General features: G+C 36.4%; 1 protein-coding gene across 1 annotated transcript; it reads left to right on the top strand.

The window, feature by feature from the left end:
* The first annotated feature begins 38707 nt into the window (after window positions 1–38707).
* On the top strand, window positions 38708–50367 carry LOC131040994 (protein PHOSPHATE STARVATION RESPONSE 1). Its single transcript, XM_057973971.2, has 7 exons — window positions 38708–39725; window positions 40104–40296; window positions 40414–40490; window positions 40598–40637; window positions 46103–46157; window positions 49523–49592; window positions 49678–50367. Exons 1-7 carry the CDS (start codon window positions 39108–39110, stop codon window positions 49924–49926), a joined length of 1302 nt encoding a protein of 433 aa, XP_057829954.2. The 5' UTR covers window positions 38708–39107; the 3' UTR covers window positions 49927–50367.
* The last annotated feature ends 21722 nt before the right edge of the window (window positions 50368–72089 follow it).

The following is a 72089-nucleotide window of genomic DNA, read 5'->3' as shown; positions in this document are numbered from 1 at the left end:
TATCTGCAAGTTGTGCTATGAACCGTCGTATTGACTGGAGTCTTCCTTTTAGAGATCGAAGTTGGTTGATATTTCTTGGTGGTGGCATTTCTAGGATCACTTTGAATTTTGTTGGATCGGCTTCAATTCCTCTTTTTGAGATAATGAATCTCAGGAGCTTCCCAGAGGTTACTCCAAACACACATTTTTGGGGGTTTATTCTTACTTTGTTATTTTCCAACCGATCAAAAATGACTGAAAGGATGTCTAAATGTGTATCTTTGTCTATTGACTTTCCCAAGAGGTCATCAACATAATCTTCTATAGTTATGTGCATGAGATCATGAAAGATAGTAGTCATGGCTCATTGATATGTAGCACCTGCATTCTTTAGCCCGAAGGGCATGACATTCGAGCATTAAGTTCCCCAGGGACAAGTAAATGTTGTTTTCTGTTGACCCTCGAATGCAATTTTTATTTGAATGTAGCCAGAGAATCCATCCATCAAAGATAACATAGCATGACTTGCTATGAGATCTACAATCAGGTCGATGTTTGGCAATGGAAAGTCATCTTTGGGACAAGCTTTGTTAATGTCTCTGAAATCTGTACATATTATGATGTTGCGATCTAACTTATTGACTGGTACTAGGTTGGAGATCCATTCAAGATAATCAATTGGTTGTATGAATCCGACGTCCAATAATTTTTCAAGCTCTGCCTTGACTAATAATGCCACTTGTGGAGGCATCTTTCTTACTTTCTGTTTTACTGGTTTTGCCCCCAGTTTAACTATCAAATGATACATTAATAAATTTGGATCCAATCCAGGCATATCGACATATGACCATGCAAAATTGATTTGTCGCTCTGTGAAGAAACTTATGAACTTTGATCTTTCTCCCTCTATCAGAGATTGTGCCAGGAATATGTTATGTGGAATCTCTTTTGTACCAATGTTTGTTTTGATGGTCTCCTCTACTGACATAGATGATTTTTCTTCATATGATGCCAAGAGAATGTCGAGCCTTCCATCTTCGGGCACCTCAAAGAGGTTTTGACCCTCATATACATCCTTTTTTTTAACTTTTTTGGGGTCAGACAATGCCACAATGTGGTTTTCACTATAAAACCCTTGATTTATTTTTATTTTTACATTTTTGTGATGGGAAGGCCCAACACCCTCACCAAAATATGTCACGTTGTTGAGTTCTATAGTGTATCCTGCCTTATGGTCCCCACACGGAAGATCATCTCGTATGCCTAGATAGTCGATAAAGGCTTCATCGTTTTGAAATGTGTCGAATTGTATAGGTCCTTCATGGTCCCAATCAATAAGTTGGTGGTGAACAAGGGGAAGGCCTTCAATGTTTTCAAAGTCAGTGGGTGTTAGGTTGTGGATACAGTTATATTCAGGTATGTCAAGGTAGTTGTTGAGGTCATCGTTGGCACTCTCCTCATCTATCTCGATCGTGAATGAGTCCAAATTGTCATCACTAAAAGTGCATTCCAGAACTAGTGTCCTCATTCTTCGTGATTTCAACCTCGAACCTAGAGACAAAGACTGTGTGGGATCCTCAAGGGTTGTTTCTTGACCAACTTTGAATTTTCTATGAAATTCCTCTTCTTCTATGGGTTCACCTAATTCTCTGAACGTCTCGGTGAGTTCATAGTCACTAGAGGATTTGTCTGAACCCCATTCCCACTCATTAGAGTCGGTGGAATAGCGGTTCTCTTGTTGATCATAAGACATCATGCTTTGTAATGCTTCTTCTACTTTGTGAGTGTTTACCCTGGAAGAGATGAAACCAAGCCCTTTCTAGCACTAATTTTTAAACGTTAATTATAGTTGCAAAGGTTGAGTGATAGCTTCTTTTCTTAAGCCAAGAGGACTTTTTACCATCGTACCCAAACTTTTGCAGGATCTTGAATCATTTGCCATATTTTTCACATGGTATCTTGATGTGATCTTGTGTACCATTTTTTAGGGTCTTTGTAAAGCATTTTGTATAAGTCTTCTTCTTCCATTTCACCCCACTTTTGGAATATAGTTGTAATACCCTAAAAATGGTCATCTAAACCATGGGCCCCTAATCTCGACAACATCACCAAGGTCCTAACCAAAGGCAATTAAATCAACCTTGGGCACATTATTAATTCTTCAATCACCAAATATCACATGGCAAATCAATTGCTCAATATTAATTAAATATTTCTTTAATTAATTGAATCATTTCCAAGAATATCATTTTGATCAATTATCCTTTTTTAATTTATTAAATATCCTTGCATATTTAATTAATTAATAAATTTTCCATTTAATCATGCAAAAGGAATTAATTTATTACAAAAGAAAAATTAATCACAAAGCAAGAGTTGAATTGAAAATTAAACAAAAAGAATTGAATTGAGAGAGAAATCAAACTTGAGATATTATTTCTTTCTCTAAATTTAGAACTTGAAATCAGAAAAGCAATTAAATTGAATTATTGAATTATTCTCTAAAATTAGAATTCAAAGCTTTTCAGAAAAAGAAGTTCAGTTGCATTAAAAAGACTCTTTTCTTGAATAAATAAAAGAATTATCTATTTTTATCACGAATGCATGGAATGAATTTAATATTACTTCCAATGCAACACGGAGTTCTAATTTAAATTCATTTCAATTAAACTGTAATTGGAATCTATCTCAAGGTTAACTAAACCTGATTTCTCAATTATTTCAATTAATCCTAAATTGAGCTTCTCTCTTGTAATTCTCTATAAATTCAGCTTTCAGCTCTCATTCCAATTCACCCCAGAGATTGTTGAGAACACGCTTGAAGAATATTATCACGCTAATTTCGCTCTAGAGTCGTTGAAGATCATTGTGCTTTCTTAGATTATTTGCATTCATATTTAGTTTATTCATTATTGCTTGAATCCATATTGCTTGAATTCATTATTGCTTGAATTATTCATCCATCTTGCATCCATATAATTAATATCATATAGATTAAATCTTTCATCTTGGTGTAGTCTAGTCACTGGTATTGCTTATAAAAAAATCTGAGAGCAATCTTATACTCGCATCTTTTAGAAGGCAATTAGTCACTTTGTTATGGTTTATTATTTATTGATTATTTATTTACTAACCATACATGTAATGACTTAATTAAAGTGTTGTGCTTACAGCTACAGACCACTTTTTCACAAACACATCTCTGGGGCCCACCGTGGGGTAGAAGACTACATTTTTCGGCCTCCAAGACTAACTGCTTATTTTTTTGTTATTTTCTAGATTTCATATTTTTTGGATTTTCATCTGTACATCTCGTACAACATTTCGCATAGGCTGAAACGATAAACTGCAGGTGTCGTATGAACTAGAATCCTATCTTGTACAAGCTGGAATCCTGTATCGTACGAGTTTACATACTTTCGTACGATTTTGTATTTCAAATTTCATGATTTTTGGTTTTCTGTTCAAATTGATTATTCTGACAACTAACCCTGGTTGTTTATCTATCTATCTTAGAATTTTTCACAGCCTAATCAGTTTTTGCAGAACGGTTGCCAAAGAATATGTGTGTCGCACAAAGACAATATGACTACTGATTCATTGTCTTTGCAAGTTGCCTAAGGAAAATCGACCAAACATCATGTATTCTTTCGATTCATTTTTTAGGCACCTAAATTGCTATTTGGTTAAAGAACAAATCTATCTTTCATGTTTTTAGAAAATTCTGAGAGGTAGGAGAGTATGCTCTTGTCTTTTTCTAGACAAGCAGAAATCTAGACCCTTGAGGCTTTTTCTTTGTTTGAGATTTGTACATCTTTAGTAGGCCGGCCCTCCTGAGGGGTTGAAAAACTCTTAAAGTCATTACGATGGTGTGAGGGGAATGACCTAAGTGAGAAAGGCTAAATGCCAAGTACTCCAACCCACTATAAAATAAAAGTGATTTAATGAAAATCAAGTCAATGGCAGTGCTTGGGAATAGCTCTCCTCTATACCTTCAAGTATATTAAACCTTAGTTTTCAAGGCTGAGAGACCTCTTAATTGAGTTTATACCTCGACACGTCGAATGGATCCCTTACTAGTTCTAATTAAAATTAGAAGCTACCCAGTTCACCTCCAAAAGGGGGGATAATCTTTGTGCAAGAGAGATAGTAACTCTCCCAAGATACTTGTCATTTCATGCCCCCATTGGCATTTGGAGTCGGATAATACAGGGTTGAGAATCTATTGCGTGAGACTCAACAACCGTATTCTGATTAGCTATTAGGTGTGTACCTGAGTCTACAAGCAAAGGTTTTATTCTCTCACCAAATTCCTTAGGGTTTGCATGTTGTTATTGGAGTTACTATTTATATGACGTGTCTTCTTTGTTTTCATCCTTGAAACAAAAACTGAAATACCAAAATTGGAGAAGATAAGAAACAACTCAGTGATTAGAAACTCTGTCCATGTTAGAACTAGTCCATCCTAAGTCAAGACTCTGTCCGTGTCAGAACTTGTCCATCCTAAGTCAAAATTTTGTTCAAAACTAGTATATCCTGGTCAAAAAAATCAGTCCATCTCAGAATTGGTCATACTCAGTTGTCATACTCAGCAATCAAAAAACTCATAATTTTAGTCTTTTCCCTGTGAACAGTCATACGAAACTGATTATTTATCATCCTATGTTGTACGAGTTTTGTCATTTGTCATCCTGCACTTTATCCTGTGTCGTACGAAACCCAGAAGTATGTCATCTGGAGCTAAATCATGTGTCATACGAAACAAAATTGTCCTAAGTCTTTTGTCATCTTGCACATACCCATCTGTCATAGAGTATGAGGCAACAACTCGTATGAAATAGAACTGTTGTCGTCCTGTAGATGCTAAATTGTCGTCCGGTTCAGAAAATCATGTTGTACAAGTCTCTGGTTTTGTCAGAACAGAACAGTCAAACTTTCCTAAAAACAATCTATAGTGAACATAATACTGGTTATCATCATCCTAAGCATAAATAGATCAAGACAATGTACCTCTGCCATTTGTGTTGCATGATTTGGTCGATCATCTTTCAGCTAGTTCAATCAACTACCTATCAAATTTAAGTCACTTAGATAACGTCTTACATAGGATAGATCATTCCTGAAACTAAATTGAATCTTACACTACTCTTAGAATCAAATTAGATGGACGTCTTATACAGGATAGATCTTTCCTGAAACCAGACTAAAATCTCAGTTGTTTCTCTCAAACAATACTGAACAAAACTAGCTCTGAAATTGATCTTGACCTCTGCATTACAAACAACTTTAGGTCACACTAATCCATAAAAATGCCTATTCAAACTAGGAGTTATCACAAGAAAGAGGCCAAAGGAAAAGGACAACCCTTCTCATATAAAGATAACCCATTTTACGTGGAGGATCCACTCGCTGACATACCTTCGTCATCAGGCAGACTAATTTTTTATGAACCTGAATCTCCCACTATATATGAGATGGAACACAATGACAAGAATAAAAACAACCGTAACATTCATGAAACCAACAATGATTCCTCATCAAGTGAAGCTGAAGAAGACACAGAACCTCTAGAAAAAGATATTCTTGATTGTCAAAAGGACAAAGACTTTAGAAAAATGATGAAAGCTATCCTGGCTCGAAAGAAGGAAGACTATTTCTTAGAACTAGCAAAACAAGGTGCCAAACTTCTTATTGGATATGATGTTCAGACACTCATTACTAAAAAGGAAGAATTGCATATACTCATGGTACACAAACAATTACAAGCCTTACAGATGGAGGTCATAGAACTGAAGAATAAGGATAAGTCCCCAAAACAATATTCTCTGTAAACAATATGTCCCTTTCCATTTGACAAAAATCTATACATGCTTCAATTTCCTTCACGAGTTGAGGTCCCAAAATTTGACAAATATGATGATACCTCAGATCCTCAAGATCATGTTAGGGAATTTTGTGCTACCTGTATGGAGTTCATGCATGATCAAATGTACCTCATGCGCCTTTTCCCAAGGAGTTTAGGGGGTCAAGAAATGGAATGGTTCTCAAGTCTACCCAAAGGAATTAAAATGTTTGAAGAACTAATCCAACTATTTTTACAACAATACTCATACAAAATTTGACATCCTGTGACTATGATCGAGCTTTGCAATACTAAACAGAAAACAATGGAGCCTCTTCATACTTTCCTCCAATGCTGGAGAAAGATGTTCTCTAGGTATTCTCGACCTATCCCAGACTCTGAGAAAATGGATATATTTGTCAATAACTTGGTCCCTAAATTGAAGTATAGTATACAAATGCAAGTACAGCCATCATTTAATAAAATGGTAGATAATGTCATTCGAATGGAAGATGTGCTCATAAAGAAGGAAGATATCTCACCTTGGAAAGAAACACAACCAGGGTCTAGCTCTAAAGAGAAGAACAAGTATTGGAAATTTAGCAAAGACAACAACAAGAATGTTGTTAATGATGGAGTAGTAGATACTATTAAAGCTAACTCAAAGCCCACAATATTCAACTTGGCTAGTGGTACACAAGCACTTAAAGCTGCTAAGGTTGCAGCAGAAAATCCACCAAAGAAAACAAAAGAATGGTTCAAAGAAAAGCCTTGGCTTTCCAAACCTAAGCGTGATTTTACTCCTCTCGAAGAATCATATGAATTTGCTTTCAAAACTCTGTTGGCAAACAACTTGATAACACTACCAGATAACTCCAGACCATATGATCCAGAAGTCAAACCAAGATGGTGGAGAGAAAATGAATACTGTGACTACCATTGGAATAAAGGTCATAATATAAACAATTGCATGAAGCTAAAAATGAGATGAAGCTAAAACATGAGATTCAAGATCTCATAGATGTTGGTAAAGTTGTTGTTGGGAATCATCCGACCAATGTTGATCATAAAGCATTTAAGGACCCTTTACCTATTCATGAACAAGGTGATTCCTCAAAGACCAAAGGTAGTGCCAAAGTAAATTATACGTATACCAGCAATGACAACATCATTAACATGATTGAGCCTTCCCAATCAGAATATTGCAATGTGATTATAGTCCAAGATAAACCGAATGAATCATGATATGCAAGAGCTCTGACCCATTCTCAGAAGAAAGTCACTCTCCAAGGAGCTCGTTCTTCCAACCCAGCTCAAGCAACATCGAACCCACCAGCCCAATCAAACAAACAAAAAGAATCAACCTTGGATAAATTTAAAAGGCTAACTTCAACATCATCCTTTGGATATAGTTTCATTGAACAGTTGAAAAGGACAAATCCCCAAATCTCAATTTTTGAATTGCTAAAACTCTCGTCTGCTCACAAAGATATCCTAGACAAAGAATTGCTCACCACTAACGTTCCAAAAGATTTAGACATTGATCGGTTTCAGTCTATGGTGGGTCATCTGACTTCACCTCATTATCTGACCTTCTCTGAAGAAGATGACAACTCACTAAATCGTCCACATAACCAACCATTGCATATTGAAGCCATGATCCATAAACACAGAGTCAAACGTGTTTTGATAGATGGAGGCACGGGGTTGAATATTTGTACTTACAGTCTGCTTACACAACTAGGATTCTCTGAAAATGTCATTGATCCCGATAAGAAAATAACAATAAAATCCTATGATGAAGAAGAAAGGACCTCTAAAGGTCTAGTATCATTACCTATCAAAATGGGACCTGTAGAAAGAAATGTCATTTTCCAGGTACTTGATATTCCATTGTCATACAATGTCTTATTGGGCAGACCATGGATTCATGAAATGAAGGCAGTTCCATCAACATACCATCAATGCTTAAAGTTTCCTTATAATGGAACAGAAGTCAGTATTCTTGCTGATACAAATGTCATATGTAATGCATTGACAAAAGGTGTAGATACTTTTGTGCCTCATAATAGGGCAGCCTCTACAAATGAAGATCCAGAAACATTGATGAAAGACTTAGAAAAGAAATTGAAGATTACAAATACCGGCATCGATGGCTACAAGATAGAACCGGTACTTTCATTAGTTTATCTCCCTCCATCACCAAAACAATTGGGCAAACCATTAGAGGCTATGAGAACACAAACTTCAGCTCCGAATACCATATATGATGGTCTCTTTGTACAGTCCTCTACCTCCCTAAAGGATGAAATGGAAGAAGATGATGTTCTTAATTGGCTCTTTAAGGAAGATAGTCAAAACGAGGAGGTACGACATTGTGAGATTTCCTCTAACCAATATGGTACTGGCTACAAGATGATTCAACACATGGGATATTCAGGTACTGGTCCCCTGGGTAAACATCAAGAGGGTATTATTGAACCAATTCAGCTACAAACAAAATCCAAAAATGATAAGGCTGGACTGGGGTACAATCCGAAAAAGACATCAGATCAAAAACATGTTTCTAAGTCTAAGTGGTAGAAAAGGATATCGCCTTCAATATTACAAGAAATAGATGCTCAACAAACAAAAGCAGAGTGTGGAAAAGAGAAAGAGGAATCAGCAGTCAAGAAAGAAGAAATAGTCAGTGCTCAAGCTTCGATGGTGTCAGCTACAATAATACAAGAAGTTGAGGTCCCTAAGGATATAAGAGATGAAATAGTAAGAATCAGAGAATTATTTGCACCACTAAAAGTTCCAGTCACATATACTGGCAGGCAGCAAGTAGACAATTCAAAGACTCACTCAAATGAGTATGAATGGGGTCCTGACCACCTCTCAGATACATCTAGTATAGAAAATCCAGAAGAGACTAGTAGTGTCATAGATGATATTCAAGAGTTGATGCGCATAAAACTAGAGAAGGAAATACAGGAGATTAGATAAAAGAGACAAGCAAATTATGAACAAGGACTAAAGGAAGGAAGAGTACCAGAAAGTTTTTCATCTATATACCCTTATGCTAAAATAGAACAAATCAGGTATAGCACTACACAAGAAGAGTTAGAAGCTACAAAACAAGAACCAGTTATCAGTCCAAAGGAAGCTGAATGGAGTAGATGATAGCAAATCACAAAAATAGCAAGATCATATCAATAGGTGTGTCAAATACAAATGACAAATGAACCACAATATGAAGGAACTTGTAGCATTAAAGATGTTGGTGTTGATACCATACATACACTTACTAAATCACTTGAAGAAGACTTGGAAACTTCATTTGATGACTCTAATGACAGTCTTATTCAAGACAATATCTACTCAGCCTCAAATTCTAAATCATCAAATACAAACAATGAAAATCTATCTACTAATCTTATCACTATCAAACCATGATATGACGTCCAGTCTGGCATAGGGAATGATGCTACCAATATGTCTATTGAATTAGGTCAATTAAATATTAATGTGAACTTTACTAATCATGTTCTTACTCTTCCTGATCTCGAGACATTTACGCAAGGTATCCTTCTGGAACTCAATTTTTGATCCCCAATTGTGGTGACAATATTGTGAATGCTCTCGAACCTGTCCAACATTTATCCTTACTATATCCAGAACTAATTGACTGTACTTTACAAAACCAGCCTATGAATATACCTACTTTTGCCAATGACTATACGTTAGCCTATTATCTCAATGTCATTGAACCTATGTACTCTTCCACCAGCGAATAGAGTGAAAACATGACTGAAGTGGATATCAAGTATCTTAGTTGCAAAAACATGAAAAACAAAAATAAAAGATCTGATGACGAAAACCACATTGTGGTGGTGTCAAAATCTAAAAAAGAGAAAATAAAGGATGTACCTAAAGGTGAAAACCTCTCCGAGGCACCTAAAGGTGAGATACTTGATGTACTGCCAAGTCATTTCTAGGAAAGGTCCTCCATATTGATAGAGCCAACTCAGCCAGTGAACATTGGGAGTCAAGAGACACCACACATCATTCATGTAGCTCAATCACTATCAGCAAAAGAATTGAAAGATTTCACTCATCTATTCTCAGAAAAGAAAATAAACTTTTCATGGACGTACTCTGATATGCCAAGCCTAGATCCCGATCTCATCATGCACCATCTTTCTATCACACCAGGAGTTAAACCAGTTAAACAAAAACTTTGTAGGAGGCACCCACATGTGGCACTGCTGGTCAAGGCTAAGCTAGAAAAACTATTAAAAGCTAGATTCATTAGAGCTATAGATTATGCCGAATGGATTTCAAACATAGTACCTATGTCAAAGGCAGACAAATCTATCAGAGTTTGCACTGACTTCAGAGATCTTACTAAATCTTGTCTGAAGGATGACTTTCCATTACTAAATATTGGTATGATAGTCAACATGACTGCTGGGTATGAGATGTACTCACTAATGGACGGATTCTCTGGATATAATCAAATCAAAATAGCTCCTAGAGATCAAGAAAAGATAGCTTTCACCTATGCATGGGGAACCTTTTGCTGGAATGTCATGCCATTTGGGCTAAAGAATGCAAGGGCGGCTTATCAAAGAGCAGTTACAACTATCTTTCATGACATGATGCATAAGAATATGGAAGATTATGTTGATGACACCTTAGTGAAGACTATGAAGAGATCGATGCATATTCAAGAGCTAGGTCCTATACTAGACAAAATGGAAAAGTTTAAACTCCGGTTAAATCCAAAGAAGTGTACATTTGGAGTAACATCTGGTAAACTACTTGGCTACATCATTTCAAAGAAGGGAATTGAGGTTGATCCTGAAAAGTTCCAAGCTATAATGGAAATGCCACCTCCGAAGAACATCAGTCAAATGAGAAGTCTACAGGGACGTCTCCAATCCATCAGATACTTCATTTCTCAACTAGCAAACAAAGCTCAACCTTTCACAAAAGTATTGAGGAAAGGAATAATATACAATTGGGATCAGGAATGTGAACAACACCTTCAACAGATAAAAGAGTACCTATCTAATCCACCAATATTGATGCCACCTATTCAAGGTAAACCATTGATCTTATACATATCAGCAACTAATTCATCATTGGGGGCACTTCTGGCACAACAAGATGATAATAAAAAGAAGCGAGCTATTTATTACATTAGCAGGATATTGATGTCTTATGAAATGAACTACACTATAATAGAAAAAGCATGCTTGGCATTAGTCTTTGCATCACAAAAATTGAGACACTACATGTTGGCACATTCAGTCAAGCTGGTGGCTAAAATTGATCCGCTCAAGTATCTACTCAACAAAGCAACACTAACATTCCTTACAGAGTTTGACATTGAATATATGGAATGCAAAGCCATAAAAGGACTAGTAATTTCTGATCAACTTGTTGAAGCTCTGCTTGAGGACACTCAACCGCTGCATATAGAATTTCCAGATGAATCAATAATGCATCTTACTCAACAACCCTGGAAGATGTTCTTCGATGGGTCTTTTACTCAAAATGGTTCTGATGCTAGAATATTGTTTATTACTCCTCAAAAGTATTCAATCCTAAAGTCTTATAAGATTCTATTCCCTTGCACAAATAATATTTCAAAATATGAGGCTCTGGTGAATGGGATCAAGCTAGCTATTGAATGGAAGGTTGCGGAATTACACATCTATGGAGATTCTCAGTTGATCATAAATCAAATCAATGATACATATCAGACTCAAGATGACAAACTAATGCCTTATAAGAGAATGGTTGATGATCTTAAGAAGTATTTTGCTTTTGTATCATTCCAATAGATTCCTAGATTCGCAAACAGAGCAACAAATGCTATGGCCACCTTGGCATCTATACCTGAGTTACACGAGTCCAATTTTTGCTTTGAATTCCTGGTGGAAGAGTTACATTACCCAGCCTATGATTCTCCTGAGACCCAAATAGTTTGTTCTATTATTGGACATGACTCATCCCGATACAGCCACAATTACTCTTATCTACGAGACCAAATTATACCTGTGTAGCATCCTAAAATTGTGACACTTGCAATTTCAACTGCATTTGGGTCTTCACGATGGCGACGCAACACTGAACTTGAATGGAGACCCCGAAACTTGTCCATGACATCAAAAACTGTATTTTTCAGCACCCTGGCCTGATCCTCCTTGCACCATGTTGTCCCTGGAGGTGGGACCATGGCGCCCAGCGCCCTGGTCCCTGGCCCTATTTTTGGGCCCGATCTCTTTTGGGCCTCAGATCTTTAAGTTTGCAAATTGGAAAATAATCTTTCCTGGTCGGCCTAAGGTCGGAAAAATCAGTCTTTCAACCCTAATTAACAAGTATATAAACTACATTTTCCTCTCCCATTTTGGTAGATGAAAAGAGGAAGGACATATGTGTACAAGACGCGGAAGTGATACTCAAACATTCAGCCATTCAAGCATTCAAGCATTCCTTCAAGCAATTGATCATTCTAAGTCTCCATTCAAGGCTAAATGTTGCATTCAAGACAATGATTCAACCATTGAAGAGGAGATCACTTACAACATACAACAACATTTACACCTTCGCATGTAAGAATACAAACATTCTTACAACAAGGTATCAAGTACTTGTTTACATTACAATCATTTACATTTACAACATTCTCATTTCTTGGTTAATTCCAAAACCGGGGTTTGACCTAAGGGTAAACCCCTAATCCCTAACCCCCCAATCATCCTCGCTTTTCTGTGTGTAGGTTGCAGGTACGCAGCTATAATTGAAGATCTGGAATCCTTGTGCAGAGACGAACAGATCCCCCTTCGTTTTGCGGATTTTTCGGAGGACCGTGTGCACGTCGGGCGCCATCATCCCGTCAACTTTCTCTCAAATTTGCAGGACAGCACCGTCTCGACATTTTACTGCTAATTCCAGGTCCGCAGCTTCATCCTGTATCCCTATCTCTGTTTATAAGCGAATCTTTCTTACTTTACATGCATTCCTAGTTCAATCTTTCTATCTACATTCTTTACAAAAGAGGGTATCCTTGATGTCTCAACCCTTGAAACTCATTTAGAATCCAATCTTGCATTGTGTGGGATTAGATCTTGTGGGTTTCAACCCCTCTTTTGAATGTAAAGTCTCCCCTAAGTGAAAACCGTCAATCCTAAGTGACCCCCTTTCCCCTTGGAGTGGTGGAGGGAACACTTAGGGTTCGCTCATGATTTTCCGCTTTACATTTTGGTGAACTCGACGTGAACATCCTTTCTGATTATTCATGATTAGATCTGAAAAATTTGCTTCCTTAATTACATTTCCATGTTTGATCTTTTGCAAATTTTAGAGGTTAATTACATAAAAACCCTAAATTTTCTTTTAGTAATTGAGCTTGTGAAATGTTTAATGGTTAATGCTTGTTTCAAATCTACCCTTCTATTACAAATTATCAATTCATATTTGTGCTTTAATTCTGAAAATTAAGTGGTTAAATGTCAAAACCCTAATTTTTAAAACCCTCTTGATTCAACCTTTGACTGATAATTTCACTGATCAAAACATCTCCAAATCAGCTGTAACTTTGGATTCCGCAACAAAATCATAATATCTCTCATCCCTGAAAATTTGGAAAAATTGCGAGGACCGTGTGCACCCCGAGCGCCATCGTCCCCGACATTTTTTCCAAAATTTCGGGAGTTAGATCTTACTGTATTTTTCTACTAAAATCCAGAATCTTGGCTGATTTTATCAATTCTAACACTTTCAAAATTAAAGTCAAAGTTGGTCTAGTGATTGCTTGGATTAAGGCTCCTAATCATTCAAAAATTGTTGAAATTGAAATTTTGTGTCAAAATTGTGTTCTTACTGTCCTAAATCTGAAAAGTGTGTTGGTGTTCATTCAAAATTTCAGTGCTTCATTCAAATTTTTGCAGTTTGTAACTTTTGAAATTAAATGTTTAATTGTAACAACTTTGATTTCCACTTTCAAAATTGAATTTTGTGTGAAATTGAGTCAACTTTTAAATTTCAAAACTTGCATTGCTTTTGGTATTCCCTCTAAAATCATAAAATTCAAAATTTCAGTTTCCCTCTCTTTTTCAAAATTCAAATTTTGCATTTTTCAACAATCTTGGTAGGGTTCAATTTTGAGATTGCAACTTTAATTTGGCCTATCTACAGATCGTAAAATCACTCAATTTTTTCAGATTAGCTTTAAAATCATCATAACTTTCATCCCTGAAAATTTTGAAAAAAAGTTGCGAGGACCGTGTGCACTCCGAGCGCCACGGTCCCTAACATTTTTTTTGAAATTTCAGGAGATTGTCGTGATTGCATTTAACAGCTTAAATCTAGGAGATTGGCTGATTTTATTGAAATTTGCTACCTGTAAATTCAAAATCTTCTCTCCCTCTCTAGTGCATGAGTTTTACAACAATAAGCCCTACTTACACTATTCCCGTTAGACAAAGCCTTAGAATTAAGTCTTTCCAAGGTTTAATTACCGAGGAGATGGAACCTAATTTGAATGGCCTTTTTAATGAGGACACGGGTAATTCCTCTAATCCTCCTAATGATGAAGAAGCTCTCCATGAGGTTTCTGTAGAACAACTTTCGAAATTGGATAACCAATTTGATGATTTTCAGCAATGGATGTCTCAAGAGTATCCTGATAGTCAAGCTCTTTCATTAATTGAGGGTCTAAAATGTATGGTTCAAAGTGATAAGAATGGAATTGATATTTTGCGTGGTATTGCACACATTGTGGATTCGAATGTGATGCCTATGAAGAGTTGTGCCGAAACTTTAGGTTATACACAACCTCCTACTCAAGTCAATCATTCTATTCCTTTGACAACTTCTATTGCTAGCATACCTACCTTTACATCAAACATAATGACTACTTCTATACAAGACATTCCCCCTATGATCACCAATCATGGGGGCAATCCTTCCTCTTCAATCAATCCTCTGCCTTCATTCAATCCAACTTCTTCATTCATTCCTTCAATGAGTGTTCCTATTACATCTCCGCAAATGAACCTGGCGCAAGGGGGCAATTCGTTTAACCATTCCATTCCTCCTTGTAGTGTTCCTCCTTTCCAATCATCTCCTATGACTAACTATCATAGTGTCCCGCCACCTTACTCTCAATCAATACCTTCTTTCAATAACATAATACCTCCTTCACAATCTAACACGTCTAATATGAATTCTTCGACTGAAGCAACCATTAACAATCTTGCACAAACTGTCTCTTCTTTACAGCAACAAATTGCCTCTATGAATCAATCTAAGTTTAGTGTGCCCACATTTGATGTTGCGAGCCCACTTTCTTTTGACATTGTTCGAGCTATTCCTCCTAAACATGTTGAAATCCCGCATTTGGAGCTTTATAATGGTAAAGGTGATCCTCTAACACATGTTAAGACTTTTCAAACAATATGTAACGATTTTGCTTATGACCAAAGGTTGCTTGCAAAACTGTTTACTAGGACATTAAGAGATAAAGCCCTACAATGGTATTGCTCGTTGCCTTCTTATTCTATTACTTCTTTCGAACAACTTGCAAATGCTTTTATTCAACAATTTCAAAACAATATAAGTCCTAAAGTTACTTTGATTGATTTAATGCATTGTAAACAAGGTGTTAAAGAAAAAGTGACTGATTTCATTGGTAGATATAAGCATTTGTATGCTCAAATTTCTTTTCCAGTGCCTGACAATGATATTCAAAGAATCTTTATTCCTAATCTACAAAAAGATATTCGAGATAAACTTCTGTTTTCTGAGTTTACTTCTTTCCAACAGTTGTGTGCAACTCTTCACAATTATCAACTGACTGTGAGTCAAATGGAACAAGCAAATCCTATGGCTCCGAGTGATAAGGGTGATAGTAGTCAACAACCATTTGGGAAGTTTAAACCGAACAGAGAATCCATTAAATTCAATGAAAACATCATCAACAACAATGTGAATGCAGCATCAGGGGTGCCTCCTATTTCTAAGTTTTTCAAGAAAGAAAGAAAGTTTACTCCTTTGAATGAATCATTGCATAGTATTATGAATAAGTTATTGGAGAAAAATGTGCTTACTCTCCCTCCTATAAAGCAAATCGATCCTACAAAGATTAATTCACCCTATTTTGATAACAAATCTTTTTGTCAATTTCATCGTCAACCTGGGCATGATACTGAAAAATGTTTTGCTTTAAAGGGTAAAATTCAAGATTTGATTGATAATAATACTATCTTTGTTTCGGGAGTGAATGATAAAGGCAATACATCTGTAGCTCCTCCTAACCAAAATCTTAAGATTTTTACTGATCCATTACCTTCTCATACCTCTAATGCGATTGAGGCTAACGATTCCTCTTTCTCATCTGATGGTCTTGTGTCTATGACTCCGAATGTGATTAACTTTGTAGAGCAGCAAGAAAACCCTAAATAACCTTCCATCACATTTGATTCTAGTGAAACTATCAGGGCACCTGATGGTCCTTTATACATAGTTGCAAAAGTCAAGAATACACCTTGCCGTGGAGTGCTTATTGATCCTTCGTGCATGGTTAATGTTATTACTAAAGAATTCCTTTTTACTTTGCAATTGAATCAAGTGATCTATGACAAAACAAATGTGGTTGTGAAATTATTTGATGCATTTTCTTCTCCTGCAATTGGTTCTATTACATTACCTATTGAAGTCCATAACAAATCCCTTGATGTGAACTTTGCTATTATTCCTTCATCTGAACAATTTCATGTGAAGCTAGGCTATCCTTGGCTATCTTCCATGAAAGCTATTGCTTCTCCTATTCATAAATGTTTGAAATTTCCCCATAATGGTGAAGTTGTTACTATCAATCATAGTCTCTTTAAACCAGCTGAAAGAACTTCTAGCATTCCTATTGATTATTTTTGGCCTAAACAATTCCAATCTCTTCCACCACGAAGCGATCATCTTTTCAAATCTTATCAAAAGTGGAAAATAGATATGATCCTATCTCTAAGTGAACCTAGAACACCCAAACTTGATATTCCTATCGTTCTTGAGAAGGAAGTTCTTCCTTTGAAAGATAAAACTAATGTCTTTCCTCAAGAAGATTCCCAACCCATTCCTATGGATGTGACTATGTCTATGTCTGATAAACTTTCTAAAAGTAGACCTATACCTCCTCATCATGATGGACTTGGTCTCCTTCCTAAACTAAATATTCCTCCTTTATATGGAGCAGTTCCTCCTCCTTCCTCTTATGGAGAGAAGAGACCTTCTTCTCCTATTATCCAGCCTAAGAGACCACAACCTAAACACCCAAGTGATAAGGATGAGAACATTCCTCCTCCTCAATCTTCTCCGCTTCCTACTAAGACTAGATGAAATCATTCTGCATGTGAATGTCAACGAAAGCATCGTCTTAGAGCTCAAGCAGCTGCTTCTCAAACTTTGCAATCCCCAAAAACACCTTCAACAAGCATTATTCCATTTTCTCCAAAATCTCCTAAACATAAGATACATGATGATCTTGATCCTGTGCGAGTTAAAGATCCTATTTTTATAAATCTTGATGATGATATAGATGAAAATGTTATTCATGATGAAAATGTTACTTCTCTTGCTTCTGATAGTGAATATGAATATGTTGATGTTGATAACCATCTATCTAACGAATTTTCTAAAGCACTTATCCTAGCTCCTAGACAAGAACAACGTGGCTTGGAACATGAACATAGCCCTTGTTTGGATCTTGTGATAGCTCTATCTGCTGTGTTGGATGTTCCTCCTCTAGCGTGTTTCCTGCCTTCCCAAAATATTGATCAGCAAGATCGGGGGGTAGATGACATGCTAGACTAGTTTCATTAGCATAGCAGACTCTCTCCTCCTCTCTTTTGTTACTTCTTCTATGTGTTATTCTCATTCGTCTATTTGTTGTCCTTAGTTTTGTCTACTTGAGGACGATGCAAAGCATTGAGATCTCTTTTGGTCTCTCTCATGTTGACTCAAAAGACACATGTGTTCCCTTCTTCTAAGTGACCTTCCTTGATTAGGGAATGAAGAACAATTATGCATACATACATATGATATACATGAATTATCATACATCATACTGACCTCGAGGAAAGCGAAGTCACCTCGTTCTTTGTGTTTTGTGTCTATTATCCTTGGGTTTATCTCACACTTGGGGGCTAAATCTTTGTGATAACGTGCTCCTTTCCCTTCTCATTTCTTATGTGTATCACTACCTTAAAGCAATCACCCCCGTTGAGGCGTGTGTGATCGCTTTAACATAGGGGGGCATACACCCCATCTATCCCTTAAGGATACTTGAAAATTTCTTGGCGAACTTGGCTTTGCCTTGAAAATTTTTGGTATTTCTCTTGCATGCCTCATAGTGAGGGAACCTTACTATTGACAGTCATGGTTCTCCCTCGTGATCTTCCCTTTTACTTTGTCAATCGAAGTCGTAAGATCCTTAGTCCACTGGGGGCTTGCTGTATCTTGCCTCCTTGACGTGGTGAAAGTCTTTCAATATTGTTTCCTTGTACTTTACCAGAAGTATGAGCGTACGCTTATACTCCCGCTAAAGTGGGGGCTAAATGTAGCGTCCTAAAATTGCGACACTTGCAATTTCAACTGCATTTGGGTCTTCACGATGGCGACACAACACTGAACTTGAATGGAGACCCCGAAACTTGTCCATGACATCAAAAACTGCATTTTTCAGCACCCTGTTGTCCCTGGAGGTGGGACCATGGCGCCCAGCGCCCTGGTCCCTAGCCCTATTTTTGGGCCCGGTCTCTTTTGGGCCTCGGGTCTTTAAGTTTGCAAATTGGAAAATAATCTTTCCTGGTCGGCCTAAGGTCGGAAAAATCAGTCTTTCAACCGTAATTGACAAGTATATAAACTACATTTTCCTCTCCCATTTTGGTAGATGAAAAGAGGAAGGACATATGTGTACAAGACGTGGAAGCGATACTCAAACATTCAAGCATTCAAGCATTCAAGCATTCCTTCAAGCAATTGATCATTCTAAGTCTCCATTCAAGGCTAAATGTTGAATTCAAGACAAGGATTCAACCATTGAAGAGGAGATCACTTACAACATACAACAACATTTACACCTTCGCATGTAAGAATACAAACATTCTTACAACAAGGTATCAAGTACTTGTTTACATTACAATCATTTACATTTACAGCATTCTCATTTCTTGGTTAATTCCAAAACCGGGGTTTGATCTAAGGGCAAACCCCTAATCCCTAACCCCCCAATCGTCCTCGCTTTTCTGTGTGTAGGTTATAGGTATGCGACTGTAATTGAAGATCTGGAATCCTTGTGCAGAGACGAATAGATCCCCCTTCGTTTCGCGGATTTTTCGGAGGACCGTGTGCACGTCGGGCGCCATCATCCCGTCAACTTTTGCTCAAATTTGCAGGACAGCATCGTCTCGACATTTTACTACTAATTCCAGGTCTGCAGCTTCATCCTGTATCCCTATCTCTGTTTATAAGCGAATCTTTCTTACTTTACATGCATTCCTAGTTCAATCTTTCTATCTACATTCTTTACAAAAGAGGGTATCCTTGATGTCTCAACCCTTGAAACTCATTTAGAATCCAATCTTGCATTGTGTGGGATTGGATCTTGTGGGTTTCAACCCCTCTTTTGAATTTAAAGTCTCCCCTAAATGAAAATCGTCAATCCTAAGTGACCCCCTTTCCCCTTGGAGTGGTGGAGGGAACACTTAGGGTTCGCTCATGATTTTTCGCTTTACAACCTGAAAACCTTACTCATAATGAGAAAAGGAACCTAACTCGAAACACTTCACAGTATGTTATCATTGCTAACGATCTGTTTAGATGAGGTTTGGATGGTACATTGCTTAAGTGTCTAGAAACTGAAGAATCTAAATGTGCGTTATCGGAAGTTAATGAAGGTATTTGTGGATCTCATTCAAATGGTCTTACTTTAGCTCAGAAACTATTACGGACTGGCTACTACTAGCCAGACATGGAGAAAGATGCTATTAAATTTGCTAAGACCTGTGAAAAATTTCAGCTACAAAGAAATCTCATACATGCTCTAGCAAGGGATCTTATACCCTTCACTACACATTGGCCTTTTCAGCAATGAGCCTTTGATCTCATTGGTCAGATATATCCAGCATCATCTAATGGACATAAATTTATCATAACTACCACTGAGTATTTCACCAAGTGGGTAGAAGCGGTTCCGCTCATCAAAGCAACTGGTAAACAAGTTGCCTTGTTCATCCTAAACTATATCATCTGTAGGTATGGGATACCTTCATCCATCGTGACTGATAATGGAGGACAGTTCAAGAATAAATATCTGGATGAGCTCTATGAGAAATTCAAAATAAAACAACACTGGTCATCAGTATATTACCCTCAAGGTAATGGATAAGTCGAGGCATCTAACAAAAACCTACTGACTATCTTGCACAAAACAGTGAACAAATCTGGGAAGGATTGGCATCTGCAGCTCAACCCTGCACTATGGGCTTACAGAACAAGTATCAGAACACCTACTGGGGCTACACCTTTTTCTTTGGTGTATGGGTCCAAAGCAGTACTACCTATTGAAGTAGAAATACCATCTCTAAGAGTTTCCTTGCAAGGTCTTGTTACTGATGAAGATCATAGAATATCTAGATTGCAAGAACTCGAATTGCTGGATGAGCATCGGCAAGTGGCGTTTGATCATCTAAAAGTGTATCAGAAGAGAATGTCCAAAGGATATAACAAGAAAGTTAGACAAAGAGAATTTCAGGTTGGTGACCTAGTTCTGAGAGAAAATCCTAAAAATCAGCAGTTTTGAGATAACAAAGGGAAGTTTGAACCCAACTGGTTGGGTCCTTACATCGTTACTATTGTATTCAGCTCTGGTTCCTATCAACTCTCAAATTCAGAAGGAGAACAGCTCCATGAATTGATTAACACCATCCACTTGAATAAATTCTTTGCTTAGCATTCTTTATGCCATCAACATGTACAGTTGAAAAAAAAATCCTGAAGAATCTTAAAAAATTGAAAAAAGTCCTAAAAAATCCAAAAAAAATAGAAAAAGAGAAAGAAAAAAAATATATAAAGAGAGAAAATGCCCTGGTGAAAACCTGGTAAATAGGCACCTAGGTAAAAAAAGAAAAGAATGAATCTCTACCAAGCAAGTGAAAATCTGGCAAATAGGCGCCTCTTGTACTCAAGTGCTCCATCTATCAACGCAACGTTGGCATTTCCCGCTTTCATGCATCTTTGCTTTCACTTGTACATATATTTCAGTCAGTTTTGTGACATTCTAGTTCATTGGAACCTTCATGACTTGAAACTGATCAATGTCCTAGTCTTAGGTTAATTGACTAAGCACATTACATATCCTAAGTAGTGTCAACTAAGTCATCTTTCCGTCAGTGAAACCTGGTCGTCCACTCCAAGTCAGTCACCTGTCTCCTAACTACCAAAGAGTTTTATCACTGAGTAAACAAGCAAAACAACATAATGGAAAATAATCACTAAATAGTTTGGGCTATGAATGAAAATTTTCTTTGTGTGCTGTCTTTTATATTGGTTTTTGATTATTATCCCTCTGAGTAACTCGAGGAAGTCTATTGTGACTAAGAGGAGAAAGGACTGGGGGCGTAATATTTTCTTTGTTTTCTGCTTGTAGGAATGATCCCAATGATCTGGAAACATCTAAATTAGCTGGGTGTCTGTGATAAGAGCCTTCACATCAAGGTGAAATTACCTCACATACCTCGACTCTGCTTATTTGTATGCTATAGGGAGGTCCACATCATTTCTTTGTTTGTTTTGAGGGAATTTCTTTATGATGCAATTCGGGTCCCTGCAAAATATGTCCAAGGATATGAACGAAAAAAGTGTCATTAAAGACAAGATAATAAATATTGCACATTGAAAAAGAAAGGAACTCTAACCTGCTTGTTGTGTTCATTATGCTTGGTGATGAATCTTAAGCATTTTAAATCCAGTGGCTAGGTTTAGGTTGCATTTTGCATATTATTTTTCATATCATTCTACATTTTTGTGAATCTAGAGTGATTTCAGTGTGATATTAATAATCTCTTTATCTTCTGAATGAGAATTGAAAGCATCATCATTTCTTACGCTAAGTGGTCTATTTATCATCATTTCTTCGATCGAGTATTTGTGTTTTGAGATGTTTAGCTGCATACATAAACATTTTATATAGATTCATACATTTCATTATTCACTCATCTGCATTCATCTTATTGCATAGAAAATGAAACATTGAATTTCATATTACTCATTACACATTCATCTATTTGCATATGAAAAGAAAAAAAAACAGACATCCATAATAATTTGCATTACATACTGAAACGAAATGCATACATATAGAATAAAGCATATAAAAGACATATCATAAATGAATAAACACAAATACGATGAAATCAAATTAGATCTTGTATATATATCATATAAAGTCTAAGAGTACAAAATGATGTCGAATGACATATACAAACTCCCATTGGAGCAAGAATCGTATAGGCTACAAAAAAACGGGTGTGTCTACAAAAAAAAAATTGAGCTACAAAAAGAATATCTAGCTCTCGGGCTCTCCCTCATCGCCTAGTGGAGGAGGAGGAGCCTGATGACTGGGATCCTGACGAGGTGCCCGAGCTCCCTCTAACCATACCATATGCTGTGAATAGGGAATAACCTGCTGCGCAACTGGAATTGTGACGCTATATGTTACAACATAGTAGTCTGCCCTACTAGTCTGGAGAAGGACCTCTTGTTGCAAGGCCTCTATCTTTGCTCTCTTCTCTGCTCTCATCTCTGAGATCTGGCGATTGCGCTCAACCCTAAGATCTGCAAGTTTTCGGTCTTGCTCTGCCAGTTGAATCTAAGCCACTGTCAACTATGGCTGCAGCTCTGCAAGACGTACTCTCATCGACCATCCCGTGTCACTCCCTTGCTCTCTCGCAGGCTCTCCACCCCCATCTCCACCTCCAACTCCATCCTTCTCCTCACGCCACTGCCGAACCTATCTCGGAGCTGCTCGCTCCTCCTCAGCTCCACCCAATCTCACTCCTACACGCCCTAGGGATCCGCTCTAACCCCTATGTTGTCCAACCCCAACTGGAACCCTATTGTTGCTAGCACCAGGATCGCCACCTACCTGCGTCTGAGCCTTGACTCTCTATCCTCATCCCTATCTTTGTCTCTGGCCCTATCCTGGTGCAGGGGGATCATCCTCAATCTCCTCAATGCGAGGTGCCTTCTCAGTTGGATCTATGAATCGAGGGAATGGGTGCTGCTGAAAAAAATCTCTATACTGGGGCAATACCCCTGCATCTGTAATATCATCTAGGTAGTCCCATCTCAGTCATTATAGACCAGTCAGCTCCTGCATACTCAAGGCATAGGATAACCTGGGTGACCATCCCCGCCTCTCCTCATCAACATATTAGGCATACATTGTATACTCATGTGATACCCCCTAAGGCCGGCCCTATTGCCTCATCACACATGATACTACAAACCGCTCCACTATCATCTGCGATCTACCAATAAGACGGCGAGTAACAAAAAGGTCCCTGCGTACCAATCGCCAGTCATCCCATGGCTCTAAGCCCATGTACGGTCTCCATACTATGGTTATCAAGTCATCAAGTTGTCGCTGCCAAAAATCGGTCTTGCCTAGATGGGGCTGTGTGACATAATTGGCATACCTATATATAATTGGCTACCCAAGCTCTCTACTATCATCTACTATAGGCCGATAAATTGGGAGGTGCTCCCAAGCCCAAACCTGTAAAATAAATACACCTGCAACCATGCTCTTGCCATCCCTATATACAATCTCATGCATCTCGCGATACATGTGGGCCAATATACAAGAACCCCAGCCAAGCCTCTAAGGGGTCTCCATCAATCTCTCCAGCATTCTGCCCCATCCACACTGGAAACCCTGCTGTCCTCTATCTAACATCATAAAATAGCCAATAAATCCTGCCAGAACACACACTAGTGGAAACTCCTCATTGTATCTTCTCATCATCTCGTCCCAACTAATGGAACGGGTCAAAATGTCTGGATCCCTGAGTACATGTCTAACTACTTGTAGTCCAAGTAATAGTGTTGTGTCATAATCCACCTTATCCCTAGTAAAAGGGATACAAAGGATCCTATATACATCCTCAGGAGTGATGGTCATCTCCCCCACTGGTAAATGAAACGTGTTATGCTTTGAATGGAAACGCTCAACCAATGCTATGAGCATACCATGATTCACACGGATATTTGGTAACCCAAGAAGATGAGTCAAACCGCACAAATCAATATGAGCCTAATCAACCTTTGATAAATGTTGTACTAATGCCATGATGGGAGGATAAACGCATTTGAAAAGCACAGGAGGTAATCGAACTTGCAAAAACCCAACAACAAAGCATCAGAAGACATTCCAAATGAGCCTACAAGAGAAATAAAACATCACGCAAATCTAACTAAGTCAAGTGCAAAATCAAAATTTCAAGTTTAGATCTTCAAAAATGCCCACTGTTTCCAGAATGAAAAAACATAAAAGGGCAACATCTCGTACGAGTCAGGAGTGACCTTCATATGAAAAAATATAAGACCCCGCATGACAAAATGGTATTTTTACAATCATGTCATACGATACACGGGTAGGGTCCAAATGACAAATCTAATGGTCTCAAACGACAAAAGATAATTCAATAGTTTGTCGTATGAGACAAGATCCTGTCTCGCATGACAAAACGTGAAACCCAACTTCAAACATGCCAAAAACTTGAAAAATGAACAAAAAAATTCAAAATTGAGAACATAGAGGCTTAAGATTGACCACTTACTGTTGGCTCATAGTTTCGAGGTTGATTATGTCATCTCTGGCACTCGAATTGATGCTCACGAGTAGAGACCACCATTTTCTTCGCAAAGGCTTTTTGAATTTTCAAACTTGGAGGGTTAAAATGATTTGAAAATGACACTTTTGTCCCATATATAGCCAAAAACCTAATTTTTCAACTTGCTCTGATGGACATGAAAATTGTATCCTTAGCTAATTTTCCTCTTCTGATTCCATTTTCGGGTTCGAAATCGAATTCAAGATCATTTTACTAGTCAATTTCAAATTTTGGACCACTTAGCGTTTTTCATCAAATGCTCATTCTTTCTTCAAATTACGCTCAATTTTTCATGAATCAACGTTGAATCTCAATTTTATTCTACACAACAACTTTACGCTCAATTCAAAATCAATTAACGCCAAATTTTCAAAAATTCCTCAGGATCAATTTATGCCAAATAACTTATCATTGTCAATAATTGTCTATAATGTACCTATTGGCATTTCAGTAGAAAGAAAGATTGTTGATATTCATTAAGGATATTGAGAAGGTTGTTGAAGATTATTGATATAACTGAATAAGGATGATAACTATCTTTATAACATTATTTTATCATTGATGTCAAGAAATTGATTTTCTGATTCAATATGATGTTGCCATATCTTGAGAAGATTGATTTGAAGAGAATTAAGATGTTAGTAAAAGACACAAAAAGAATGTGATGAATAAGGGGAGAAATAAGTTATTCAAAGGGAAACTATTACCGAGTTAGACAATGATGAGATCATGATGTTTAGATTGTTTTGATATCCTACAAATGTTGTTGATTGTAAGGTTAATACTACACTATGTCACCGAGCAAAGAACCTAGTTGGTAAACCCTAAGGAACCTAATCGGTAAACCCTAAGGTTGTCGATATCGGTTAATGAAGGCAGAATGTCTACTGAGTAAAGTTTAGTATTTACCGAGTTGCAACTGAGTTATGACTGATCACATTGGATTGAAAAAAGCATTATTTAATGAAGGACAATGATTAGCTGGAGATGTATAAATGATTGGTATGTCGTGCATGAAGTTTGTTAAGGATCTATGGCAAAGGAAAATTGACAGGAAGATCTACAGCGCAGATTGAACTGCAATAACCTTGTGCAAGTTCCAAGAAAGGAATACAAGTCCCTAGGCGAGGTAAAACATTTTCAGATCGAAAGGATACATTGAACCTGGTCAAGTTTGAAGATCTGACAACTAAGATTGATCATGGGAAATGTGATCAAGGAGATTAAGCAGTTAGCAATTGTTTATAAATAAGGAATTGTTGATAAACAATGTATGCGGGCAAGTGTATGCACAGGGATGCTACATAGTGATTACCGAGCACAGAAGCTTGAAGACCTATTTGAATAACAGAGTAGAGATCCCAACAGAGGGACAAGATAAGTCTTATGACTAGATTGTTTTGAACAAATAAGAATCTGCTTTAGCATTTCAGATGTGAAGTTGCAGATATATTTTTATTATTGTTATTTTGTAAGTGACAGGAAATCTCTTAACCGAGTGAACTTAATAGTCTTATTTGTAAACCCTCTAGCAAGGTAACATTCTAAATGAGTGTTTGAAATCCTTTGACAAGGTCACTTCTAACAAAGTGAAGATCCTAACAGATCTGAGGGAAATCCCTTAACCGGGTCACATCTAGTAATGTGTTTGTAATCTTTAACAGGATTTGCTTTTAACCAAGCATACTCTAGAAGAGTATATTTCTTAATGGGTCTGAAATCCCACAATGATTTTTCTCTATTTGGGTTTCCACGTTAAATCTGGTGTTATATGTGTTATGATGATTATGTGTTTAGGAGTTAGCATGTTTAGCAGTTTTTGGTTATATTGCTGAAGTATAAGTTACTGAGGTTGAATCTGTTGATTTTATGGAAGATTAAGTTTGTATGATTCACCCCCCCTCTCATCTTGTTAGCTATTAGCATTTGTACTTTACATTTAGTATTAGAACTTACAATACCCTCATTATCTTTCGATTTTGTTCTCGAGGGGGCATACTCACGACCTTATGACCCCACATCTCACATGTCGAGAAATTTTTTTTTATAATCTTTATCAAAAGTTGAGCAAAAATCTTTTCAACTAAATAAAATCAATTCTTGTTGCTAAGAGGCATCTCAGCTTCATCACTTCACATCAAGTTGAGATCTCTCGATCATCTGAATCGAATCAATCGCTAGGGGCATATTAGTTTCATTGCTTCAAATCAAGCTGATATTTGTCTTCATCTAAATTAGTCTTAACGTTAATCAGTTTCATCGCTTTTCATCAAGCTGATTATTCATTTAAACTTAATCAAAAGTTTAAAGAGTATCTTTGATCACACGCTAAATCTAAGCAGGTGTTCAGTTTCATCACTTTGAATCAAGCTGGACAGTTTATTTTTCGCTCATCGTATCTTGATCAATCAAGTTCAAGATCAATTTTTATCTTCGCTCGTTGTCTAGATCAATCAAATTCTAGATCAATAAGATCTGCTTCTTGATCAATCAAGTTCAAGTTTGGTATCTTTTGTTTTCTATCGTTCCTCAGTTCAATCAAGTTCAGGATCGGTATAGCTTTAATCAGACTTCATTCAGCTTCATCGCTTCGAATCAAGCTAAACATGTTGCTCTTCATCTGGTTCGTGATCAATCAAGTTCAAAACTAGCATCTCCTAGACATCACATATTCTTTGAACCAACGTGCTGCTCGCACATCAATTCAAAGAGGGGCAAATGTAATACCCTAAAAATGGTCATCTAAACCATGGGCCCCTAATCTCGACAACATCACCAAGGTCCTAACCAAAGGCAATTAAATCAACCTTGGGCATATTATTAATTCTTCAATCACCAAATATCACATGGCAAATCAATTACTCAATATTAATTAAATATATATTTAATTAATTGAATCATTTCCAAGAATATCATTTTGATTGATTATCCTTTTTTAATTTATTAAATATCCTTGCATATTTAATTAATTAATAAATTTGCCATTTAATCATGCAAAAGGAATTAATTTATTACAAAAGAAGAATTAATCACAAAGCAAGAGTTGAATTGAAAATTAAACAAAAAGAATTGAATTGAGAGAGAAATCAAACTTGAGATATTATTTCTTTTTCTAAATTTAGAACTTGAAATCGGAAAAGCAATTAAATTGAATTATTGAATTATTCTCTGAAATTAGAATTCAAAGCTTTTCAGAAAAAAGAAGTTCAATTGCATTAAAAAGACTATTTTCTTGAATAAATAAAAGAAGTATCTATTTTTATCACGAATGCATAGAATTAATTTAATATTATTTCCAATGCAACATGGACTTCTAATTTAAATGCATTTCAATTAAATTATAATTGGAATCTATCTCAAGGTTAACTAAACCTGATTTCTCAATTATTTCAATTAATCCTAAATTGAGCTTTTCTCTTGTAATTCTGTATAAATTCAGCTTTCAGCTCTCATTCCAATTCACCCCAAAGATTTTTGAGAACACGCTTGGAGATTATTATCACACTAATTTCGCTCTGGAGTCATTGAAGATCATTGTGCTTTCTTAGATTATTTGCATCCATATTTAGTTTATTCATTATTGCTTGAATCCATATTGCTTGAATTCGTTATTGCTTGAATTATTCATCCATCTTGCATCCATATAGTTAATATCATATAGATTAAATCCTTCATCTTGGTGTAGTCTAGTCACTGGTATTGTTTATAAAAAATCTGAGAGCAATCTTGTACTTGCATCTTTTAGAAGGCAATTATTCGCTTTGTTATGATTTATTATTTATTGATTATTTATTTACTAACCATACATGTAATGACTTAATTGAAGTGTTGTGCTTACAGCTACAGACCACTTTTTCACACACACAATAGTAAGATCCCATTTTAGTGTAATGATAGATACCCGTTTGGAAGGATGTGATTGTCCATATTATTTAGGTGAACTCATAACTTTCCATAAGCACAAGGTTTGATTCAAAGTGTATTCACCCATGCCTTTGTCCTAATATTTTCCTTTAAGCTCACCTTGCTTTGATGTTGAAGGTTTTAATGATTTAGGGTCAATGCATGCAGAAGAAGGGATAGATTCTCTATTAATTGGAATGATTATCTCAACTTTTGGTCTCAAGTTATTGCAGTATATAAATGGATTAGGATCACCATTAACTGTTACTTCAACTCCATTGTGAGGAAACTTAATGCATTGGTGGTATGTAGATGGGACTTCTCTCATCTCATGAATCCATGGACGCCCTAGAAATATGTTATATGTAAGATTCAGGTCTAGGACTTGACAAACCATATCCTTTGTAACTCGCCCAACTCTAAGAGGCAAGGTGACTGTGCCTTTGGATGAACGCTCTTCATCATCATATGCCTTGATGGTAATTTTGTTTGTAGCATTCACAACTTTATCTGAATATCCCAATTGTATTATTGTGTTCAAAGTATAGATATTGAGACTAGCTCCTCCATCTATTAGGACTCATTTTATTTGATGTTTATGTAGGAAGGATTCAATATGTAAAGGTACATTATGTTGTTGGCTCACGAAGGCATCATCAGTTTCTGTGAATGTAAGAGAATGTGGAATGGAAAGGTATCCCACCATGGCTCAAAACTAGTCCATGTTTAGATCTATGGGGACAGTAGTGTCTCTCAAAGTTTTGTCAAGAATGGCTTTATGTGCAGGGGATATGCGTAAAAGCTCAAGAATGGAGATAAGCGTGGGTGTCCTCCCTAACTGTTCTACCAGGTCGTACTTAGGTTTGGTTGATGAGGAAGCAGTGGTTTTAGCTGGAGCATCTTGCAAAGTGACCTTACCTCGACGAGTTGTGACATTACATTCAAAGGTAGATTCAGAAGAAGATCCAATGCCTTTTAGGACAACTTTGGGTCTTTGGGTAGAATTTTCAAGTGTTTTGTCCTTTATGATAATGGTAGAGACATAATTGTCCATCGAAATATGATTAACAGTTGAATCATAGTTATAGGATGCTCTGGTGTAATTGGTCTACTCATTCGTGGCTTTGGCTTTTCCCTTGTCATGTTTTGGGAATGGTTCCTTAAACATCTCATGTTCTTGATTGGATGAATGTCCTTTGATCTCGATGTCACCTCTATCAATAAGACCTTGTATAATGTTCTTCAGTCAATGACAATTTCCTGTTTTATGTCCTTTGCTCTTGTGAAATTCACAATATTCATCATCATTCCACCAATTTGGTTTGACCTTTGGTTCATATGGAGGATTGTCAGGAATTGTTATTATCTTGTTTGCCACTAGCTTCTTGAAAGTTGATTCAAGTGGTTCTCCCAATGGGGTATATTTCCTTCGTGGTTTTGAAGTTTCTTGAGTATTCACTTGGTTGTTTGTAGAACTTGATCCAGAAAGAATGTTTTTGGGTCACACTGTATTAGCATCAACAACACCATCATTTACTATGTTCTTGTTTTAGTTCCAAAATCGTGGCTTGTCTTTTCCTTTAAAGTCCTCTTTATTTTCTTTGAATATCTTAATGACTCCTTGTTCGATTAAGACCTTTTCTGTTGCTAAGCCTTTTTCAATGACGTCCTTGAAGGTGGACAAACAAGATTTTCTCAAGTCATAACCAATGTCTTTGTTGACATTCTGGATGAACATATCTACCACTTGTTTTTGTGGAATTTGACAAGAGCATCTGCTGGCTAAATTCCTCCATTTTTGCAAGAATGATGAAAAAGACTCCCCATCCTTTTGTTTGGTGTTGCACAGAGTGGTGACTGATATATCCTGTCTCTATGTTGTATGAGAAATGTTGTATGAAAGCTTCTGCTAGATCACCCCAAGACTTAATTCCAGGTGGGAGTTGGGAGAACCATTCCATAGCTTGATCACCTAACCTTTGTGGGAATAATCTCATCAAATATGTCTCTTTTGTTGCTACCTCAATGCAAGCCATGAAAACTGTCTTATATGTGCCTTAGGGTCTCCTTTGCCTCAATACTTATCAAACTTAGGTGTCACAAAATGTGTAGGAAAAGGAGGCATTGGAATGCTTTTGTCAAATAGGGACATATGTCTCTCATTGTATAAGTTGGCTTTGGTGTATTAATGTCCTCCATTTTCTTTTGTAAGTCCTTAATTTGTTGTTCCAAATTATTCTTAGGTGGAGATCGACTTCTTGGACCATATCCCATGCCTGACCCACTGGGTGGAGGAGGAGCATACTGCATATATGGATGATATTGATCATACACATGTTCATATGGAGGAGGTCTATAGTAATGTTGTGTATAGAGACCACTTGGTATAGAGTCATGATGAGGAATGGAATATCTATTTTGTCCATGTATACCATACTCTACAGGCATGTCATGAGTTTGTTCTAGTGTGTTGCCCCCAAATTTGACGCGGGGTTTCCTTGTGTCTAGATTTTGAGCATGCCTTTGGATATCCAATTGCTTTGGTGGTTGGTCCTTAGCATTAGTATGTGATTGAGTATATTTTTCTACATAAGACTTCCATAATGGTCTGGGAAGATGAGTATCATAAGCTTGACCATGTGTATGTGGGACCTCAGGTTTTTGAAACAAAGATGATGGTGATTCAGGCACAAAATGTGGTCCTCTATTACCTCCACTATTGGGCCTCTTTTGATCCATGTTGAGTTGAGGTTCTTGCAAAGGTCAATGTTCCATTATTTGAGACATGTCAAAATCATGAGGGATCTTGGCTCCACTTTGCGCCATTACTTCTAGAAAATATTGTGTATCTCTCCTTATTATTTCCTCAACCAATCGATTGAAATGGGGATCCATAATGGAGTCTCCCACTTCTGCTGAATGTCCAGAAAAGTTGTCCATATTGTCATTGTGTGTATCATTGTTGTTTGTGCTATCCATGTTCTCAACATTTTGAGTGTTTCTATAGGCGTCCATATCAGGTAACGTGGTATGATCAGAATTGAAAAAGGCATCATTGTCATACTCATAGGCACTCATGTTTGCAGATTCTTGAGCCTCTTTAGCTTCTCTCCTAGATTTTTGGGAATGGGTTTCAACCATGAACTAGGTCTTGACCAAGATGTGTGAGACTAGATGAAAATGGAAAGAGTATGGAAGACCAAGAGTTGAATGGAATGTAAATGAATCTGAGGTGTACTTGCAATGTCCAAAGTTTAAGACCAAGTATGTATGTAGTAGAGTAGGTGTGACTTCCAAAGAGATGATAGTTTCTCTTGGTGAGGTATGTTGACCTTGACTCTAAGTAAGACCAAATGAGACCCAAAGGTGATAGACCTTGATGAGCGGCCACTTAGCAAAATGTTGTTGTATGTAGTGTGTTAACAAAGTATGATGAGGACAAGCAAGTGACCTTTTGAATCAAGTTTAGACAAATGTGAATGTAATGCAAGGTGTAAAGCAATGATGGACTTTGTGAGACCCAGAAATAGGTTGAATGCTAGATGAAAACCTGAAGAGGTAACCTAGGAATCTCAATAAGTCTGAAACTGACTGTTCTTGTTTTTGTCGGACTGCAAGTTTTTCCAATTCTGAACACAGACGTGCATGTATACTTCACAAATGCAGTTAAATGACACAGATGATGTTTAACACTGCACAAACACGTTTCTGAGATTTTGTGAATGTAATGTTGCTTGTAATAACACAGACGTGTTTCTGCCCTTCACAGATACGGCTAAATGACACAGACGATGTTTAACATTGCATATACGTATTTCTAGAAACTGAGTGCAATTTTTCCAATTTTATAAAGTTGTTGTTGTGACCAAATCTAAATTTTTGACTATTTTTCATGACAAGAGGACACAATGTTGATGAGGAATCTATGTTTGCAGGTGTTTAGACTCAAAATGACTCAAAAGAAAGTGTTTTGTTTGATGTATACATGTTTTTCATACACTTGAAGACACAAAAGACATAATTTTTTGATGTTTGATCTTGAATGTTTGAATATTCAAAAGAAGACAAGCACAATTCTTATGGTTGGTCAAGACAATAGTTGTCGATCTCACATGGGGTTTCCCCTGAGGCTACGCTATTCAGAGCGGATACTTAGATGCTTGACCCCATTGGCTCCACCCTCGGCACTCACTTCTTCGGGGTAGCCAAGCACCAATCCCCATGAAAACTCCCCATAACAAACTTTGTATCTCTACTAAGAACCGTATGTGTGTGGGTCACTCCAGAGGTCTGACCTCCTACCCCAACAACTAGAAGGATTTTGGCTTTCTAAAACAAAAAGGTGCTAGTAAGGGCATCCGCTCATGTGGCTATACATGCGACACTTTTAGCTCTGTAAATACAAAAGGCTCCCAACCGGTAGGGGTTATGCCCTACAACTGATCAAATAAATTTGATCAAACGGGTTTATGGGGAGACATAGTGTCAGTATGAACTGATTAGCACACATTACCCATGGCTTTCACCATGGATACAATTATTTATAGTGGTTTAGAAGAGGTGGGTTTTCCTCGCTACCACTTGGGTCGTTCTCTCCTCACTAGTAGTCCCAATGACCACACGGGGAGATAGGCCCTCTAGAGATTAAACAAAAAGAGCCTATTTCTCAAGACACAAAAGACACTGGTTCAATTTTAGTGAACCAATTGAAGTGTTTGGTAATCTATGAAAACAAAGCACACAATGAAGATCAAAAGAAAACCCTTGCCAAAATTTTGCAACAAAGATTTGTTAGTAGTTTTGCAATAATACCCCTCCTGCAAGCACACAAGTTAGGTAAATTTTAGATCCAAAAGATTTTGTGAAAAGGGGGCCTTCGACAAGACGTATTTGCTTCAAGGACAAGCTGCACCAATTTTGTTAGCTAGATCACAAGATGTTAGCCCGAAATAAACCAGATCTGAAATCCAAATGACGAAATGAAGCCTCAAAACTGGATCGAAAACTAAAAAACTACAAGATCAGAATCACAAACGCGCCTAAAACCTTTGCAGACATGCCTAGATAACACAGACGCAACTCCAGAACACAGATGCATCTGAAGGTGCATATACATGATTTGAAAACAGAGATGCAACCCTGCAATCTGTAAAATAAAATAAAATAATGTCGAACGCAGACGCGATTACGAAGGTCACAGACGCGACAGAAAATAAAAAACATGATTCCAGAATGCGCAGACGCAAAAATGTCAAAATGTTGTCGAGAATGTCAGATCTGCAACTTCAAAAACACAAAATCTGCAACAAAAGATGTTAAATGCAAAAGGGACAAGAGTCCCACTAGGCGTGCCAAAATGTTTACGATGAAAATGAAAACAACAATATTGAATGACTAAATAGATTCAACCACAAAACCCTAGCCTAACAACAACGATCCACCATAACATATGAAGATTACCTAAGACAATGCAAATCAAATGAAATCACAAAGATTATACCATCACATGTCCAATAGGGTTTGGATATCCATTCTTCCTATCTCCATTGATCTTGCTTGATATATTTGCTCTCAGATTTTATGTGTGCACAAGAGCTCAACAAAGAACGAAAATGTGCTTGATAGCTAGATCGCATATGAAAGTTTGAATGCTAGAATGCTTGGAGGATTCAAGAGATTAGTAATTGGGGGTTGATAATGAAGGAAGCATCTCCTTGTATAGAAGACACTTTAGGAAATGGAGGGATAAGATTGAGAGGTGTAAGAGATAAATGGTCGGCTAAGATTAGAGGGTAGGTAGAAGAAATAAGAAAATAATGAGAGGGTAGGTAGTGTAGGAATTAAGAGATGAATGACATGTGTCATAAGTAGAAAAGGATAATGAATTAATTAAATAAATAAAGATTCATTTAATTAATAGAGGAAGTGGGGTCAATTAAATAAATAAAATTATTTATTTAATTTAGGAAAAGAATAATTTAAATAAATAAAAGTATTTATTTAAATGAGAAATAAGGCTAGAAGAGGATTAGTGAATTAATTTATTATTTATTTAATTAATAGAAGAATTAGGATAAAATAATTAAATAAATAAAAATATTTATTTAATTAGACAGGACAATTGTAGGTGTCTACACCTATAGTTTGTAAGCAGTTAATAAACACAATATTTTGTCGCGATTTTTTCCCTTAAAAGTTTTCTATGTTTGCATGTGTTGTTTGCTTGATGGCCTTTTAGTTATGTATGTATTTTTGAAATAAGTATTAAAATTTGTCCTAATACTGACTCCCCCCTGCCCCCCTACTTAGTATTAGTGTGTGATCTTCAATAGATGTTGTCAATGGATTGTTATTTCTTATTAAACCATCAAATTTCTTAGAAGACATGTTTAAATATTTGATTAGAGAAAAATAATTGTACTAAATAAATATAAGTTTATCAAATATAAAAACCATTTGAATTTGGATTTCTACATTTCTAGATTATTAATTATTATTTTAAATTAAATATAAATTTATCAAGTATAAAAACCATTTGAATTTAACTTTTTACATCTCTAGATTATTAATTATTAGTTTAAATTTTAATATTTATAATGTAATTATATGTTTTTATAAGTTTCACCACATATCATTCAAGAGTGCCCTCAAACTTTACTAGCAAAAATAACAATTTTAAGCAAACATTGAATGGTATTATTGATTTGATAGATTTGAAGGCATTGTCATATAGTCATATTTAATTTAAGTTATTGATTACTCCTTAGTCAATAATTTGATACTTGAATCATCGTTTATCTAAATATAACTTCTTCTTATTTTATAGATTTTCATAACTTCTTATTAGATTATATTTAGATTAAATTATTGCTTGCTCCTTAATTATAATTCAATATTATTCAACTTTAATTCTTCTTTTATTCAAACTTCAAAAGATGAGATTCCCTTTTATATTACAAAGTGCATGAGCTTAACAGTGAAAATTGTGTCCTTAATATATTATTTTCTTAAATTTCTTAAGAATGAAACAAATTAAATCTTTATTGCAATGATACAAATTGTACTTCAATCTATGCATATGATTGTGCTTTGTGTAATGTGTATCTTATAGAAATCTATAATTTTTTGTGTTATTCATATTGTTTAACATATTTAATTTAAGATATTTTGATTGTTTTACAAGCCAGACAAATCAGAGACAAACTTTCTACAAATTTCAAAAATCACACATACAAATTCAATCTTTCATCCAAACAAAAGAAAAACCAATCCATAAACAAACCAAATTACAATAACAAGTTCAAGACAAATATTAGATCATTGCGTAACACTTAATATTAATCACTTGTTATCTCTTAATCATTTTTATTGTTTTGAAATATTTTGTTTCAAATGAACGTTTGATGTTTATTTATTTTTAACTCAAAGGTATCCTCGCATCTCAATCCAACGATTCCCACCAAACCTTGCTTTGGGCTTACATCTATTGATGCCAAGTTTTGGGGTCACAATGAGATGAGTTGAGGCAAGACTAGTCTCCTCTACAGATGACGCCAAGTTTTTGGATCACACAATGGAACGAGCTGAAGCAAGCCTAGTTCTCTAGAGATGATCACAATTGTCTACAAGTCACACCATTGAACAATTCCAAAAACGAGAGTCAACATTAAGACCTATATAGAAAGAATCCAAAACTCTTAACCAACTACACTTCCCATATAGCTAATATTTGATATTTATTAATTTTATCTTTATGTACTCTAATTTAAATTCCTTATAAAATTACTTTTTCCTCAGTAGCAAACAAGAAGCTAGTTTGTAAAAGAAGAAGGACCTTTATTCCTCATGGAAGGATGAAAGGGAAAATTCTTGTCCTTCCAAAATCCAAAAGCTAAAAACCAAGAAAAACACCCCCTCAATCCTCCTCCTCCAAGTTGTCATAAGAATCATCTTTGGCTTAATACTCACGATGATGAATTCTGGTTTGACTTGCATGGACCAATAGAAATGACCGCTCTCTATGTTTTCTAATTTTAACGAATTTTTAAATTATAAATTTTGTTTGTTTGGGCGTGGAAAACTCTAGTATTGGATAGGGAATAGTGGTGGGCCATGGAAGGCCGACAATATTCGCGCTTTAGAGATTCCATAAACACATTAAAAAAAGCGAATACGTGTCGTGCGCCTTATCCTCTTTGTTTTCATATAACATTTACACTATCGTAGACGGCTTCCCCATGTCTCTATGAAGCCGCCGATAATTAAATATTTATATTTATTTATTCCTTATTCTTGTGTCCTTTGGTAAAGATAAATTTATGTGTCCTTAATGGATAGAGATGCATCCATTTTTATTAGGGTTGGTAATCACTCCCCATTATTGTTTTTATTTGATTATTTTTTGCGAGGATATTGTTGGATTGATTGTTCTTTTGTTTTTATATTTATGATGGGTGTCTTATATATTTATTGTCTTTTTTTCATATAAGACGTTCATTTTCGTTTTATTTATCTTTGTTTTTGCAACTTGAATTTATTCATTTTTATCTATTTATGAAGGGTGACTACTTCTTGCTTACTTTTTGTTTTATTTATTCTCTTATAAGATGTTGGTTTTTGTCTTATCATCCTTCATTTATATAGCTTGAATGCGAAACCCTTTTGTTCCCTGTTCCAAGGCAACTATTGCTCACCTACTTTTAGCCTCCTTTCTTCTCCTACAAGGAATCTACTATTATCTTTTCTATCCTTCGCTTTCTCATTCTATCTCCTCTTGTAGAGAACTTATTCATCACCCTCTTCTTGCCTCCTTTCTCTTCCTATCGAGTACTTGTTTTGGTCTTCTCCATCATCCTTTCCTATGGCTTTAACACTTTCTCCCTCTATTTCCTCTTATAAGGCAACCACTACCTCGTCGCCTTCTTGCCTCCTTTCTCCTTCTATAAAGCATCCACTTTCACCGTCCCCATCCTTTGCTTCGATAACTTTAATGCTTTTTCCTTCCATATCCTCTTGTGCATCAACTTTTCATTCCACCCCCTCGCATTCCACCTTCACGATGTGTGGGCCTACCACACACTACCATTAGAAGGGGAATATCACTCCAAGCTCCTCCAAAAGGGTAACTACTTTTTCTTCTTTGAGATCCTCCTTTTTCACCTAGAGGCCCACATTACATTGCCACTACAACAAGAATACCACTCTTATTTTTCCCTATAAGATGACTACTTAGTTTTTCTCCTTGCATTCCTCCTTATCACTCATCTAACTATCACAAACTATCAATGGCATTCAAATATCACTCTTATAAGAAAACTACTCTTTTTTCCTCCTCATATTCCTTTTTCATCACCTAATACCCTAGTACAAAATACCACCAGAATGAGAATATGCTCCACCACATTCATTAGTGCTAAGATGTCATTGGGGATAATTGAATCTTGGTCTTCAACACGAAAGTTAAATGGTCCTACCAATTGTCCACAATCCTTTTGACTAGATACATGGAGGTTTTAATAATTGCCATAATATCAAAAGAGTATGAGATTCTCAGAATAAAAATCACAATTAAAAAAGAAAGATGAAAAAATTATGTAATTAAGTCATCTAAATTTTTATTATTTTTCAATTTTTTATCATAATATTTGAATTTTTCAAAACTATTCTCTTTTTCAAATATAATAGATATAGATATCTCTTTCTTGCACACTAAATAGTTAACTCAAAGTAATTAATTCAAATATTATTATATATTATATATATAGAAACATTCTAACACATAATGTCATTCTCTCTATCTTCATTCAAACATATATAGAAAAGATATCATCTCTTCTTACAATTTTTTTAAATGAAACTTTCACTTAAAATCTCCCAATTAAGTTAAAATGATATTATGATCTATCAAACTAAAAATATCTCCATTCTAAAAAGAAAATTATCCCTATATAAAATTTTATAATAATATTAATAGTTTGGTTGACATAGCTTAATTTAAACTTCTCCCTCGTGGGAATTATAATCTCTTAATTTCCGTCAGGAGGAAGGGGTGAGCCAAGAAAGACGGAGCATTTGAGGCTTTTCTTTGCATTGGAGTTAACTTATTGCGAGGGTTGAGTTTACAGAGTTACGGGGGTGTCGTATTCCTTCGATTATAACTCTTGACAGCTAAAAGAAAGAGAAGGCACTTGGCGCATTCACAATTTCGCTCGATTTCTACGACGCCATTTCAACCCAACAATAAGCGTTTTAAACGTAAGCACAATCAAAATTCACTAGACCACCCTGCAAAAATTCAAACTTCTCGTTCAAAGGATAACGAAACAGGTTGCACGAAAGAAATCTTGTTCGGGATTGCAAACTTCTCCTGTAACACACGGGCTGAAATTGTCTTTGTATGTTTTAGCATTTATTGCAGTTGATAGAAGTTTTTCTTGCACGTAATGAAGACCAGGAAAGTAGCAGGCTTAAGTTATTTGGGAGGGAACACCGTGGTTGCCTTCCCTGGCCACGGTCCTTATTCTTATCAGGAGCAGCACTGGAATACGGATTGTTCGCCGCTTCCGATGAATTCATCTCCTATGAAAGAGTTGAATAACCAGGGGTTTGCTCTTGCTAGCATGGATGTTCCGGTTTCGACCGCCTTCTGCACAGGGCTTTACTACTCTTCGCAGCAGGAACCCCAACACTTTGGCAGGTTCCCTTCTATGACTCAGATGCCAAAGGCTTTGCATCAATTTTCACAATTCTCGACGAATAATAATGAACAGAGCCCAGGAACAGTGGATCAATTGCATGACATGTTGGGCTTAAATGACGAAGTGCCTCTGCCAGAATGCAGCAGCCAAAGCCAAAGGCATCATCATAATAATAATAATAATAATCATGGTGGTCATCTCAGTGAAGAGGGTAGTGGAATTGGTGATGGACACTATTATGCAATGCATACCGGGTGGCAGCATCAGCCATGGCAGCCGACTTTTTCTCCAGCTGACGATACTTTGGGCACTGGCTGGAATGATCCTGTAAATACTGACAACACTTCAAGCCCTGCTTTTAATGTAAGCTACCTTCCTTTGTTTTTATCTTTAGACATAATTTTGCATAGAACAGCTAAGATTTAAACACAAGACCTCCCATTAGCATGCTAGGCTGAGCTGCAGCCCCTCTGCACTCCAGAGCATGTATTGGAAGAACCCCCTTGCAGTCCAGAACGCCCGAAATTGTATGTTATATGTGGTTTTAGATGTTAAAACACATATAACAACGAATCGGCTGTTTAAGCTTTACTGTGCAGAACCTAAATTGTTGGATTCTTCCAACAATAGTGATGATTTTCTATGTATTTGCAGTTGCTTGATGCTGACATAAATATTATACCCTTATCATTTCCAGTTGCCTGATGCTGACTTAAATATTGTACTCTTATCCTTGGATAGGTTGCTCATCAGGCATCAAAGGAATTCCCACTAGGATTGTTGCCCCAGCAACCGCTGCTAGGTCAGCAGAATGTGGGCCCTGTAGGAGGCAACCAATCTCAACCTGCAGAGGGCAATAAGAAAAGGATGAAGTGGACTCCAGAACTCCATGAGCGTTTTGTAGAAGCTGTCAATCGACTTGGGGGTGCTGATAGTGAGTATTAGTAATACTAGGCCTCAAATTTATTGTTACAATTTGTTTTGGTTGATTCTAAGTCAAGAGTCTATACTAATGATTATTATTTACTGCGCTGCTGCTATTGGATTGTAGGAGCTACGCCAAAGGGCGTTTTGAAATTTATGGATTTAGACAGTTTGACAATTTATCACGTGAAAAGCCATCTGCAGGTTTGTTTGGGTTTCGGAACAATGTTTGTATTCCTATAGTTTGGCAATTGTTTGATGGATGTTTATGTTAACATGGAATTTATTGGTCTACTACTTGATTTTTGCAGAAATATCGGTTTGCCAAATTTGTTCCAAACTATGGAGAAGGTAAAGTTGCCATGAAGTGATTTATGACATTATCTGGTTTACGTTAATGTTTTTGGAATTTAGTTTAATGTGGTCTGTCTTTAAAGTCAAGATTTGTATTTTAATGGTGGATTATGAACTGCCAACTAATTTACTATGCTGGTTTTATCTTGAAGGCGAGCCAAAAGAAATTCAAACTATAAGAGGGCATGGCAAATTCTTAATGTTAAATTATTTTCGCATTTTTTGTTTCAAAAAAATTACTTAATGCCCTTTTAGTATTTTTTGAATATGCTGTGTGTAATTAATCAATCAAATCCCATTATTATTATTCCTGTTGTTGTTGCTGCTGCCGCTGCCTGTTTTATGCTTTTTGTCCCATATTTTTCATGTCTACTTTGGATCATTATTTGGGATTACAGCTTTTTGCGATTATGCCAAGGTAATTTTATCGTCTTGCAATTTGCAACAATGGTGGTGATTAAGAGCTGCTATTTGATTTAAATTGTTTTTTCATGGTCACTGGTAGCTTAATACAGCTATTGGTCGTGACTACTAATAACTTTGAAAGATGTCTTTTCAGCCCATTGTTGAGATAATTCTATCGTAAAAAAATTTGACCTGTCTTTTAGGTTTGGGTTTTTTTGACTTTTTGATTATCGAAGGGGTTTCAGTTTATTGGATCCAACCCTGTGATATGAGCATTGCAATAATTCAGAATACATAATTTATTTTAACTGTATAATCCTCTAGGTCATTCTTGAGAAGCTAATTACTATGATAGTCCTGACTTCTCACTAAGAAACTACATTTGCAAGGGACCAACAACACTATAAACAATATATCTCATCTAAAGAAGAATGCATGGCAATGAAATTGAAGCTAAAAGAAGAGAGAAGAATCTTTCAAAACCCTCATAATGTTTGGAAGGCCATGACATACCGATTTTTAAACCTGCCAAAAAACTTAGAGAACCTTCCCACCATGAGAGCAATAGAAACACTGGAAGATTACCTCTGAGCTATATGCATAAACATGCATCAAACTCAAACTGAAAAGAATTAGAAACTAACCTAAAACTGAAAGTCCATGCAAAAACAAAAATGAGACTGAAAGTGGAGCAGTCTCAGAATCAGGTGTAACTGAAGTTTGTCGTGGAAGAGGCATTAAGGCAGAGGCTGTCAAAATACCCTATGCTCCTTGGTGTTCATATATGTATCAGGATCAGGAGGGCTAATGTTGGCTTCAGGGGACTGGAATTCAACCCATAATAGCTCAACATTACCAACTGTAGCTGCTGGGCTTAAGGAATATCCAAAGATTTTCTGAAATATTTGTGTTCCTGTAAGGTATGCATTTTCTTGATTCCATAATGGCACACCATTGGGCTTGTTTTGGAAGAGAAATCAAAGACATCCCTTGTCATAAGCTAGTTTTTCAATGAAATTCCTCTGAGCAAACATTTGAACATAAGTAGTTCTTATTGAGCCTTAGTCCACAAGTACATAATCCAGGATAAAAAATTTATGTCCATAGTTGCCTTAACAACCTTGACAGAGTAGGTTTGTTCTCTGTTTTTTTTTCCTTACAGAGACAGCCTTTAGGTTATTACAAGTTCTCCTCTAATTTATCTATGTAATTGTATATTCAGGATTTGGTAAATTGATTCCACTCTTGCTGGCTCCTTCACTATACTTTTCTGCAATGGCAGATTGCAGGCAAATAGCAAAGCTCTATTCAATAAAGTTTTAATATTAGAAGTTCTTTGTTTCAGGAATGAAGATCCTTCAGAAATGAAGTTAAAGAAGCCCAAAACTTTACAAAATTCTTGTAAAAGTAAGAATGAAAGAACTGAAACAGGGCAAAAAATGATGTGATATTGGGATGAAACAGCTCGAAATAAGATATAGCCAGATTGTGCTTCCTCGTGACAGTGTCTTTTCCTTTGTGTCAGTGGATTGAACCCATACCAGATGAAATAACTTTCAAAACCTTATCTTTAAACTCATCAAATAGATTCCTGATCTTGGAAGCAAATTAATTTAGTTATTCTAGGGTTAGGTTGATAAAGAGGGATCATTAGGGGGTTGACCACTACCCTAACTAACATTATCTTTGTTAATATCCTCTTTTAAGCCTTGGAATAATCCAGGATATTGCTAATGCAAGGGCATTCACTTGCATTGGTGGTCAACCTAAGTGAACACCCTAGCTAGGAAGAAAAAAATATTTTAACAGATGCTGCTTGAATTTCCTAAGAGTCATTTTCTGCATATCTGTAAAACTTTTTGTTTTAGGTAAATGTGCAGAATCACAGATACTTCTGGAAGCAAAATTTAGGGGAAATGTTAAAAAAGGAGGGAATGATTAAGCAGCGGCTGCATGTTTCCAGCATGCCCCTATTCACCTACATTAATATTCTAATTCCTAAACTGTAGGTTGTAAGATGTGGATGCCCACCCCTCAACAAGGTCCACTCTCATCCTAGAAGTATCCTAGACCCATTTGGGGTCCTATGAAATCTTATGACCAGCTAAGTGTAAAAAGGAAGCACAAATCTCTTAATGTAATGTGACCTTGATTCAGGGACCAGGTGGTCATGATGCAATAATAAAAGGCTAGATATTGAGTTGAAGCTTAATTACATCCAAAAATGATAAAATTAGCTTTAACACTATAATTAGAAGTGAACAAACTTGTGGACTTTTTGGCTAATGTGGTTGGATGATTAGACACCGTCACTTCATTCATCAACTTGAATGTGGATGATTAGTGAGGACAGGCAGGTTGTCAGATACTGTTGATCCCCTGTGAAGGACCTCTCTCATTCTGGAAGCATCTAGGCTGATTTGTGCTCCCATGAAATCTTATGTAACATAAATCCTGAAGAAGCAGAATATCTGGGAACATTAATTTCACTAATCTAGCCAGAGTATGTTCCCCTCAGCTTCAAGAAGAGCATTAATCTTTATTTTCCAACAAATCATCATATTCCTCAAAGTTTCATTTGCATAAGACAAATAGATCATATATTTATATCTGGATCAACTTTCGTGCTGCAGAAAGGTGGTAAAATGGGTAATCATCATTGTTGAGAAACAAAAACCGCAAGAGTCCTGCTTACTTTTGCTAGATGCAAATTGTTCTCTCTTCTTTTCTTTTACTTTAGGCTTGTGACAGCCTTCAGGTTTAAAATTTTCAGGTCCACGATGTCAACCTATGAAGTAAACATGGCCTATCATGGGTACGACTTGAAATGCAAACCTTGTCTAATTCCTTAGCCGTTTTTTTATAATTCCTTCCTTTCTTCTGAAAACATGTATCATTGTTTTCGTGTTTACCCTCTGATTGAACCATTGCCTCATCCTTATTTACCTTGCCCTATTCCTTCTTAGCTTTGTTCAAAGTACTATCCTTAATATAGTGGTCAAAATTGTTAAATAAATGCATTCATGCAGTATGTCCTCATGATTGAGTGGTTACAATTTTACATAATTTAGGTTGATCAAAATCATAGATAGTGACTTTTGACAAATCAACCCATCTACAAACTTGAGCATGGGTTCATAATGCCTTTGCATTCTCACAATTAAGAAAGTTTCCAAAATTCCAAGTATTCTCAATATATATTTAATGGTGTCCCTAACAAATTCGTAAGCATATAGTAGCTTAATGCTTACCATTCTTTAAATATATCCTGTAGATCAAAGTTAAACACCCAGTTTGAGAATAGGCAAAGGCAATGAACCAAATTCGGTGAGATGCAGCAGCCTTAATAGTTCATCCTATTTTTATTTGACTGGAGCATACCTCATGCCAAGAATGTGAAGTTGTTCCACTCTAAAACCTTTCGATTCCAAACCTCTTTGATCCATAGTTACATGCTTTTGTATGCATGATTCCATACAGTAACCAAGAATATAAGAGCCCAAGCAAACAGCTTACTAAAAATTTAGCAGTGTCTATTTCAAGAAGATTGAGAATAGAAGAGTCAAAGAACTCACAATCATCCAAATGTATAACCCGCACAATCTGAAAAATAAGTTACCTCTTGAATCTTAGCCTGAGGCATTCCCAATTCTTCTTCTCTAAGAACCTGTTTGATTTAATCTAAAATAAAAATAATGATCCATTATGAATCAACTTATCTGGAAAGCCATTGAAAAACCTAGCAGTAGCAGGACCTTATTTTGAGGAATTTGCAATCGAGTACTGTACTGTAGGGCCTAAATTTTATTGAATTGGACCACAAGAAGGCATAGCAAGATAACCCTGCCTTTGGCCACTTGTTTCATGGACAAGTCACAAAGCAATATGCTTGTTCTTATTCAGGTGAGTAATCTGCAAGTTTATCTTGTGGAACTGAGTGCTTTCTATAAGCATCTTGAATTCCTCCCCAGCTTAAGTATCTCAATATCATTCGAGGCTCATTTTTCTTGTGTCAATACATGCCTTTTATTTGCTGTGGGAGATGTTGTCAGTACATTTTGCTTTGTGTCAGGGACAAGCTAATGAAATATTGCATTTCCAAATTCATCAGCTAATGGGCAGGACCATGAGATAAATTTTTGCAACCAACATCCTCTCAAGTTTGAGAAATTGTTATTCCAGCCATGTCAGTAAAACTGTGCTCATTTGTTTTACCATTTCCTCCAAACCAGGCACCGCAATGGAATTGTGCCTTTTATTCTTCAAATATATTTAGAAAATTCTAGACTTTATTTGTGCTCAATACAATCTGTATAAGAATCAAGCAAAACCCACATCCAGGAAAAGAACACAGAGATGAACACAAAACCGGAACCAATATAAAAGGGGTACATCTTCAAGGCAGTAGGTCATCACCTCACGGAAAAAAATGGAAGTTAGCAAGCAAAGCTAATACAAAGTAAGAAAGAAGGAGAAAATCCTACCAACACTCAGAAAGAACAGAACCTGAAATCAATAAGTAGATTTTGCAGATCCAGAGACAAACAACACAAGTAAATGAAAGAACAGAAGGGAGCTCACACCAGGTAAAACAAAACAGTAGAGAGGCATTAAAATTGTTACTTGTAACAGCAGGTTTGTTCCCAGCCCACAGAAAGCTCAAAAAAACTAAATTAATGGACACCGTTATGAATAACAGAAGTCATAAAAAGATGAGTAATGCCATCCAAACAGTTGTGAAAATCAAACCAAAAGATAATAGAGTATTTTTGGAAGCTTTCAAAGTTCCAACAACAAATTTCATGAAAAGTTGTTAATCAAGAATGTTAAAGTTGAGCTGTCCTTTGCCTTAATGTCAGGATTGCCTGAAGTTTGAAACCTTGGAATAAGGGTGAATAGAAAGTATCCTTCATACTATTGCTCCTACCTTTATTGTAAGTGTTTTAAATTGTAATCTGACTATTGGAGCTGGTGGAATGTATATGCTATGGATTAGTTTCAAAGCTTATCAACTTATTATTTGGTGTTTTACTAAATTTTGCATTTTTTCTTGACAGGGAAGGCAGACAAAAGGAGAAATTCCCTTGAAGCTTCATCATTGGACTCAAAAACGTAAGCCTAAATGGTGCCTTACATGATTTTCTTTCTTTATCTTCTTTTTTCTAGTATTTGATTTGTTTGGTTTGTATCTTTGCTATGGGTTTTTCTTTTTTGTCCCTACAATAATCTTATCAACTTTAGCTGAAAAAACTTCTAGTTACATACATATAGAGGAATTTGATATGATACTTTGAGGCTTTTATGATATAATGATCAATAATTGCAGAGCTATTTAATCAGTTATAAATGGTTTACTTACATTTGCATTATCTTAATTGTGTGTATTTTGGGCTTATGAACGTAAGTGCGAGAGAATAAGTGACTTAATTTGTATATAATGTTTTATTTATCCAATTTGGTAAGAGAGAGGTACACCATTCATTCTACAAAGGTCTAGGAAGAATAAGAGTTCTGTCAACTTTTGCATCTAATTTGTAAATTTCATAGATTCACTTGGTCACATATGCATAACCAATGTCAAGGTGTGAGATGCACCTCTATATGGAGTCTGGAAAGTTCCTTTGTCCTTTTCCATGTACAAGGTCCCTTCAGTAGCCAAAACTGAGTATTATACTTGGAATATAACCCTCATCTGTGTCTCATTTCCCAATTCATAGCTTCAAATAAGTGTTGGGGGCTAAGGACTGAATTCTGATAGCTTCCTATTTTTTTCAACTTGACATTATGTTGTACCCAATTGAATTTTTTGCATTAAGTCATCTTTCAACTCAAATTTTGGTTGACCCCTCGTTTTGTGAATCATGGGCAAATCTTTGTTCCCCTTAGTTTTGAATATTGTCTTTGTTGTTTCTAGTCATTGTCTTTGCAAGGTCTATGTGAAGAGCTTTCCAATGCATCAGGTGAGGTGAAGATTGTAGCTCTGACAAGGGATCTCTCTATACAAAGCATCTCCCATGTTAGTGAAAAAGTTGTCAAAATTGCCCATCTAGACCATTGGCACATGCCTGCATGAAGAAGAGATAAGTTTAAGTTTTCAAAATAAAATGGGTGCAATCTAGTGGTGTGGCATGTGTCCCTATGAAAACATGTCTAAGAAGTTTTAAGTCGAAAGGTACACCTGATGTTCAGCTGTGTGCTTGGCTGAAGGGGTGTACCAAATTGGTATAGGTGTTTAAAAAGGTGCTACTTAGTGTGGAGGTGCATGCTTGACCAAAGATCTGTACCAATTTTGCTATCGTTTTTGAAAGTGGTGCAATATGACCCCAAGCATGTGTCTATGTGAAGAAGTGCACCAAATGTAGTTTTTGACACCCATTATACTTTGTAGGGCATGAGAAAAGAATCGAGCTGTCAATCTGTAGTAGCGAATGAACTTTATGGCACAAGCATTCCTATGCATCAGCCTAACTTAAACTGGATTGGAAAAGGTCAAGAAGATCTCTTGGATAGCTTGAGGTGTTTTGTTTATCATCAAACGAATTATGCACATTGGAGAGCTGTTGTTGCAATTTTGGATGATGAAGAATGAAAGGTAGACATTGCAGTAGGAAAGACCAATACCTCCTCCTTTGAATAATCCTTGTCGGATTTGAAGAAAATTCAAAGTTTATACAAGGACTCAACGTAAGGCAGATCCAATGCTTGTCAACGAGCCAATTCAAGTGATGGATGATTGACAGGATAACAACAATGATCTTGGAACATATTAAATTTCTAAAGTTTTCAAGTTGTGAGGTGTTTGACATGTCATTACCCCACATAACCCTTGTTTTGGAACTAGATGTCTTTAAAAGACTGTACATAGAACAATTATCAGAGATCAAAGGAACTACTAAATATGCATTGCCAAGAAAGAATTAGCAAACAAATCATCTCCAGTGCTGTATCTACAATAGTTACCTGAACATCAAATAGCAGAGACAGGTGTGCCTTTATTCTATATGACTATATTACTCACCTGAGGCAGTTTGGTAATTTTGTTCTGTTCCAGTAATATCCCATGATCTGTTTTGAACCATGTTTGACATGAATTCAGTTTCTATTTTGAACAATTGGTTTCAACACAATAGTTACTCAAATGTTACAATCACCTATTTTGCTAACTTAAAAGATACAGAATCCAGGTATTAGTATGGTCTTTGTATCTTACATTTATACAAAATGTTTTAGAAATCCTTAACACTGCTGGGATATGACACGTGCAAACAAACTATAAAACATCAAGATTCAATACAGGATTTTCTCAGCCAAAATATCTTCAAATATGATTACAAAGATGAGTGGCATGCTTAAGTACTATGGTTCTCTTTGCAAAGGGCACGTGCATTTTTTTCCATTTATGTTCTCTTTTAATTTTCCCCCTTGTTTTAAGTCTTTGCTTTTGTTTCGGAAGTATCTAATGTGTCCTGAGTGTAGTCTGACTGCAAATCTGTGCAATATCTGATGTGCACCTGAGTTATATCATATCCTATGGGATACAAGGATTTTTATATCCAGAAGGAAAGAGACTGTATTTACTATTTAGTAACATAGCCACACTGTGTTTCCTTGATCTAGATTAGAGCCTCAACTTGCATTTGTGTAAAAGATTTCCGTTGTTTGATGTGGATGTCTCTGCTTTCATTTGATGGATTGTAGCATTTATATTTTTATATCCAGGAGGGAAGAGGTTATACATATAACATGGGCATTACGTGTTTCCTTGATCCAAATTAGAATCTTAACTTGCATGTAGTGTCAAAAGAATTTCACTTTTATGTGGATGTTTCTATTTTCATTCCATGGATTGTACAGTTCTTAGATTTTCTCCTGATACAACTTTGCTAATATGAAGTCAAGTATCATGATAGAACTGCCTTTTATGTCCATTTAAATTCAAATTACTACTCTCATGTTGTTTGTTATACAGTACTTAGAATTGATTAGATTGTGAACATACCGGTCTTAAAAAAATGTGCCTTAGAATCTCTCTTTGGTGTAGGTACTAATATGTCCATATTGAAAAGTATGCAGCATGTGCACAGACAGATACACAACCTTTACAAGTATTCCAATCTATTGATCATTCAAATAGCGCTATACTTTTGAAACCATGAAAGATTGCCTACAATGATGGCACTCCATTCTTTCTGTTTGAGTATGGAGATTTAGGTTGTGATCAATATTTGCTACCCTTTTTATGTACATTTTACATTTGTTCTTTAGAAGCTTGTATTGTAGTATTTGCTAATTTTTGTTATTTGTTTGCTTGTCTTTTTAGCAAAATAGCTTGAAATTTTATTATAGACAATTGATTGACTTATCTAGCTTATCTAGCTCTTGAGAAAGTTGAGGTTATTTAAGATTTTAAATCCCTGGTCTTTCTTGGACTGCTCCCTGGAAGGCTGCAGAAGAGTGATGACTTTTGTTTTATACAGGGGTGAGCAAATTACAGAAGCATTGCTTATACAGTTGGATGTTCAGAAGAAGTTACATGAACAGCTCGAGGTATGATCTCTTTCAATGGGATACTTAGCACAGCTATATATTATAATTGAGCTTGTAATCCTGAAACCTTTTTGTACTGTTACAGAGCCAAAGGAATTTGCAATTACAGATGGAAAAGTTGCTACAAGAGATGCAAGAAAAATCAAGTGGCCTACTGAAGGGCAAGATCCCCTCTGCTCATGATTGTGAAAGCCCATCAGTTCAGCTTTCAATTGATCCCATTTCTACTGTTACAAATAATTCTGATGTTTCGGCTTCACATCTGGAGATAACAGCAAAAGCTAGTGATGAGCGCTTCACATCTCATTGTTCAGTCAGAAATAATTCAATGTAGAACACATGAGGGAAACAATGAGGAAAATTTTAATATTCGAAGCTCTGCCAGAGATTCCTAAGAAATGAACTTCAGAGGAAAAAAGTCAATCAGCATACATATGAAATGGATTACATGAAATGCTGATTTGAAATCTTTGATGAAGACAATCAGCAGTAGTCACATTTACAATTTGAAGTCCTATGTGTTTTAAGTCTTGACAAATAAACGTAGGCCATTTCTTTTAATGGCTGCAGTAATGCATTGGGAAAGGTTTGATCTGAATTACTTATTATAGTAAGTTCACTGATTGTGGATTGCTCTGACCACTATAGTGATCTCAATTTTAAGACATTTTGCAAGCATCTAAAGAAGAAGCAATCTATGGCATTCGGGAAAAAGAAAAATATTCAAAGTGGCTTGGAACCTTTTCTAGCATAATTTTGAGTTTTCGCTGTTTAATCCTTTTGTTTCTTTTTTTCCAGCACGCTTTTACGATAAGGAGACATCAGACTTCTAGATGGGATGAAATTTACAAAGTTTGCAGATACCATTTGGCATTGTTTACTTCAAGAAATTTTTCTTCAATTCAAAACTAATCGCATACCTAATCACTTTACTTAAGATTTCGAATTGAGGGTAGTCTATGGAAGTTAGCAATGGTTTTGATCCTTCCAAAGAGTTCTGAATTGTAATAAATTGAATATGAAGTTGAGACGGAATGTTTCAGCAGTTTGTTTCTTGCTGGGTATCGCTTGTCTTCCAAGAATGTTAATTTTCATTGTGCATATAAAACTTACATTGGAGTTATAGACCTCAAAAAAGCCATAATATGATTGTTTAAAAATCTTATTATTTAATTTGTCTATTTAATTAAATGAATATTTACTATTTATTTGATTATTTAATCATTAATAATCAGTTAATTAAATTAATATTTAATTAATTTCATCCTCAACTTTTTTTTCTATTAATTAAATAAATTATTCAATTTATTTAAATTAATTCATTAAGTCACACTCTAAATCAATTAAATGAATAAAGCACATTTATTTAATTTAAACCCCTTTCCTCATTTAAATAAATCATAAAATATTTATTTAAATCCCTAAACTACCTCCCACTTGCATTCTCCAACAAATGCAAGTTCCACCTATTTAGTTGAAATAAATAAATTTTATTTTAATTAAAATCTTATTTTCTCTCACCCACCAAACCCACTTGCTCTTCTATTTTCCTTTTAAACTCTTCTAACTCATTCTAGATTCTTCTAAATCATTCCTATTTAGCCTAATCACCCTCCCTAATTATTGTCACATTCCTAAGCAACTTGAAGTCACTTCTCAAAGCCTCAAAGTCTTTGAAAACCATTAAAGTCTTTATGTCTTCAACAAGTTAACCCCCAAAGTCCTCCAAACCATTAATGGCTCTTACATAACCATTTATGGCTCTTACATGACCATTAATGGTTAAACTCATGACCATTAATGGTTAAACTCAACTCACCCACATGGTTAGAGACTTTCTTTGTAACTCAACCCTCATTTAACTCATGGGTCTCTTCAAGCATTTATTGTTTTGATCATGGTTATCCCCATTAACTCTTGCACAAGAGTTTGTCCATTGGATAAAGACATTATTCATTGGATAAAAGCTTTATTCATTTAACTCAAGTCTAACCTTACCTCCTAAGGTAACTTTCAAGTCATCTCAAGCATTTAATGTTTCTTCCCTCTCCTCTCAAGCCATCTCATGTTGACATTTGTCATCCTGGGATTGAGTTGAAAGCCCTCACATGGATCATAAACCCATTAATCCTGACCTTTGTTGAGATTACTCAATCTCAACCATCCATTGCCCTGTTTTTCCTATAAATAGAGTCCATTCCTTCTTCAAAAAAATCTAGAAATCTTGTATGCATCAAACTTATACTAATTTTAAGAGAGCATTCTAGGAGCATTTTTATTTTGTTATTTTGGCTAAAATTAACATAGAATAATTAAGTGCTTTCTCATAATAGCTTATTTACATTTGCATAATTAGTTATCTTCATTTTCATAATCTTGAATCTCTTTAAGACATCCATAATAGTGCAAAAAGCTGAGGGCTACACTCATGTGGAACTTGGAGAGGAGAGGAACAAGGGAGGAGCAACTATGAACATGTTGGAGAGCATCTGGGAGGGTTTTATTTCATTCCTTCATTTTTGTGTTCTTTTCATAATTTGTTTTATATCTCTCTTGGTATGCATGTTTAGGATTATAGTTTCATTTATCTTTCATTTTTTATCCTCACTAACAACACTAACGACTTTGTCTTATATTTCTTGTGTCCTTTTTAGCGTGCATTATTTGGTGAAACCGACGTGAATCGAACATACAACCTTCTAATTCAAAACTAACTTTTTTTTGTGATTTTTTTATAAATTTTCACACACGGGTTGCGCTTTAGCGCTATTGACACACGTTTTAACGTCATTGACAGCAAAAGATTTAGCGTCTTTGTCCAAGTTCTGGCACTTTTGTTGCAGAGTTAGCGTCGTTGTTGTGGTTATAGCGCTATTGTAATCTTTTAGCGCCTTTGCGCTCTCTGTTTGATAGTATTTTCATTATGCCAGACAATTTAAATTAGCGCGTCTATCCATCTTTTAGCGTTGTTGGTAGTCATTTAGCGTTTCGACTAATACTTTGGGGCTTTTGTTTGAAGTAGTGCTTCTGTGATTACCAGAGTAGTGTTTTTGTAACGGAGAGTTCAAAAAAAAAAAGTGTAAACCGAAAAAATAAAAAATTTAGGCTTGTAGAAGCCCACCAAAAATCTTCATTTCATTAACTTTTTTTCTTTTTTGTGCAGGTTACTAGCATTTTTGTTTGCAGGATTCGAGGAGTTAGAAATTAGGAATTTTATTTCTTTTCTTTCTAGCTTTTGTTTAAAAGTTAGATTTAAAAAAATCACATTCCTTTAGTTTAAAACGAACTTCATCTTTTCATTTTGGACTAAAATCAACAAAATCTTCAATTTGGGCTTAAAAAGAATTTCATTGGCAAATTAAAAAGAACCACAAATCAAACAAACAAACTTTACTTTTTTGCAAGTTAGGGACAAACTTTTCATTTTGGGCTTAATAAAAACCAACAATTTTCATTTCTTGCAAGGATAAAATTCACAATAAATCTTTTATTTGCAAGTTAAAAAAAGAACAAACAACTTGTACCTTTTTTTTTACAAATCGCTTTTACTTTGAGCAAACGTGTTTTCAATTCGATTGACCAAGATTTTTACTTTCCTAGTTAGAAAACAAATTGTTTTTAGGGATTAAAAAGAACACCATGGTTGTTGGAGCAACATCTCCAAATAGCAAATAGATCACATTGCGATAAAACAATTAAAAAGAACAAGTGTTTTCCGTCTTTGGCACACTTGTGCAAAATCTATAGAGTGGTCTCTTTTCTAACACACACTATCCTTTCCCTTGGCTCTCGTGGTCCTAGGTGCAAGAGAAAAGTGTTAGTAACGCTCGAAATTTTCTATTTTTAAGAGAGGTCTGCCAAGAGACACATCACTCTTGGGAACAACCTTGCATGGTAAATCCTTCGAGCCGCTATAGAAATCAGGTGAGAGAAAAAGTTGTAGCCTTGGGTGTAGTTGTTCCTATAGTGTAACTTGCTGAAAGGACATATGGGCCCCACCACAAGTTACAAGGCTCTTAAGTGAGTCACTGCAGAATGAACTTACATCCAAAAACATTGAACATTACTAGACAGCTTTTATTATAGAAGCCCACACGTTCTATTGATTGAGGATATTTATGAAAAGTTCAATGCAAGAGCATAGATGGTTTTGCTCCCAAGATACTCACCATACATATTTCCTTGAGTAGAAACAGGGCTTTTTGAAAAACTACTTGTAGCTTGATGAAAGTGGTGATTCCCCCATCATAGGGATCATCTATTTGTTATGCTCGCGCAAGACTTAGTATATCACATCCTTACCTGCCATGACAAGATTCATAAGATATGTAGTATCAAAGTCAAAGAAATATCAAGATGTGGGCTGAAAATATCGCAACTAGCCATGATCTTAGGGATAAAAAGTGTTTGAGTTGTCTTCGTCTTGTTTCAGACGAGTAACAATTTGGGCCGACTTCAGGCTTTGGGAAACATAAAATACATTTGTAAAAAGGGTCAAAAAGTTCATGATTGGGTTGATTTAGACCCACACCTATTTTTGCCTTTTGTTGAAAAGGGGCAAGGTTATTATGCTTGTGTGCTTGCAATGTTTTCTTGTCAAAGAAATTCAAAACAATTTTAAACCAAGTATCCATCCAACGAATTTGCCTCAAACATTGATAAACAAAACAACATCAACAAGTGAAACAAAATATCAGTTTGTATGACCATCACTCATATCTTGAGAAAAATGAGTCTTCATCAAAAGATCAAATTACAGAAGAGACAAAAGTTTTTTATCAAAAGAAGAAAGTTTTTCAAAATATTTCTCTCACATAGGGTATTCTTACATCATATACACTTGTATCTTCAAGGCAAATCCAACGAATTTGACAAAGAGCCTTTGAGAAATAGAGATTTTACTCAGTATATAGCTTTTGGTTATCACAAAAACAAAGGGGGCAAAATCAATCCTGCTTTCTTTCCAAAAATTTGTATCACATTCAACGAAGCTCGAGGGGAACCACCGACCCATGAGAGAGAGGAAGAAGTAGAAACCCCCTTTATAACATAAAGTTTTTATTGAGATACATACTCTATCCACTTTCACCTTCATACATCACAAATCCATTCAACTCTCAAAACACAAAGAGGTCGTGTCTTGAGTTCTTTTAAGATATTGCTTAAATCAAACTAACAAATCACTTTTAGAGTCTCTCTACATCAAGGATCCATCATCCTAAGAGGCATTTATACATAGGTTAAAACTAGTTTATGAGTCCATCCTCTTATTGCTAGGTAGCTTGGTTTGTAACACATCTCAAACCTTGCTATACCTCATCACATCAAAATTGTTGAAAAACACAAAAGCAATTCACAAAGAACTTTGTTAACATCCAACCTTCAATGTTAGAGATCCGTCTTCCAACAAAAATTTTACAAAACTTGTCTTCCATCAAAAATTTCATCACCACCTCATAATCACTTTCACAAGCATTTAACTTTCAAAAAAAAAAAAACATGGCTCAAAAAGATCAATGAGAAACCAACAACCAAAGATTGAAGAAGAGGCAGAAAACCTCAACGATTTTCATGAAATAGTAGGAGGCACAAATGATGAAGAACCCAACACTCCCACTCCAAAAGATATAGAAAGAGAACAACATAATCCCAAATTCAATAGACTCTTTGACGAAATCCTTAGAAACAATGCAGATGCTCATTTTCTGAGACTTGCTCAAAAGGGTGCCAAACTACCCTCTAACTTTGATATCGCACAAATACGGCAAACATCTAAGCAACATAACTGTCAGGATGGTGGAAGAGGTAGAGATTATTTCCGCCATGACCTTAATCATCAAGGGAATCTTCCACCTCCTCCTCCTTCAGAAATAGATATGTTAAGACAAGTAGAAAATCTCGCTCAACAACTCAATAATGGTGTGAAGACTACTCGGTTTTCACTTAACGATATTTGTCCCTATCCTTTTGATAGGAACATGCTTATGCCACCTTTTCTACGAGGATTCGGAACACCCAAATGTGAAAAGTATAGGGGAAAAGGAGGAGATCATGTACAAGAATTTTACTGAGCTTGTTTAGAGGTGGCCTATGAGAACACATATCTAATGTTCCTCTTTCCTCAAAGTTTGGGAGGCACAACCATGCAATGGTTTTCACAATTACCAGGTGGCATTAGAACATTTGAAGAACTAGTCCAAACATTCATCACTCGTTATGCACACAACATAGAATGTGATGTCACTATGGTAGATTTGTGCAACACCAAACAAAAACCAGGGGAGTTGTTCTCAACTTTCCTACAACGGTGGAGGCAACTATCTAGCAGACGTTCTCTTCACTTACCTGAGCAAGAACTAGTGGAAATATTCATTTCCAACTTGAATGATGAGATGGAATTCCATTTAGATATGAAGGGTACATAATCCTTTGAAGAGATGATCACTCAAGGACTAAAATGTGAAAGAGCCCTCCTCAAAAAGGGACTTATCAGAATCTACAATGAACCCAAAGATGATCAAATTTTTGGAATAAAAATAAGAACTTTGTAAATGACGGGATAGTGGATGCATGAATAGTAAAAATTGCACAACTTGTGGTCAGGTTTGCAGGACAAAATCCCCCTCCTAAAAACAACACCATCACTAATCCACAAAATCAAGGTCACAATGCGCCACAAGAGGAACCAAAACAAAGGCAACAAAACTATAAGCCAAAATGCACATACAGACCCTTATGGGAACCCATCGAAACAATATTGCATCAATTGGTATCCTCCAATATTGTGACCTTACCAAAAATATCCACCTATGAGGCTTAGGTCAAGCCTCCATGGTGGCGCGATAATTAACATTATGAATTTTACCAAGGAAGAGGGCATAAAACGAGCAATTGCCATCGACTAAAAGATCTTGTTCAAGATCTTATTGATAGAGGATAAATTGAAATAGAAGGACATGACCCTAAAACATCCAATGATGATCATTTAATGTTCAAGAATCCACTTCCATCACATGATCAAAGGGGTCCTTCCACCTCTGGGAGAAACATAGATACTATAGCTAATTATACACAAGCTGCATATAATTATACCGTGAATCACCTTTATGATGGTGATGAACGAGTTGCAACTATCACCATGAAAGATCCAAAACCTACATACAATGTTGTTACGCATCATAGCAAGACTACCATTTGAGCAGCACCACAAGGAATGACACCCCTCCCCAAGCAATATAATCTTATGGAGAAATTGGATAAAACACCCGCCCTCATCTCCATATTAGAGATTTTGTGCTTATCCCCCTCACATAAAACAATCTTGGATCAAGCTCTCCAAGAAGTGTCAGTCCCCGCCAACCTCAACACGGATCAATTTCAAGCCATGGTTGGTAGTCTAAAGTCATCACCATGCCTCACTTTTTCTGAAAGTGACAACGCTTCCTTCCAACAACCACATAATTCCTCCCTCCATATTGAAGGATTTGTAAACTGACATAGAATCAAGCGAGTCTTGATTGACAATGGAGCCAGCTTGAATATATGCACCTTGCAGTTGGTCACAACATTGGGTTATGCAATAGAATCGGTGGATGCCAGCAAAAAGATAACCATCAAGGCATATGATGATGCAGAACGTTCTTCCAAAGGAGCTATTGTATTACCGATCAGGATTGGGCCAGTGGTGAAACATATAGTTTTCCAAGTTCTAGACCTTCCTTTGCCATATAATCTCTTGTTAGGAAGGCCTTGGATACATGTCATGCAAGTAGTCCCATCTACCTATCACCAATGTATCAAGTTTCCACATAACGGTGTAGAAATTACAATCCTCGGCGATGCAAATCCATTTGCCTACTGTAATAATATTAAGTATCAGCCAAAGATTACCATACCTAACAACAAAGAAGCTATCCCTTCCACATCATATATTAATCCAGCCTCTCTTTCCAGCTCAACAACCCCTATACCAAAGCAGGAGAAGTTGAAAATGAAAATGGCTAAGGAAGGTCCTGGGGAATATAATCTTAGCCAACTCTTTTGTGTTGGACAGTTACTCACATCCCCTAGAACTCATGGCAAACCTCAAAAGTTGCTTCAAACATCATTGGCCAAGCGAACATGCACATTGGCACAATTCATCCCTGGTAAAAGGCAGGAAGAGGAAACCATGGATGAAGACTTGGCAGAATGGATCTACACGGACCCTATCAACACAGAAGGTCTGAAGGCTAAGCTTCCCACTGACAAATATGGCAAAGGCCTTAGTATCATGCAAAGAATGGGCTATGATGGCCATAGTGCTTTGGGACATTTCAAACAAGGATGACACAAGCCCTTACAACCTGAGTTGAAACCCAAAGATAAAATTGGAGTAGGTTTTCAAAAGGAATCTCTTCCTAAGCTTCGATTCAAAGGGAAACCCAACAAACCTCTATATCAACCAATTACTCTAAGGAAGCCATCCTTGATTATATCTTCGACACCAACTACACCAACAACACTGATAATCCCATCAGTAGCATCAATAGCACCAATTGCACCAACAACACCGATAATCCCATCAGTAGCATCAATAGCACCAACTGCACCAACATCAACGATAATCCCATCAGTAGCATCAGTAGCACCAACTGCACAAACAACATTGATAATCCCATCAACAACATCAGTAGCACTAGCAACATCAACAACACCAATAACCCCATCAACAACACCAACAATCCCACCTCCAAAAGTGCATAAACCCATGACCAATACACTATTCAATTCAAAAGACATCCTTGCCTATACAGTAATCGGATGTTAGAGAGTGATTCAGAGACAGACTCGCATGCGTGGGAATGGGATTCAGAGAATCTAAATACTTCAGACAAGGAAGAGACATCACCTCCACCACCTCGTAAAGATATCCCAATTTATGGAGAAGTGTGGATTAAAACCTTTTGGGTTCCTGGGCAAGAAGCAACTTCCACCAGCCCTATGTCGAATCCTACACCGAAATCTGACAAGGAGAGTACCATCAATGAACTTCACTCATCTATATTAACCCTCACTGACGCCTCCTCTGAACTCAACTTAATCGATGAGGTAATGCTTATCATCCACCTCGAACTCATCGACTAGAACAAGCCAAATCCCCCATGTCTTGATCATTTCCAAAACGATGAGGCGCCCATAGACTTTTTAGAAATAAGGGATAACATACAAAGTGGGGATCATAAAGCTGGGTTTTCCATCGAACTTAACAACACAACATGCTTTGGGGAAGATGCCAAACCTTTTAGTTGTGATAATATTACAATAAAACATGGATCTACTAGTGAAAACCACACTTTGGCACTATTTGATCCCAAAAAAGTAAAAACAAAGAGCGTATCAAAACGTGAAAACCTCTCTGAGGCGCCTGAGGATGAAAGGTTTGACATCCTCTCCTCTAGTACGAATCAAGAGAGATCAACCATCCTATTAGAGGAAACAAAAGAATTCAATGTGGGAACCCCTGAGACTCCTCACCAAATACATTTGACATCTCTATTAACTCTAGAGGAACAACCAAAATTTGTGGAATTCTTCCAGAAGCGTCAAATCAACTTCGCATGGTCTTATGCAGACATGCTTGGTTTAGATCCAGGTTTGGTCATGCATCACCTAACTGTAACAGAAGGAGCTAAACCGGTCAAACAAAAGCTCAGAAAGATGCACCCACAAATTGTCGTTCTTGTCAAGGTGAAACTCAAAAAGCTCTTGGATGTTGGTTTCATTAGACCAATCGATTATGCAGATTGGATCTCCAATATTGTACCTATTGGTAAACCTAATGGGGGGATCTATATCTGTACCAACTTCAGAGATTTGAACAAGGCATTCCCTAAAGATGACTTCCCCTTACCAAACATCGACATGATTGTCGATCTAACAACAGGTCATGCAATGCTTTCTCTTATGGATAGCTTTTTAGGGTACAACCAGATTAAGATTGCTCCAAAGGATCAACATAAAACTGCTTTCACATGCCCATGGGGAACATACTGTTGGAATGTGATGCCATTTGGTCTGAAGAATGCGGGGGCAACATATCAAAGAGCTATGACTACCATATTTCATGTTATGATGCACACCATAATGGAAGATTATGTCGATGATTTACTAGCTAAATCATTAACCAGAGAAGGTCATCTGACAATACTAGGTAAAATCTTTGACAAATTAGAGAAATATCATGTCCATCTCAATCCAAAGAAATGCGTCTTTGGAGCAACCTTCAAGAAACTCTTATTATACATTGTATCAAGCAAAGGCATTGAAGTAGATACGACAAAATTCAAAGCAATCATGGACATGTCACCTCCAAAGAACATTAGTCAGTTAAGGACACTACAAGGGCGACTACAATCAATTTGGAGATTCATTGCACAATTGGCCGATAAGTGTCATCCCTTCATGCATCTATTACATAAGAATATCCACTTTCAATGGGATACAAAGTGCTAGCAAGCATTCCAAATGCTTAAGGACTACCTAATGCATACACCGTTGTTGATCCCACTAGATCCAAGTAGACCTCTACTGCTATATATTTCAGCTACAAATACGACATTAGGAGTACTGCTGACACAACACAATGTAGAAGGAAAAGAATGTGTTGTACACTATATCGCTCGTACATTGGTAGGCTATGAACTCAATTACACACCTATTGAGCGATCTTTCCTAGCAATTATCTTGGCAGCCACCAAATTAACACAATACATGTTAATGCACAAGATACAACTCATTGCCAAAATAGATCCACTCAAGTATCTAGTCAGCAAGACAACATTGACAAGACGCTTGGCCAAATGGGTTATGATCTTGAGTGAATTTGATATAGAGTATGTGGACCACAAGGCTATCAAGGGGCAGGTTATTGCAGATAGTTGGTTGATGCACCCCTTGCTGGTGACCATGCTCTTGTTTCCAATTTTCCAAATGAAGAGATCTTCATGATCATAGCTACACAACCTTGGAAGCTATATTTTGATGGCTCATACACTAGACATGGCTCAAGGGTAGGTATTATTTTTATCACACCTCAAGGTGACAACATCCCGAAGTCATACAGGCTCACTTTCCCATGCACCAATAATATAGAAGAATATGAGGCCTTGATCACAGGACTCAGATTGGCTATACAATGGTGTCTAAAAGAGCTACAAGTATATGTAGATTCCCAGCTAGTCATCCGACAAGTCACCGATGAATACCAAACAAAGGATGATAAGCTCATGCCGTATAAAAAGATGGTGGATAGTTACAAAGAATCATTTATGGCTATCACATTTGAGCAAGTACCCAGAGATAAAAATTGTGCTGCCGACGTAATGGCTACAATTGCATCTCTCTTGGATCTTCCACAAAATTCGACACGCTATGAGTTCTTGGTAGAACAAATTTGGATCCCCACATATGATATCCCTGAAACTGAAATGATATGTCACCTTGTCGATTCTGAATCCCCATGGTATGGTGAGTTTTTCACTTACCTACACGATCACACACTTCCCCCTAACCAATCGAACAACCAACGAAAAACCTTTTTCTGCCAAACTACTCAATACACCATCATTGCCGAAACCCTATACAGGCGAAGTCTTGATGGTACTCTCCTTTGATGTTTGGAACAAGATGAGATAACAAAAGCCTTGGAAGAGGTACATGAAGGAATTTGTGGGACTCACTCAAGCGGTCATTCACTCGCAAAGAAAATCATGCGCGCTAGATACTATTGGCCCTCCATGGATAAAGACTCCTACTATTTTGTCAGAAAGTGCAAGAAGTGCCAAGTTCATGGAGACCTGATACATGCACCAGCACATGAATTACAACCAATCACAACACCATGGCCCTTTTGTCAATGGGGACTTGACCTTGTGGGTAAAATCCATCCATCTTCATCCAATGGCCATAAATTTATCATTACCGCCACCGAATACTTCACAAAGTGGATCGAAGTCGTTCCACTTACCCAGGTCATCGAAAAGCAGATCGCCTCATTCATCCTTAATTATATCATCTTTCGGTATGGTGTACCCATTTCCAACATCACAGATAATGAGATTCCTTTCAAAAATTAGGATGTCTGTGATGTTTGTGAGAAGTTTCACATCCAACACCGTTTTTCCACCCCCTATTACCCACAAGGCAATGGTCAAGCCGAAGCATCAAACAAGAACATATTGAGGATCCTCAAAAAGGCAGTCAATGATGCCAGCCGTGATTGGCATATTTGCTTGAATCCAACACTATGGGCGTATCGAACTAGCATTTGAACCCCTACAGGCGCAACCCCATACTCACTAGTTTATGGATCATAAGCCATTTTGCCTATTGAGGTTGAAATACCATCTTTATGGGTCTCCTTGCACAATTTTATAGATGATGAAGCATATCGAGTCTCACATCTTCAGGACTTGGAACTCCTTGATGAAAGGCGACAAGCTGCATACAACCACCTAAAAGCCTATTGACGGCGCATGAGCATAAGCTACAATCATCAGGTCAAACCTCGCACATTTGAGGTAGGAGATCTTGTTCTCAGGGAGAATCCTCATAATCAACCAAACATAGAACATCAATGCACGTTTGAAACCAACTGGCTGGGTCCATATATTATCACTACTGTATTCGGGTCTGGGGCATATCAGTTGGCAACTTCAGAAGGAGAACCACTAGCAAATCTGATCAACAACATGCACCTCAAATGGTTTCATACATAAGCTGTGCAAAGCATCAGGCTCCCTCAATATATCAGAAAATACCAAAAACATTCAGAAAAATGTCCTGAAGAAAATACAAAAAAATCAAGAAAATAGTAAAGAAAAATCATGCATCCAAACGGTGAAAACTACTTCAGAGGTGCCTTGGGTAAGTACGGTGGTGAAAACCTGGCAAACGTGCGCCATTCGTAAAGGCTATGGCTCCATTGTCTTTCAAACTCATTGCAATCACATCCATTGCACCCATTCATCTATTCTTCAAACCATGGCTTGTTATTGATCTGCAATCAGGGTTAGTACTTCATGTGTCCTACATCCTACTTTCATAGCAACATCTAACTGGGGGCAATGCTATTAACCTACTGATGAAAGTGGATTCTACATTACTTGTTCTTCATTGAGTTCTTCATTCAAAATTGGTTGGAAATATACCAAAAACATTTGTAAAAACTCAGAAAATATAAAAAGCATTCAAAAACACTCACAAAATCCATAAAAACATGGTAAAACATCAAAAATCAATCAAAAACATTGCAAAGCATAGATTATTCTTTGTACACACACATCGCAACAGACACCAAACAAAATTTTTGAGCTACCATGTATCAAATCAACCAACCAATCAAAACATCTACACACAACTGTCTTCACAAGGATGCATCCTTCTTCACAATCAAGACATGGTAACATTTTATTTGACAAGAAAATTTTGTTTAGCTGATAAGCACTTGGTTGGTTTTTTATTTATTTATTCATATCAGGTTCCTACACTACTCCAGGATATCCACAAGTGATTAGAGTAGTCGGGATGGCTCCTGATATCTTTTTCTTTTTTTGTTGTTTATGGATTGTTCCAATGAAGTTTTGGGGCATGTACTAATGGTGTATATGTGGGAAGTTCACTAAGCTACATGATCCTATGCAAAATATAGTCATAGATCACTATGTCTTACTGACTACAACGTATACCTCGACCATTTGTGCATGAACCAGAATGGAGGGTAACTTTTCTTTGTCTACGATGCTTGCTTACAGGTGAAATGCTCAAAACTTGGTTCTTGCTACCTTGGCCAAGAATGATACTACCACGCTTGATGATGAAAATAAACACTGTAAACAATCTATGGATCATTATTTCATCTCATCTATTTATATTGCATTCCATCCATCCATACATCCATATCACTGCATATCATGCATACATAGTCATAACAATGCATACTCAATTTTGCTCCTCTTACATAGGAATGGGTCCTAAGTCCTCCATACCTTCTATCTAACATTGAATCCCCCCCTCACCCTCCCTATCTCGGTCATTATCATAATTGCATACCCTACCTCATTTCCCATCAAACCCAATCAAGCCACGTTCATCATCGTCTGTCTCTAATAGGAGGGGTTATGTTTCCCATCCTAGCTCATCCTATAAGAAAAGCAAGTTACTCTATCTACACAGGCACATCGACTCCCACACACCTAGACTATCAACAGATACTTTTTCGATCAAGTATCTTCGGGTCTCAACAGGTAATCAATTATGGAAAATCTAGACTACAAACAGGCATTTATTACAATGACCTAGTCTCAACGGGGCTGTTATGATTCATCATAGCCAACCTACAACGCAAACACTATCAATTGATCAACCAATCAAACACAATCAAAACGGACAATTACATCAATTGTCTAAGTCTCAACGAGTATTTTGCTTCAAATACCTTGATTCATCGGGCAATTACATCAATTGTCTAAGTCACAACAAGTCACTTTGATTCACTTACTCAGACTTTATCCTATCCAAGCAAACAACTGACATCAATTGTCACGCTTTGACTCAACCGAGGCAATTAAACCGATTGCATTAGATTGTCCAACCAATTTTGATCAATTTTATAGCATCAATCAAAGCACACACTATATTTGCACTATATCTCTTGCATGACCTGAGGGTACTCATTGGCTTGCCCTTTCTCCATATTCACTCCGTCTTCTCCCATTTTTTCGCCATTATTTCTAATTTCTTCTATTCTACCCAAATTCTTTCTCTTTTTCGAGAGATCACCCTATTTTTCAAAAAAATTCGGCCCATCTCTCGAGGGGGCATACCACCCACTAAATTAACATTTCTTGGAGAATATTTCTTCATACCTATTTTTCTTTCTTTGAAACGACACGATAAACCGCACCATCTCAAAGAGGGGCAAATGTAGTCACATAAATCTATCCACTTAATTAAATGAATATTTACTATTTATTTGATTATTTAACCATCAATAATCAGTTAATTAAATTGAATTAATTAATTAATTTCATCCTCAACCTCTTCTCCTATTAATTAAATAAATTATTCAATTTATTTAAATTAATTCATTAAGCCACACTCTAAATCAATTAAATGAATAAAGCACATTTATTTAACTAACCCCTTTTCCTCATTTAAATAAATCATAAAATATTTATTTAAATCCTTAAACTACCCCCCCCCACTTGCATTCTCCTACAAATGCAAGTTGCACCTATTAAGTTGAAATAAATGAATTTTATTTTAATTAAAATCTTATTTTCTCTCACCCACCAAACCCACTTGCTCTTCTAATCTCCTTCTAGACTCTTCTAACCCATTCTAGATTCTTCTAAATCATTCCTATTTAGCCTAATCACCCTCCCTAATTATTGTCACATTCCTAAGCAACTTGAAGTCACTTCTCAAAGCCTCAAATTCTTTGAACAACATTAAAGGCTTTATGTCTTCAACAAGTTAACCCCCAAAGTCCTCCAAACCATTAATGGCTCTTACATAACCATTTATGGTTCTTACATGACCATTAATGGTTAAACTCAACTCACCCACATGGTTAGAGACTTTCTCTCTAACTCAACCCTCATTTAACTCATGGGTCTCTTCAAGCATTTATTGCTTTGACCATGGTTATCTCAACTAACTCTTGCACAAGAGTTTGTCCATTGGATAAAGGCATTATTCATTGAATAAAAAATGTATTCATTTAACTCAAGTCTAACCTTACCTCCTAAGGTAACCTTCAAGTCATCTCAAGCATTTAATGCTTCTTCCCTCTCCTCTCAAGCCATCTCATGTTGACATTTGTCATCTTGGGATTGGGTTGAAAGCTCTCACATGGATCATAAACCCATTAATCCTGACCCTTGTTGAGATTACTCAATCTCAACCATCCATTGCCCTTTTTTTCCTATAAATAGAGCCCATTCCTTCTTCAAAAAAATCCAGAAATCTTGTATGCATCAAACTTATACTAATTTTAAGAGAGCATTCTAGGAGCATTTTTACTTTGTTATTTTGGCTAAAATTAACATAGAATAATTAGGTGCTTTCTCATAATAGCTTATTTACATTTGCATAATTAGTTATCTTCATTTTCATAATCTTGAATCTTTATAAGACATCCATAATAGTGCAAAAAGTTGAGGGCTACACTCATGTGGAACTTGGAGAGGAGAAGAACAAGGGAGGAGCAACTATGAGCATGTTGGAGAGTATCTGGGAGGGTTTTATCTCATTCCTTCATTTTTGTGTTCTTTTCATAATATGTTTTATATCTCTCTTGGTATGCATGTTTAGGATTATAGTTTCATTTATCTTTCGGTTTTGATTGTCACTAACAACACTAACAACTTTGTCTTATGTTTCTTGTGTCCTTTTTTGCGTGGATCACCTTTAAATACTTATTTTTTTACTTTTTTAAACTTTGAAAGTCTATGTTTGAAGCAATCAACATTTGATTTGGCAAGAAGCACTATGCAATGTTCCCTTTTCCACTCTAGTTTGTTTAGGGGACTATTGGTCAATTCTGAGACCCGTTGGTCAATAAGATGAAAAATTAGGGTTTCATATTTTCTAGGAGGATGTTTTGGTATTTTTTGTGGCTTGCATGTTGGAATTTTACAATTCTAATTTTGGATTCCTTCTAGGTTTTTAGAGAGCTTCGTGATGGTGTGACATGCAACTTAATTTGAGGACTTTTTTGAACTTACTATTTTTAGTAAATGGGAGCAAGCACAACTTACTTTTCTGGGTTTTTTGGGGGTTTTCAGAGAGCCTCACGATGGTGTGACATGCAAACGAATTTAAAGTCTTTTTCAGACTTACTATTTTTAGTAAGTTGTGGTAGCTACCCAATATGTGGTTAAATTGTATTTAGACACTCTTACTATTTTTAGCAATATGCTATTTTTAGTAAGTGACAGTTGCTTCCCGGTTTGTGCCCTAACGGAGTCTGGAGACACTTACTATTAAATAGTAAGTACTATTTTTAGGGTTTTGGGTTGAGCTAATGCAACACAGGCTATTTATGGCAATCCAACTTAGCATGATGATCCAAAGATTCAGTTCTATTTTTGGTAGGCAATTTGGATTCGACTTCTTTAGCTTGATTATATGATCAAATGGACCTATTGATGCTCTGCAAAAAGGATTAGAAAATCTATTTGATGGCAACACACACAAGAGCACAAGAAACAAACGTTAGTGTTAGCAACAAAAGATTATCCTAAATAGGCATATCAAGAGAGATATTAAGCATGAAATAGAAAGCATACAAACATAGAATAGATAAACTATACTCCTCCAAATGCTAATCAAGATGCTCATAGTTGCTCCTCCCTTGTTCCTCTCCTCTCCAAGTCTCAAATAAGTGTAGCTCTTAGCTTTTAGCACTAGCCATGGATGCCATATGGAGATTCAAGATGGTTGAATATGATAAGCAAATCCTATGCAAGTGTAGATAGTGATGCTATGAGAAAGCTCTATGCTAATGCCAGTATAACAACAATACTCTAATGCTTCCTTCTTTTTGCTTGAGGAGAAGGGTTCTATTTATAGAAGAAATGGGGAAATGAAGGGTTAAGATTGAATGGTTTAATCAAGGGCCAAGTTTGAAAGTTGGGGATCCATGTGCACAATTGGCACCAATAAAATGGTGACAAGTGTCAACATAGGATTGGGTTGAGAGAAGAGGTTGGAGGCATTAAAGGCCTGAGAAGACCTCATGGTTATCTAGAGGCTAAGAGTCAAGTCCAAATTAAGATTACCCACTGGATTAAGAGTTAATCCAAGGATAAACCTTTGTGCAAATGTTTAAGAGATAATCATGGTCAAAGCATTAATGGCCTGATGAGACCTTTGGGTTGGGTAGAGGTTGAGTCAAAACAAATGTTTTAACCATGTGGGAGGGTTTGAGGTAACCATTAATGGTTATTGGAGACTTTGGGGATTAAGTGGTTGAAGGTTGAAAGCCTTCAATGGTTATCAAAGACTTTGAGCCATTTAGTGGTTGAAGGTTGAAAGCCTTTAATGGTTATCAAAGACTTTGAGGGTTTGAGAAGTGACTTCCCTTTTGCTTAGGAATGTGACAAAGTTTAGAGAAGGGGTTAGGTTATTTAGAAGTGATTAGAAAATTCTATAAGGGGTTTAGGCATGCAAGTGGATTTTGTAGGAAAATGCAAGTGGAAGAAATTTTGGTATTTTCAATTAAAATAAAATCATTTATTTCAATTAAATGGTGTAATTTACATTTGGATAAATATTCAAATAAATATTAATTTATTTAAATGAGAAAAATGAAGATAAAGCATTAAAATGCTTGAAGACTTTGAGGGAAACCATTAAAGGCTTGAAGACTTTAAGGAAAACCATTAAAGTCTTAAGAAGACTATAGAAAGAAGCCATCAAGTTTGAATACTTTAAGGGAAACCATTAAAGGTTTCAAGTGGGTGAGGATAAATAGGATTTTAAATAAATAATTTATTTAAAATAGTTGTGCAACTTGCTTTTGTAGGAAAATACAAGTGGGTGGGAGATAAAGGTGATTTAAATAAATTATTTATTTAAAATAATTGTGCAACTTGCTTTTGTAGGAAAATACAAGTGAGTAGAGGATAAAGGTGATTTAAATAAATGTTAATTTATTTAAATGTGAGAGGTGGGATTTTGGGGGATTTAAATAAATATTAATTTATTTAAATGTGAGAGAAGATTTAATTAAACAAATATGCTTTATTTATTTAATTAATGGTCCGAATTTGGTTAAGTGAATTAAATCAAATAAATTGAATAATTTATTTAATTAATAGGAGAAGAGGGTTAAGATGAATTAATTAAATATTAATTTAATTAATTCATTAATTGATGGTTAAATAATCAAATAAATACTAAGTATTCATTTAATTAAGTGGACAGATTTATGTGACTACATTTGCCCCTCTTTGAGACGATATGGTTTATCGCATCGTTTCAAAGAAAGAAAAATAGGTGTGAAGAAATGCCCCATAAAATGTAAATTTAATGGGTGGTATGCCCCCTTGAGAGATGGGCCGAATTTTTTGTGAAAAATTGGGCGATCTCTCGAAAAAGAATGAAAAGTGGAGGGGAGGTAGAATAGAAGAAATTAGAACTAATGATGAAAGAATGGGAGAAAATGAAGTGAATATGAAGAAACAACAAGCCAGTGGGTACCCTGAGGTCATGCAAGAGATACATAGCAGATGTAGTGTGGGGTTTGGATTGATGCTATACAATTGATCAAAATTGGTTAGACAATCTGGTGCAATCGGTTTAATTGCCCCGGTCAAGTCAAAGCGTGACAGTTGATGTCAGTTGGTCGCTTGGACATGATAACGTCTGAGTAAGTGAATCAAAGTGACCTGATGTGACTTAGACAATTGATGTAATTGCCCGATGAAGTCAAGGTATATGAAGAAAAATACTCGTTGAGACTTAGACAATTGATGTAATTGTCCATTGGATTGTGTTTGATTGGTTGATCAATTGATAGTGTGTGCGTGGGATGGATGATTGTGGTGAATCATAGCAGCCCCGTTGAGACTAGGTCATTATGATAAATGCCTGATGTAGTCTAGGATTACCATGATCGATTACCTGTTGAGACCCGAAGATACTTGATTAGAGTATCTATTGATAGTCTAGGTGTGCGTGAGTCGATGTATCTGTGCAGATAGAGTAACTTTCTTGACTTATTGGATGACTTAGGATAGGAAACACAATCCCTCCTATTTAGAGATGGATGGTGATGAACGTGGCTTGATTAGGTTGATTGGGACACGATGTAGGGTATGTGATGGTGATTATCGAGATGGGGAGGGTTGGGGGGGTTCAATGTTAGATAGAAGAAATGGAGGACCTATTACATTCCTATGGAAGAAGAGGAAAATAGAGTATCCATTGTCATTACTATGTATGAATGATATGCAGCTATTTATGAATGTATGGATGGATGGAATGCAACGAAATGCAATATATATAGATGAGATGGAATGACGATCCATGGTGCTTTATTTTTCATCATTGAGCTTTAAAATGTTGTAAGAAAATACAAGCAACTTGACATAAAGATTCAAGATGACCAGAGTATTTCTTACATGGATTTTGATATAGCAAGTTAATACAAGCAACTTGATATAATGGATCAAGTTGACCTGAGTATTGCTTGCAAAACAGACAAGGATTATCACCGTTCATGCATGACTTAGATCGTCCTCCTTGATCTTAGGCTGATCATATCCTGAGACAAGTGCATACCGTACTAAGAGATAAAAACCTTTATCCAGTTTGGATGAGGTAGGAACCAAAGAAAGAGCATTTGTACCTACAAACAAACAATATATACATAAAGAATAAAGAATAAGGATCCTTGGTAATGGTTCATGCCCATATGGTCGAGGTATATGTTGTAGTCAGCAAGCCGTAGTGATCCATGACTGCATTTGGCATAAGATCACGTAGCTCAATGAACTTCCCACGTAGACACCATTAGTACATGCCCCAGAACTTCATCGGAAGTAATGTGCAAACGATACAAAACAATGCTGAAAGATCCTAATATAAATTACTAGACCATAAATCAACCAAGTATTTGATAGTGTAAACAGAATTTTCTTGTCAAAGAAAATGTCATCTTGTCTTTGTTTTTGTAAGGAAGGATGCATCCTTGTTGAAGACAGTTTTGAGTGTTGATGTTGTTTGGTTTGATTGATAATTGGTCATTTTGTTAAGTATGTCGCAATGTTTGTTTGGTATCTGCATGGACGAGTATGTACAATGTGTTGCCATGTTTTTGTTGGATTTTTCAATGGTTTGTCGATGTTTTTGGATTTTGAATTGTTTTGAATGTTTTTGGTATTTTTGTTGAGACATTTTTGAATGTTTTTGGATTTTTGCGAGATATTTTTTTTTTGAATGTTTTTGGATTTTTGACGATTGCTTTGAATGAAGAACTTAATGAATCATAAGACAATGTAGAATCCACTTCCATCAATAGGTTAAAGGCATTGCCCCCAATTTTAGACATGACTATGAAAAAGCGGGATGCAAGATGTATGGAGTACTATCATAATTGTAGAGGAATAACAAGCCATGGTTTTGGATGGATGGATGTATGTATGAAGTAGATGCGATCGCAACAAGTCTGAAAGACAATGGAGCCATAGCCTTTACGAGTGGCGCCTGTTTGCCAGGTTTTCACCATCGTACTTACCCAAGGTGCCACCAGAGTGGTTGTTCACCATTTTGATGCATCATTTTTCTTTACTTTTTGAATGTTTTTGTATTTCTTTAGGACATTTTTCTGAATGTTTTTGGTATTTTCTGATATGCAGGGGTGCCTGATGCTCTGTACAGCTTAGGTATAAAACTGTTTGAGGTGCATGCTGTTAATTGGATCTGTGAGCGGTTCTCCTTCTGATGTAGCCAACTGATATGCCCCGGACCCGAACATAGCAGTGACAACATATGGGCCCAGCCAGTTTGATTCAAACTTGCCCTGATGTTCTCTGTTTGGTTAGTTGCGAGGATTCTCTCATAGAACAAGATCACCTACCTCAAATGTACGAGATCTAACTCGGTGATTGTAGCTTCTACTCATGCGCTGCTGATAGGCTTTGAGATGGTTGTATGTAGCTTGTCGCTTCTCATCAAGTAACTCTAAGTCCTGAAGACGAGATACTCTGTAGGCTTCGTCATCGATGAGATTGTGCAAGGAAACCCGTAATGATGGTATCTCAACCTCAATAGGCAAGATAGCTTCTGCACCATAGACCAACGAATAAGGAGTTGCACCTGTAGGGGTTCAAATGCTAGTTCGATATGCCCATAGTGCTGGATTTAATTGAGCATGCCAATCACGGCCGGCATCATTGACTGTTTTCTTTAGGATCCTCAATATGTTTTTATTGGATGCTTCGGCCTGACCATTGCCTTGTGGGTAATAGGGGGTGGAAAAGCGGTGTTGGATATGAAATTTCTCACAAAGTTCGCAGACATCCTGATTTTTGAAAGGAAGACCGTTATCTGTGATGATGGACATGGGTACACCATACCGGCAGATGATGTAATTGAGGATGAATGAGGCGATCTGCTTGCCGGTGACTTGGGTAAGTGGAACAACTTCAATCCACTTTGTGAAATATTCGATGGCGGTAATAATGAATTTATGGCCATTGGATGAAGATGGATGAATCTTACCCACAAGGTCAAGGCCCCATTGACAAAAAGGCCATGGTGTCGTGATTGGTTGCAGTTCCTGAGCTGGTGCATGTATCAGGTCGCCATGAACTTGACATTTCTTGCATTTTCTGACAAAGTAGTAGGAATCCTTTTCCATAGATGGCCAATAATATCCAGCTCGCAAGAGTTTCTTGGCGAGTGATGGACCACTTGAATGAGTCCCGCAAATTCCTTCATGTACCT

This window comes from Cryptomeria japonica, chromosome 4 (genome assembly GCF_030272615.1).
Source record: "Cryptomeria japonica chromosome 4, Sugi_1.0, whole genome shotgun sequence".
NCBI lineage: Eukaryota > Viridiplantae > Streptophyta > Pinopsida > Cupressales > Cupressaceae > Cryptomeria > Cryptomeria japonica.
This window is presented reverse-complemented; position numbering and strand designations above follow the sequence as displayed.

Coding starts and splice junctions, on each gene's coding strand:
- LOC131040994 (XM_057973971.2), top strand. CDS start 39,108: ATGAAGACCAGGAAAGTAGCAGGCTTAAGTTATTTGGGAGGGAACACC. Junction 40,297..40,413: donor TCGACTTGGGGGTGCTGATA/GTGAGTATTAGT, acceptor ATTGGATTGTAG/GAGCTACGCCAAAGGGCGTT. Junction 46,158..49,522: donor TCATCATTGGACTCAAAAAC/GTAAGCCTAAAT, acceptor TGTTTTATACAG/GGGTGAGCAAATTACAGAAG.